The 72,089-nt window shown below is 37.7% G+C and overlaps 1 protein-coding gene across 1 annotated transcript; it reads right to left on the bottom strand.

Annotated features, from left to right (window-relative positions):
* Positions 1-15,150: 15,150 nt before the first annotated feature.
* On the bottom strand, positions 15,151-61,749 carry ENO1 (enolase 1). Its single transcript, XM_089446396.1, has 7 exons — positions 60,966-61,749; positions 30,046-30,353; positions 18,057-18,211; positions 16,453-16,770; positions 15,953-16,099; positions 15,746-15,796; positions 15,151-15,644 (listed from the first exon to the last, which is right to left on the bottom strand). The coding sequence occupies exons 1-7, from the start codon at positions 61,415-61,417 to the stop codon at positions 15,579-15,581; spliced, it is 1,497 nt and encodes a 498-aa protein (XP_089302522.1). The 5' UTR covers positions 61,418-61,749; the 3' UTR covers positions 15,151-15,578.
* Between the last annotated feature and the right edge of the window lie 10,340 nt (positions 61,750-72,089).

The following is a 72,089-nucleotide window of genomic DNA, read 5'->3' as shown; positions in this document are numbered from 1 at the left end:
TATAGGAAATTGGGGGCGAAGGCCATGAAGTCTTCACAAAAAACGCCTCAGGGGCGCAATGATGTCTAGACAAAGATGACTCAATAAACTAAAGGGTGATGATAGGAGAAAAAGAGCAACAAACAACAAGAAAACACCTAGTGCAATGGTGCTAAGTGTAAACTAATTGTATTAATATGTTACTCTAATTCAAGCAAAGACATCCTATTAAAGAAAATGACTTCTAGACTATAAGTTATCTAAATCCTCAAACCAATCATAGATCTATTGTTTTAGATGGCCTTCCAAAAGACTTCGTACTTGACGGAATATCATCCCCGCAAGTAGAGTTGTCCAGAGAAAGGTGGGGTAGAGAACCAACTTCTTCCCATAGCTAGTCCTATAGGGTGTTTTCTTATGATTGGTCACTACAATTACCTTCGTTCCATGGGGATGGTCGAATCCTGAGCTTCTTAGTGATCAACCACCACACAGGATTCCCTGCCATAGGTTGGGTAGCCCCAAGGAGAACCGCTCACACGATGACCTAACCTAACCCCCTCTGAATCGGGTTTCTGACATTCTCCATCTTTGGATTGTTGGATGGTGAAGGATTTTAAGATCCCTAATATGTCAAGTTCTATGTCTCAATGTAAGTGAGCGATGGGCTTTGTTGGAAGCCTATCCTACCGATCCTACACCTAAACTACACAAATTGTTTTGGCCCTGGTGCCCAAGTGGGCTTAATCTACGTGTGTTGAATTATTAAGGTGTAATGTTTCAATTCTTGCTTAGTAGTGTTAACCAAACTCATGTTTGCTTAGGGTGTGAGTGTGTGAAAATGATGTGTTAAGTGGATGAGTTAATTGAGCATGTTTTATGATGCCATGTGCTGCTGAAAATAAAGTGCTGAAAAAACTGTAAAATAATGTTGAAAATGGATAGTAAAATGAACAAAAAAATCAAGCACACAAAACCGCACCCAAGAAGGATATAAAGCAGCCAAGCAAGATATGGAAAACAAGCAACTCAAAGACACATGAATGGCCAAAGGATATAATGTTTAAGGGACTAAGATTTAAAGACACTAATATGTTGTAAATGGTGCAAACAAACAACAAAAATCAGAGGTGAAAAATGTTGCAAAGGATAGGCAAGAAGCTATAAAAACCTAGGACACTTAAGGGGATCCTAAGGGGGAAGGTTAACACTAAACTCTAAAGAGAGTAAAATGATGAAACAACCTATCCAAAAGAGTTGTATAACAGTGGACAAAACCCTAGAAATCAATGGCTGAAAATGTTGTACCCTAGACTCCTCAACTCAAAAAATATCTTCCTACAAGATGGAGGTGTAGTCTAAACCCTAGGGGGCTTTTTCCTTCTTCAATGAGAAATTACTAAGAGAATCCAGACCTAGGGGTGACTCGAGAGAGAATAGAAACCCTTCCTAGTACACACACAACACAGTCATAAATTCTAAAAAATTCAACAAAAAAAATCTAAAAAGGTGCAAAATGCAGTGTCTGACATGAAAAGAGCTTTGGAATGTTGAAAATTGGCGAAAAAGTGTGTTGCAAAATGCAGATATGTGGCCAAAAAGTGTATTTTTCTCATGAGACTCTCGATCAGCAGATCTCACCCAGATTGTGTCGTCTCTTGTTGGTTGGTACCTGTGACCTGTGGAAAAGATGCGGAACTCAAGAATTTTCCAAAAAACAAAGTAGATCTAAAAATAGAATTTGAGAGGCTAAAAATAGCTAGAAAAACACTGAAATTTTCTAAAACGACAGTCACCAAGGACCTGAATTACTACACCATTGGAGTCGCCATTTGTTAGTGTAAAGATTTCAGAAAGGTATACAAAAATGTTTCACTGAAGTCATTGGTGACAAGTGACCCTAACAACAAAATGTGGTCTCTTTTACACTTTAGATCTGCAATAAAACATGATAAAGGCTTGCAAGAAAATATATGATGCAAGCTTAAACCATATAGCAGCAAGAAATAACCAATGTAATAATCCAATAGAAAGCTTTGAATGAATAATTTTATTATTGAAACACATGGTGAAGGAGATCTACAAAATGAGTATGCAAATCCCCTTCCGTGGGATGGGTCCTTTGATGTCCTTGTGCTTCAACAATCTGTTTCTCTCTCTCAATATGTGGAAAACCCAAAACAAAATTGGAACTCAAATGGGAGCTCAAATGTCAGAAGACGATAGTGGTGACGATGATAGTGATCCCATAACAAAAGTGGAACTCAAATGGGAGCTCAAATGTGAGAAGACGATAGTGGTGACGATGATAGTGATCATGGTGAAGAATGAATGGAAAATCCTCTTATTTATAACAAAGTATTGTGTTAGATTTGATAATGGCAAATAATAGAATATTATTGACCAAATCAAGATCTAACTGTTAGGAATACTTTATTATATTTTTTGGAGAAGGAAAAAATATGCAAAATGACCAAATATCTTTATTTAGAAGTAATTAACAAATAAAATGATTTATTAATCACTTCATGAGGATTAAGAAATGCTGAATTTGAAATAATTATTAAATAGTGGTTTAACAAATATTCCAAAAATAAAATTAAGGAAAAATAAATAAATAATGATTTATTTAACTATTCCAAGGTGATTTAGTCAAATGTGACGAGTAATAATTATCAAATAATTATTCCTAGACAAAATTAAATAAATCATGATTTATTCAATTATTCTCATGGGGTTTTCTAATTTTAATCAGAAATAATTTAATTTAAATGGTTTACTAAATCATTTCCTATGGTGAAAGTGATTTTTACTATGGTAAAATTAATCTTACATGGTGTATTTTGATCCACCTAATTAGAAATGGCTAGGTGATCATTTTTTAGGTGATAACACTACCCTCAAAGAAAAATTATCAAGGATATAGTTGTGATAGAGATCCCTCCCTCATGGGGAATGCTCTTATCTAAGCAATTAGTAGAAGACCTAAAGATTACCGCAAACACATATAAATCTGGTATTAGCGTTCCTATGGGAGAAAATTCTTGTGCCATAATACCTAGACATGAATTCACTATGCCAATGATTATGTGCGCATGGGAGTCCGATGAAGAATTGAGGGAGGAAGATTACGAGTTCAGTGAATGGAGGTTATTTAAGAATGAGCCCACCATAACCCCAATGTCTCCTGGGATGTGGACTATGTATTTTGATGGAGCTTTTTCAAAGGCTGGTTTTGGGGTTGGTGTGGTCCTTAGTTCCCCATATGAAGACTATAAGTTATTTTCTCTGAGGCTTGAGTTCAAGTGCACTAACAATATAGCCGAATATGAGGCCCTCTTATTAGGACTTGATGTTGCTCAATCTAAACAAATTCAATGATTGATCATTATAGGTGATTCTGACCTGATTGTCTCTCAAGTGAAGGGGTCTTTCAACACCAAGCATGAAAAGTTGAAGCCATATAAGGAGAGGATTACTAATGTATTGAAGCACTTCCAAGAATTTTCCATCTAAGCCATCCCTAGGATTCATAATTCTATTACTTATGCCCTTACTGTGGCTGCGTCAAATTCCCAATACCTCGATGAGACTATTTATAAATTAGGGAGATGTGTGATGGATACCATATACCGACTATTCATACCTGATTATAATGAACATTGGCTTGTTTTTTAGAATGATGACAAAATAAATGATTTCCTTCAAAACCAAGATGAATCATATAGCCAGGAGGAAGATTTGGTTTATGAGTAGCACTTTGATAGAAATGATCACAGTGATACCAAGCCAAAAATCTATGACTCATCCGACACTATAGATCTCAATCTTGGAACTTCAACCTCCCCCCAAATACTCAAAATAGGAAAGGGGCTTTCCAAGCAAGAAAGGGATGAACTTGAACGATTCTTAATAGAAGAGGATTTAAGGATGTCTTTGCATGGTCTTATGATGACTTGAAAGCATATAGCCTCGAGATCATACAACATATTATACCTCTCTAGGAAGGGGTGAAACTTATTAGGTAGAAACTAAAAAGGATGAATCCTAAGCTCGCCCCCTTAGTCAAAGAAGAGCTTCAAAAGATGGTGGATGCAGGCATTATATCCCCTGTTCGTCACTCTTCATGGATCCCTAATCCTCTAATTACTCGAAAGAAGACTGGTAACATTAGGATGTGCATCAAATTTAGAGATCTTAACCAAGTGTGCTTGAAGGACAATTACCCATTACCCAACATGGAGAACTTATTGCAAAGAATAATTGGCTCCCAAATGATGTCATTTTCGGATGGTTTTTTTGGGTATAACCAAGGTGTGTTAAAGGAAGAAGAATGATTGAAAACTGCCTTCACCACTCCTTGGGGGACCTACATGTATCTTAGAATTCCCTTTGGTTTTCTAAACACGGGGTCCATTTTTCAAAGAGCCATGGATTTGTCCTTCAGAGACCTTATAGGGAAAATCATGGAGATATACCAAGATGACTTAATTTTGGCATCTAAGGAAAGGAAGGATCATTGCAAACATTTGAGGAAAGTGTTTGAGAAATGTAGGCAATATAACATATCTCTCAATCCTAAGAAATCAATTTTTGGGGTTGATCAAGGTAAGTTATTAGGCCATGTTGTATCCAAAGAGGGAATTAGCATCAACCCTAAAAGGATTGAAGTAATTAAGAAGATCCATGCCCCTACGGACAAGGGAACCTTGAGGTCATTTCTATGAAAGATTAGTTTCGTAAGAAGATTCATACCAAAATTTGCTAAAATTGTTAAACCCATGAATGATTTGCTAAATAAGGATGCTCCTTACATATGGATGGCACAAAAGAGAAATCTTTTGAGGAAATTAAAGAAAGAATTCATTTTGCCCCTGTCCTTACTAGTCCTAATTATACCAATAATTACATCATCTATTCTTTTGCCTCCAAGGATACAATTGTTGGTATACTCATGCAAAAGGATGATGAAGGAAATGATCGACCCATAGCCTTCATGAGCAAGCCATTGAGAGATGTTGAAACACAATATAATATCATTGAGAAGCAAGCTTATGCCCTTATCAAGTCACTTGAATACTTTAGATCATATGTGGGGTGTAACAAAATGTGTCTATGTCCCTAACCCTACTGTGAAAGATGTGTTATCATAAACTGATTGCCTTGGGTCAAGAGGAAAGTGGGTGGAAAAAATACAATAATATGATTTAGACATTTGCCCCAAGAATATCATCAAAGGGGAAGGTTTGGCTGAAATGTTGACTGAAAATAACAATGAGGCTATCCATGAAGGAGAGAATGAGCAAGTATGTGTCGCTGCCATTGAAATGGAAAATGATGAATGGTATTTTGATATCATTTACTACTTGCGAAAATTAATTGCCCCTCCTAGCTTGGTTGATCGCAAAAGAAGAGCGCTTAGATTAAAGGCTGCCAAGTATTGCTTGACCCAAGAGGGACTTGGTTGGATGAGCCCAAATGGAGTAATCCTCTAGCGTGTAAGTAAAGAGGAGGCCAAAACCTAGTAAAAGAATTTCATGCTGGAATTTGTGGAGGAGATTATGTTGTTAGGACTACTGCACACAAAATATTGAGGGCATGATATTATTAGCCATCTATCTTTGATGATACCTTAAACTTTGTCAAATGATTCTAACCATGACAATTATTTGTAGGAAAGCAACAACTTGTTTCCATGCCCTAAAGAATGTCATTGTAGATGCACCTTTTCAACAATGGGGCCCAGATTTCATCGGGGAATTTAAGGAAAATTCAAGTAATGGGCATAAATGGATCCTTATCGCCACTGATTACTTCACCAAATGGGTAGAATACATACCTACAAAGAAAGAATTTGACTAGGTGGTCATGGATTTCCTTGAAGAAAGAATTATTACTAGATTTGGTTGGTCCACCAAGATTGTAACTGATAATGCCAAAGCATTCGATTCTATGGATTTGACATCATTATGTAATAAATATGGAATAATCTTGTCACATTCATCTAACTATTACCCTCAAGGAAATAGCCAAGATGAATCAAGTAATAAGAACCTCATAAAGATCATCAAGCGAACGGTGGCTGAAAATAAACGAAATTGGTATAGCAAGATCAAGTATGCTTTAAGCCCTACAAGTTAGCTCAATTGGTCGAGTTCTCATTGCTAAGTACCTTGCCAATTGGGAGGTCACATGGTCAATTCTCCCCAATGTCATTCAGATTAGGACCAGATAGTTTGGCCGACGGGATTTGATTCCCTTCGGGGTTGATCTGCTTGGATTTTCCCATGGATGTAGTGGCCACTCAATGTCCGTGAATCACCATTTCTATTTAATAATAATAATAAAAGATCAAGCGGGCTGATCGCACCACTATAAAGGCCTCAACTGGATACAACCCATTTCAATAGGCTATGGAGCAGAAGCTAAATTACCAGTCCAACTCCAATTGCTTGTCCTTGAATGCTTGAAGGCTTTCCTTGATCAACAAGATGCCATACAAGCCTGAATTGACCAACTCATCGAGGGTGATGAAGTTAGAAGGAAATCCCTTGATCAACTTGGCCGAAGTCATGAAAAGATGAAAACCGCCTTTGATAAACATGTCAAGAATAAAGCCTTCGAGCCAATAAACCTAGTTCTCCTATGGGATAAAAGAAGAGAAAAACCTGGTATGCATAAGAAATTAGATAATCTATGGGTAGGTCCCTATAGGATATATGATATAGCTGGTATAAACTCCTATCATCTTGAAACTCTTAGTGGAGAGTCCATTCTCCTCCCTATGAATGGGAACTCCTTAAGGAGTACTTTCCCGAAGGCTCTTGACATTGTATATTATATGCATGTTAGAGTAGGGTGCATTGCATATTGATTTTTGCATAGCTAACATCATCATATCATGTTCTCATGCTAGGTTAGATGCATTCAAAATAGACTTGTATTTTAGAATAGACTTGATTTCCTGTAGGATTTTATTATTATCTTGTCGAAAACATGGGCAATCAAAATACGCCCAGGACAAATGCTTCCAATGTTTGTTTGTGATGTGCAAGATAACATGTTTGCGGTCCCAGAGGATTGTTGGTGTTCTCATGACCTCCCCATTCAAGTACATGGTTCGTGCACTCTACAAAGAGCTCATGTCCCAGTTAGAGCCAGATGTTACCGACCACTAGTGGGAGACCCCATAGGAGATTTTTTTCTCCTAGATTTGTCTTCAGCCGACAGCCAACGACCCCTAACTGCCACCAATGTAATCGATGTTGTGCTAGATGTCTCTGCTCCCTGAGCCAGTCATATGTCTCCTCGTCCATATGTCGAGATCGTATGTTTGAAGGTGGCCTATCCAATCCTAAAGTTTGAAATTTTCATTATGCAATTGGGTGCTTATGCATGATATTCTTGGGCATACTTGGGTATGGATTATTAGGTGACTTGGAAGGAGGAAGGGTTTTGACTATAGTCTTGTTCTGTTACCTTAACTGGGGGTTAATTCTCAACCCTAGTCTTGTGGGATCTTGTTGGCATTATGATGCATGTGTTGTACTTGATGACAACCCACTTGTAGCAGAACCACTCACTTGTATATGGTAACTAGATGAATCTACAGAAGAGATATCAGATGTGACAGAATGCATGGTAGTAGTATTTATAGATGTGATGAATTGCAGGTAGCTTCAAGGAATAAATTCAGAAGTAATGTACAATGGCACCTCACTAAGATGACAGTCCATAGTGCAGCAAGTTAACATTGCCATCAAGTCCAAAGGGGGAGATTGTTGGCATTATGATACAGGTGTTGTCCTTGATGGCAACTCACTTAGATGAAAGATCTAAGTATTGCAGGTTAACAGCAAAGAATTACAGTCCAGGCCACACAGAATGAAGAAAGAAAGGTATACGCAGGTTCACCTTGACCAAGCCGCGTATACATGCGGGTTCACTGTATAAAAGAAGCGTATACGTACACACACACTTTCACAGAAGGAAAAGCGCGTATATCTTGGGAAAACAAGTTTTTGGGTCCAAGGTATTTCTTTGGTCCAAGGTATTTGACCCAAGGTATTTGGTCCGTGGTATTGGTCCTAAGTGGTTTTGGTCCATGGTATTGAGAAAGGCCTAAAACTATATAAGGAGGAGAAGATCATTAGGCCAAGTCAAGCAAGTATTGAATATCTGATGAAGTATGAGATCAAGTATGCAGGTTATGGGTTTGTGATGCTTTGCTTGATCTGAACTAAGGATGCACCTATGTGGAAGATGATGGATGATGGATCGAGATCCTAAGGTTTGAAATGTATTATCATTATGTGGTTTGATCTTGAACATTCTAGATCTGAATACTGACACATGTTTTTATTATGTAAATGTGATGATCTGGGTATGAATGAAGTCTGAAATAGTTGTGATGCTTTAAGTTAGCATTTCTAGATCTGTACGCAGGTTGGCTTTGGTAAAACAACGTATACACGCTGATTCAACATACAGAAGTAGCGTATACATCACAGAATGGAATTTGCAGATCTGTACGCTGGTTTCCCTTGGTAAAAGAGCGTATACACGCTGGTTCGGCTTATGGATGTAGCGTATATCTTCTGAAGTATGATCTATAAGGGTTCTGTTTGATGTTGCAGTATTCAGGGTTCTGCATTATGTTCTGGTGACAGTATTCTACATATTCAGATTGGTTGATTGTGATTAGCTTTAGTGTTGATGGATGAAATCTAATGATGAATCAGGATCATAATGACTTATCATTATGAGATCTGATAATGAATGGACTAGATCTGATCACTAACACATGTTTTATCCTCTATGTGTGATTATGCCTGAAGTCTGGAAGTGCAGCAAAGTGTTTGCAAATATACACGTTGGTTTGCTTCAGGGAAGTTGCATATACATGTAGGTTGGCTTCTGCCAAATAGCGTATACAATCTGAAGCATGGTTTTAAGATGACAACTCAAATCTGTGTACTCGTTACAGTGATCTATCTGGTGCAGTTGATTGGTTAAAGTATGAATGTATGATTGATTAAGTTGTGTTAGAGGTTCAGAGGTTGTCAATGATTGATTGAGTTTGGTTGATTCAGATTGAGTTTCAGTAATTGGTTGATGTAGATATAGTTGATGGATATATTGCAGTAGTGATTGATTTTGAGCTTCAATGTTGTTGATGGGTCCAGTATGAAAATTGGATGAAACGTGGCCTTTAGATTATGATGTTGTGTTCTAGGAGTATCCAGTCTGAAAATTTATGAAACGCGGTCCCTGGAGGAAGAGAGAAGCCTTCTGTAGGCCGGCGCCTACGTACTGGTAAACATATTGGCCAATACAAAAGCCAGGGGGTTGTAGCTCCCTTCTAGTAGAAGCTGGAGAACGAGAGAAGGTTGTAGCCTTCTGCAGGTAGAAGCCTGCGTACTGGTATGAGTCTGTGCCAGTACAATGTTGTAAACAATTTTTCTTAATATTAAAAGAAGACAGAGACGACAGCAGCAGGTGGTTTTCACCCACATTGGGTTTCCACCTTAAATCATGGTGTTCATGTGTGTTTCTTATGTGTGATAATCTATTCTATTTTTATTGCACCTAGTTACTGTTTATATGGTTAATGAAGTTCTATTGCAATGATTAAAGATCAACATATTATGAATTAACTGAATCATAAGTTTGCTGGATACACTCTAGTTGCATTAAACATAGTTGCGTGTACACGCGAGTTCCCTTAACTGAAGTAGCATATATGAATCTGATTATGGAAATGAAAAAGTTATTTATTTGCTAATACTGATTCACCCCCCCTCTCATTATTATTTCCAACAGATCTCCCCTACTGGCTTACAACTTTAGGATGGGCAGTACTTAGGAAAACCTGATTTTAGTAGTGTGGTCATGTTTTCCCGTTCCACATTTTTCACTCCCCTCTGCACATTACATGCCTTATTTCATCATCTTCCCTCTCTGGGTCCACAAGGCTCTAGTACTCCCCCCCGCCTTGTCCAAATGTCTGGGTTGGGCCTGGAATGATGCCTCGAAGGTTGATGCAACTAAAAAAAAAGATAAAAGCATAATATGGCCACATACAAAAGGAAATGTACCACAAAATGTAAAAGATGGTTGGGGCAATAAAATTTAGCACATGGGAAAAATCCAAACATGAGCTCTACCCCTTATCATTATGGCCATCACCCTGGTTCTTAGGGCCCCTATGAGTGCTCCTTGTATCATTAAATAACCCATGTAAGTCCCTACCCCTAGAGGGTGAGCACTACCCCACCCTAAGGGGGTAATCACTGTTATATAATACACATCATGCTCTCATCCCCTGAAGCCCTGAGCAGTAAGATAAAAGAAAAATCAATAAAAGGCAAAAGGAAAATGAAGCAAGGTGGACAAACAAAGGTTGGGTAACTCATGTACCACGATTGCTCCTTCCTACATTCATACACCCAAATATGTGGACATCCCTCATCATTAGCACCCTTGAGCCCATGTCAATTGGCCTTGAGACCCTTGTGTCCCCATCCACCTCATCATTATCCACATGAGACCTACCACATGAAGGATGTACCTTGGACATGTCCTTCCCTTTAGGGGTTAGGAACACCTAATAGGATGGTTTATTAACTACTCCTACCAAGAGAGGTAACACCATTACATGCTCAAAGCTCCAAATCTGGAAGGGAAACCCACTATGAAGTGTCCATTTATTCCCTTAACTAACGAGCTTATTCACTCAATTGCACTAATTATTGTATCTGAAGATGAGGAGACACATTGGATCTCATACAGGACTGGCAGATGGTTTCACTTTGGGCTTGGCCTCCCTATACGGGATCTAAGCCCACCAGAGGATCATATTGAGAGTTGTAGGGGAAGCATTGAACGCTATGGGTTTCCATCATGTGACAGAGCATTACCTCATGCCATGGGAATCCTCATCACCTTCAGCGGTTGGTTCATTTCCCACATTATATGTGAGTGATGCACTTGGACCAGCAATGCCCCTAACCAACTTAACATCGTATACAGGGTGTGGCAGCTGATCTGAGGTCTAAAGGAGGTTTGTCTCATCCTTGAGACATGGGGGGGCAAGCACCATCTTCTATGCCCTAATTTGGAGTAGTATACAAACTTATTTTACACCAGGAGACCCATGAGACCACTACCTATTCCCCAGAGCCACTTTGGAGCACCACATGATGTTTTACTTAGAGATCATGGGACCACCCCCCTCGAACATCATTCATGGAGCCCTGTTCTTCATCATGGCACTTGAGAACTCGATTAGGCCTTCCAACAACCCTTCTACACTCTATCCTACACTTTATGAGCTATTTGGTGGGCTTGTCACCAAAGTGATGTCATTTTGCACATTAAAATATTTTTAGGCGCATCTTAGGTTACTTCAAACTCCTAGAGGCTCATATAAATAAAGTTAAGACTCATTTGTATTAAACATTATCTTCACACTTGTATATCTCTCTCTTGAGAAATTCACACTTTTTCTTGGATGTCCATTAGAGCTCTTTTGATGCATTTCGATACTTTTGGGAGCTGAAATCTTGTTCTTTCTTGGAGTCGCTATCTTGATCTTGGACTAGATATATCTCTTGCTATCTTGTAAGTGCTTTTGTGTTGAAATTTTTTCATGTAATAATGTTTAATGCGTGTAAATCTTGTAACTAGCTAGTTCTTCTTTTGCCCTAATTATTGAATATCATTAAAAAGATTGTTAGATTGCAAATTTGTGCATGTTACTCATTGAATGGAAAGTGGATGAATGTTCCTAGTGGATTAAAACTTGTTTTTCTTCCATAAAAGTCCATTGATCTTGGGTGGGTAAATGCTAAAGAGTGATTTCTATGGCATCACAATTTAGCCTCCTTGAAGACAAATTTTAGTTGGATTTCGAATCACATAGACTCCATAGCCCAAGGGTAAGGCACTAGTCCAAGTAAATTTGGTGATCACCCTCATCTCCCTTCTCTTTTTCTCCTTTTTCAAAATTTTGGTCCCTACCCTAGACGACTAGCTAGGGTTGCCTGCAAATTGCTTTTGAGAGGTGATCTTGCAAAACCGTATAGATAGGCTACTGCATTGGTGTTTCCTCAAGTGATCCTCCAAATTTGAGGCAATTCCCAAGGTCGATTTGTGAGAAAACTCAAGCCCTAGCTACATCTTTGGAAACCATCTAGAACGCCTAAGGTTGGTGGTCTCTTCGAGGGTCATTTGCACATAAAACTCAAAGGAAGTTAACATTTCTTGACCCTTTCTCTACCCTTGCTTGACCCAGTGATAATATTTGTGGGTCTTCCTCCCACGATTACTCAAAACCGTAGGTCTCACTTGGTCTTCTAGGTCTCTTTAGTGGAGCTAAAACTTTATTTGGAAAGAAATCATCTTACAAAGCCCCTAGAAAGATCTTGTCTTACCTTTGAAGTCTTGGTCCTAGGAATACTCATCATCTTGAATATCCCTAACCCTAGTTTTTGGTCTTCCTCATAGGTCTTTCTTGGATAGCCCTTGGCTTCTCTTGAAGCACTGAGCCCTAATTGAGCCTCTCATTTGCATGGGCCTTGGAAATCACTCAATATCTTATCATTGATCCCATCATTTTAGGTGATTTCCGTCATACCGAGACTACTCCCATCAGTGAAATTTCGTAGAGAGCAAGGGACACTAACTGAGGTGATAGTGGGTCTTTGTCCCATTGTTGTCAATTGGTCTAGTAGTTGTCCCTTAGGTATCCCTCCTAGGACCCCTGCTAGATTGTGTGGCAATAGTACCAATACAACAACTTAATTTGTGTTTATTGCCTAGAAGCGAAGACTTCTTGGGATTCGAGGGATGACCACATTAGGTTTAAACTTAGTAACATGTCAATTTAATAAAGAGACCAAATCAAAATTGGTATTTAAGGCATTATGGTTGTTTGTTGAGAAAGCACTTAAGGTGGGTGATGTCTAAGTAGGTAAGGGATTGACCAACATACTCGCTAACATGTCCATTTATGTCAAAATATATGGCCTTTAAAAGGCAAATGGTCGAACCTCTCCAATGCCATAGGCATAAAAACAAAAATTCAAGACAAAATGAAAGTTGATGAAGTCTTAAGACATCCACTAAGCCTTTCCATTTTGACATTGGTCTATGCCACCCAAATTGCATGTCAAAAAGGGATGAGCCCTTATGCAATCCTAGGCTAATTTAACTTAATAGATAGCCCTTAGACCTAGCACTCAAGTCAAAGTATTTGTATTATATAGCACAATCCCCAAACTTTGGGGCATGTTTATCAATGAAACTTCCCAAAAGAAATTATTACAAGAAAATGTATCATATATAGATAAAACCCATTATTAGTTTAAGTTTAATGGCATCTTATGAAGAATAGACATAATTACCACTACTAGACTCGAATCTTTTAGGTAGTACTTATAGTATCTTTCATCTTTTGCTTGTCACTTCTATCTTCCTGTGCCATTTACTCATTTTGTGAATCGTAAATGCATGGCTTGCCTGTACCAAATGGTAAAAACATAGATAAAACTTATATGGTTGAAATGTTGCATTTGCTTATCTCACAATTTTATTGCTAGTACATTATGAAAATGATCCAAGTGGTAGAAGCATGTATGCTAAGGACTTGCATTTGTATTTTCAGTTGGGTTGTGGTCAGTTCGTAAATCAACTGAACGTTCTTCACATATTTACCCAGGTTTGATCCTGTCAAGAACATTATGCTGTTCTCACATGGTTAATTATGTGCTACTTGTAAGATGCATTGTTAATACTTAAATACAGTCCTTGTATTTTTTGATGATTTGCATGATATCATCACATAATCATTTGGAATTTTTAATTCTTATCTTGATGTGACACATGTTACACAAACTGTAATAATTGAAACAATCAGAGTTCATAAATTTCAGATTCATGTTTGATGTTTAACATGGAAGAAAAATGCATATGTGAAAGCATTCACTGCTGTGTCTTACTTTCAGAACAAAGAAAAGCAGTATATCAAAGAGAAAAACTTCAAATAGTCCAATATCAGACAAAAGTATTAATGTCCAATTAATCGCTTCATTGCCCTTCAAATGCAGACATTTCCAAACATTCAATTAATTTTTATTTCCGTTTACATGCACCACATTCCATTAAATTTACATGGGCAATCCTATGCCAAGCTGTAGTTTCTTCTTCAGACTGGCTCGGTAATGATTTGTCAAGACAACTGCTACAAATCTTGGCATCAGGTTTGGGAATAACTCAGTCAATATCTTGCAAGGAAAAGAAACTTGGCATCGGACATGGGAATAACTTGGTCACTAGCTCGGAATAACTTGGCAAATAACTAGAACTAGCCCAGCCATATAAGTTGAATGGCTGATGAATGCCAATAGGCTTAGGACATCAATGCAAGAAAGAAAGACTGGCAACAGCGTTGGCAAGTATTCAAATCATAGGGTTGGAAGTCAGCTGTGTGATTAAAAAAACTTTTAATAATGCAAATGATCAGAAATCTGCATTTATAAAATGCAAGTACCTTAATAAATTTGATCATGACCTTTCATTAAACAGTGATGACGAATAATATTCTTTTTTATTAAATCTTGAACATACATGTAATATTTGTAATAAAAAACTCTAAAATCCAGCACCCTCTTTCCAATATAGACACATCTATCGATGTAATAACTCGAGCTATCTCATAATAACTGGAATAAGTCCACAGCAGACTTGGCATTCATCCAAGACACATTTAAATTAGGCACGTCATGAGTTTCAACCTCAGACTTGGCAGAACATCGAACATGTGAGACTCACATCTCATTCAGGCTGACTCAGAGAGTATGATAACCTTGTTTTCATCGTGCAAGCATCCATTAGAAATCACAGTTTAGATTCCCGTTCATGAGGTATCAGAATATGCAAGCTAAGAGTAGGTGTGAGTGGATGGGTAGGTGGCTGGATAGTGGTGGCATGGGTGGAGAGTAAATGTATCAGAATATGCAAGCTAAGAGTAGACGTGAGTGGGCGGGTAGGTGGCTGGATAGTGGTGGCATGGTGGAGAGTAAAGAGAAAGGTCGACAGGTGTATCCCATTGTTGTTGAGTTTTATTAAAATGTTTATGAGATGAAATAATCATATAGGATGGAACTTGGAAAAGTTACAACTCAGAGCAGGCAGTCTTTTATAACAATAAGGAACCAAAAAACAATAGTGCCTAAGTAAAGGAACTGAAAATAAATATGAAAGAGAGAGAGAGAGAGGGTACATCGGAAATACCAAGATAGAAGATACTTCCATCTATGTTAAGAACCTCCCTCTGCTCTGTTTGCAATTGATCTCAATATAACCTAAAAGGCATGGAAGCTCTACAGAAACCTTTTTCCACTGCATCATATGTCTCAAATTAACGTGGCTGTTCAGGTAGTTCGAAATAATGCATCTTTGCAATGGACTGGATATTTTGTAGAACAGCTATCTCCACTACTTAACCTCTTCAAAAATTTCAAGTGTCTTTACAATTCCAAATCCTTATTGCAGTCTATGATTGTCCTATCACCTACAAAATACTTGTTTTGTATAATCTACGGACGCCTAAAACTCTCTCCAGCATAACGCACACTGCCAAGCTCTTCTTCAATACGTAGGAGCTGCATGAATTTTAGGAGGAAATAAGTAGGATCTTTTTAACAACAGATATCGTATAAGGCACATTGTAAGCATCCCAAGATTATCATAATGAATATCTCACCTGATTATATTTGGCAAGTCGCTCACTACGACAAGGTGCTCCTGTTTTTATCTGTATGCACAAGATTCAGATATCAAAAACCTTATACCAATCATGCTCAATAGAAAAATAGTTGTATGTACTTTAAAAAATATAAAGCGACTGAAAATTAACTTTGATCAAACATCAAAATTCAATGGTCAACAGTATACAGTTCTGTCCTTATACCTGTCCACTAGCCAGACCAACAGCCAAATCTGCAATAAAATTGTCCTCGGTCTCTCCACTTCGATGGCTAACCATGACACCCCAGCCAGCAGCTTTAGAGTCAAGGGCCGCTTGGATGGATTCAGTCACAGTACCAATCTGATTCACCTGGAATAACATGCAGCAGAAATCACATAAGTCCAACTTTACCTTATCTAGACTGCAATATCATTTTCAAATAAAAAATGTTCTAGGGTTATAATATCTGCTTGCCCCCTGAAACAAGAGAACAGATTAGACGCCTCAGATCCAAGTATTTCTTTTAGACTAACTGAGTTTTTTGGCCTTATTTCAAGGAAATGGGAAAAAGACTCAAGGCATTGTGATTGCAAGAAGAATCTTCAAAATTCAAACTATTGTCATTAGACTGTCATGGGGATCTAGTGACCAGATAAATGATGAATATACTAACTGAAGCGTTAAGATTCACACTATATTATCCTGCCAATTAATTTATTTACCTTCAGCAGTAAAGCATTGCAAGCTTTCTTTTCAATTCCTTCGGCAATTCTCTTTGGGTTTGTCACAAGCAAATCATCCCCTACAAGCTGTATGTCAACTTTTGACTGAAGAGCTGCCCATGAGCTCCAGTCATCTTGATCAAAAGGATCTTCAATGGACACAATTGGGAAGTCTCTGACAAACTCCTTGTACAGTTCAGCAAGACTCGATCCAGTGTGCAAGTTGGTCCCACTGTTTGGTTGTTCTTTGAAATCTAAATCATATTTTCCATCTTTAGTCAGAAACTCTGAAGCTGCTACATCCATTCCAATTTTTACCTGTACACAGTGTAGTCAATAATGATTAAGTTGTCTGAATTATGCATCTCCAAGCCAGAAGATATTCACAGGCACTACAAAATAGTGATTGCAAGACATACGAATTATAAATGGTCCTTGACAGATTCTGCAATAAAACAAGACTGCAGGTAATAATAGTGGTAATATTCTGATGCAGGTAAAGAATCAAATAGACACATAAAATATGGTGGCAAAACTATTAACACTTTACTTTGCAGTCTCTGTTTGTGGTAGCTTAAAATTCCTGGTTCAATATTTGCTGACAGTCAATGTCAGAGGTCAGAATGGCATCTAAGCTTTATGAATCGCGGAAAAAGGATGCATGGAAGCAAGGATAGGAAAGTAGAAAATTTAAAAATTTCAAGTGGGTTAGGGACAAATCAGGGCCAAAAATAAATTTACAAACAACTATTACCATTAGCATGGAAAACATGGAAATTTGCAACTATGAGACAACAAGGACTTGCAAAGCATCATTGAAGAAAATAAAAATAAAAATCATATATTATAAATGTCCCCAATTCAGAAAAATCAGGATGCAGCAGGAAAACATCTGAGGGTGGTAAATGAAAACCAGCCAACTTTTCAATGCAGCCTGCAACAAAGAAAAGAGAAAGCACATCAACTTCTCTGTGACGTACCTTGCAGTAGTCAGGGGATGCCATAGGCATTCATGAGAAAGGGGACAAGCCCATATTGTGCAGAGAACAGAAATAAATTATAATAATTGACTGTGAAGATATAATGAATGATTCATAGGCAGTGAAGAAAATGACATATAATACCTAACAGACATAACTATGCTGAAGGACACAATCCTACAATAATAATTATTAATATTATACCAGTGATTTAGGTATATTACGTTCTCCCAAGCTTAGACAGCAAATCACAGGAGAAAACACAGTTGCTTCAATAGCACTGTAAATAATAATTGGCATAGACAGTTGCATGAAATGTTTAGAATGGATTCATTTGTTTACTTTCTAGGCGAATTGGCTTTCAAGTTCAGCTAAATCACTGGGCCGCCTTTTAAAAAAGTATAACTTTGCTATTGAATTGGAGCCCTGAGAAACAGATCTTGCAACAAACACACGTTCAGCTATAGTTTCTTCATAAATGAATAATTCTAATTAACAATGTAGATCATCACAGATTACGATGGCTGATATCAACATATGATCGCGGAGAAATAAAGAATGAAAGAAAATATAATATAATATATACTAATACCACAATAAAGAAAGCCTCTTTTAATTTTGTACCTTGCCAGTATAGCCAGCCTTCTCGATAGCATCAAGAAGTAAAACCAATCCTTCTCTGTTATCTTGGATGTTCGGAGCAAATCCTCCTTCATCTCCTACATTGCATGCATCTTGCCCATATTTTGCCTTTATGATGCCCTTCAAGACATGGTATACTGTGCATAGAAAATTGAACATTGAAAAAATATTCAAGGAGAAATCTTCAAAATTAGTCATTTGTAACTCAAGCATTTAATACACACAAAATGTATACTGATAATGTTTAATAATATAATTAGTAGCAATATTTTCCGGAAGAGGGAAGTGCTTTGGACCTGTCATACAAAGTAGGCAAAATAGAACATATCAATAATAACCTAATATATACACAGATAGCATCTTTTGACAAATAATAACAGTAAATGGCACATAGGACATCCAGCCTGTTACAGCCCATATTGTATAAGATTTCACATTGTGATTTTCAATCACATTGATGGAGTTTGCTGATGGTGTCTTGGAGCTTTGATGGACTTGGGGGGAGATACACTTTCATAGAGCCTCTTCCTTTCTTGGCATTTGATAAATAGATGGGGTTACTTCCTCGGAGGGATTAGAGGCCACACTATCCACTTGATATGGTTTACAAGATCTAACTACTCTACTCGTTTATTATTTCTTTGACTTGTAATGGAGCTATAGTTGGAGATTTATTATATTGTATTGTAAGAGGGATTGAGCTACCTCTATATAAAGAGGAGATTTTCTTCATTTCATTGTATTTGGAGATTGGCAAATTATGGGAAGATTGAAAAGAGATCGATGGTTGGAACTTGGAAATGATTGATGTGTTTTTCTGTATGTCAAACCCTTGAAGACTTCATGAAGAAATAGAGTATTGCATCGAATTCTTTGTGAGGTATATTTTTATTGCTCTTCATGCATTGTAAATTCATTGTTGAAACCTCTTGTAATCATGCTAATATAAAGGCCTCTTCATTTAGAAGTAAATATGAGGAACTTTTTCCCTTTTGACTTGTTTTATTTCTGCATTGTTGTCTTTCATCTAACCAATTAGTTGTTGATTTGATTAACAATTCAGCTTAATTAAACAGCACCTCTATTTTAACATTGATGCGCGGCACCTCTAGCCCTCCAAGATAGGTTTCCATAATAATTTCCAGCAAGCACTCTAAGGTTACATGTGTCACATTAGTGATCCAGATTTCAACAGGAACACAACAAATTATAGAGATAACCATAAATACAAAGATGCAGCAGTAATAATACTTCATTCCATTAATATCAAATACTAAAATATGCTTACAAACAAAAATGGAAATAAACTAGCTAGGGCGATGGTAGCTTATCTCTGAGAAGAGATGTGGCAGCTACATGCCTCTGAAATGTGTTACAATGAGGCTCAAAGGCCTATTTATTATTGAGAAACAATGGAAAACCCTAAACATCCAAAAACCTAACCCTAGGAGATGAAGCGCCAAAACTGTGGGCCCCGTTTGGGTAAATTGGTACATCAACTTCCCGGGGTTGTAACTTTAGCATACGATCTCCGTTTGGCTATCATAATACCTCGTTTGGAAGATCTCGAAGAGGAGGCTGAAAACAAACTGGTAGGCTAGTTTAGGACGTTTTTGGTCTCTCCATTTTCCCTAAAAACGTTGTTTAGGGCCTCAAAACGGCTCCGGAAGTTCAGGACCCGAAAAACTGCCAAAAATAGTAAACTGTGCTACAATTAAGGAAACCGAAAAACTGAAAGAGACAGTGTCGGGGGTCCAAGTGGAATGGCCAGGTGGCCACCAATATCCACCTAGATCATTCCTCCACCCTTAGGAAGCAATGGTCCCCATTGCGTTGAGTGCCTCCATGAGATAGGGAAACTTCTGCTGAACTTGGTCCCTGGTGAATGAGTTGGCCTGCTTTGACAACTCGATATAGTTGGATCCTTTGCTGTTGGGTGTTCTTGATCTGCATGTCCATGATCCGATCAGTTGTGGCTTGATCCATGCAATCTGGATTTAACTCTGTAGGTGTGAGTTGTTATGCAATGTCTGATTTGTCTAGAAATGGTGGGAAGTATGGTCGAAGGCGGCCCACATTGAACACTGGGTGCAAGCCAAGGAATGGGGGAATGCTGAGCTCAAATGCATTGTTTCCCATAGCCTTGGTAATGGTGTAAGGACCACATCGGAGTGGTATGAGTTTCTGATAGGCTTCGGTAAGGCGTTCCTTTTGCAAATGCAACCAGACTTTGTCGCCCACCTGAAACTTGAGTGGCACCCGATGCTGATCATGTCGCTGCTTGTACTTGGCATTTGATTTCTCCAGAATGTCATGGACCTGCTGGCGGATATGTTGGATGTGCTCAATGAAGTCGTTTTCCTTATCAGTTTCGGACTAGACATGAGCCGAATCTACCTGAGTAGCTACAAATGGCATGGCCACATCAATGGGACATAGTGGTTGGAATCCCAAGCCCACCTGAAAAGCGTTGTGGCCAGTCGAGTTGTGGAGAGCCCAGTTATAGCTATGCTGGACATAGGGGAGGCTCTCATCCCATGTGCATGGATGCTTTGAGTTGTACATGCACATAATGTGTACAATCATCCCGTTGATGACCTTTGTCTGACCATCGGTTTGGGGATGGAAAATTGTGGACTTAGTGAGCTTGGTGTCCAGCATCGACTAGAGATTGGACCAAAATGTACTGAGGAACCTGTTGTCCTGATCTGAGATGATAGACTGTGGAATCCCAAAGTGCACCCACACTCGTTCAAAGAAGAGTTTAGCAGTGGCTTCCGCTGTGATATTCTTGTTGCAGGCCACCATAATGGCCATCTTTGAGAATTTGTCGATGACCACAAAAACAAAGTTGTTTCCATGCTTAGTAGAAGGAAGGCCCGACATGCCATGGAGATGGATTCCCAAGATCGACTAGGGGTAGGCAGCGAAGTATATAGGCCTTGCTTCTTGATGGTTGGTTTGGCAATAGCGCAGGCAGTGTAGGATTTGATGTACTTCATGACATCTTATCGAAGATTCGGCCAATAGAAATACTTTTGCGGTACTGCCGCCGTTTTCTCGACCCCGAAATGCCCATCTGCCCAACTATAGTGTGCTTCCCAAATCACCTTGGCACGCTCGCTTGAAGGAACACAAAGGTGTTCCAGGTGGCATAATAGGGCATCTTGGAGGTGAAAATCTGGAACTTGCTGACCCTCCAAGAGCGTCTAGTATGTGTGGCTGAATTCTGGGTTGCTTTTGTAGAGAAGTGGCCAATTAGAAGTCTCGTGCCCACAAGAGTTGAGCACGGTGGTTAACGCCATGATCGGTGGGTGGCTGAGGCAATCTGCAACATTATTGGTGCTGCCCTTCTTATACTTTATATTCAAATGGAATTGTTGCAGGTGTGTGGACCACTTCTGATGGCGATCATTCTACAACTTCCTTGCGTTTGTATGAACTGCAGGGGTCGGTGGTCTGTGTGGATTACTGTTTCCTTCCCCAAAATGTAATGTTTCCATTGTCGACAGGCCTGCACAATGGAATACATCTCTTTGTCATAAGTGGGATACTTTCAGACTGTGTCTAAAAGTGTCTTATTGTGATATGCCACTGGATGCCCCTGTTGAGTAAGGACTGCCCCAATAGCATAGTAAGAGGCATCTGTCTCAATCTCAAATGGTTGTTGCAAGTTTGGTAATGTGAACATTGGTGCAGAGCAGAGGCAATGTTTCAACTCTGTGAATGCCTTCTGTTGAGATTCAGACCAAAAGAACTTTGCTTTCGCTCCTCCCTTGGTGACTTGACTCAAGGGCCAAGTGATATGAGAGAATCCCAACATGAACCTGCGATAGAAATTGGCAAGACCCAAAAAGCTACAGAGCTCTATTAGAGTGGTTGGAGCTGGCCAATCCTGAATGACTTGGATCTTCGTTGGATCCACAGGCACCCCCCGTTCATCAATAGTGCATCCTAGATACTGAACCTAGGTCATGCCAAAAATGCATTTCTCCAAATTGGCACATAGCTTGTGTTGCTGTAGTGTTTGGAGAACCTATCGGATGTGGTGGAGGTGCTCTTCCTAACTCTGGCTGAAGATCAGGATGTCATCCAAGTATACCACTACAAATGAGTTGGTGAATGGCCGCAAGATGTCATCCATCAGCCTCATGAAGGTTGCAGGAGCATTCATCAACCCGAAAGGCATAACCAACCATTCAAAAAGGCCCTCCTTCGCTTTGAAGGCAGTCTTCCACACATTGGAGGGTTCGATTGGTACCTGGTGATATCCTAATTTCAAGTCGATCTTGCTGAAATATTTTGCCCCCTTCAGTTGGTCCAAAAGGTCATCAATCTGTGGGATCGGGTACCTATTCCGGATAGTGATCTTGTTCAGCACCCGATAGTCAATACAGAGTCTCCAAGTCCCATCCTTCTTTTGTACCAACACGATCGGGCTCCCATAGGGCAATGAACTCGGTCGGATTTGACCTTTTTGCAATAGCTCCTGAATCAACCTCTTGATTTCGTCATTCTCCAGAACAGAGCACTGATAGATTGGTCCATTGGGTAGCGGCGCACCTGGGGTCAGATCGATGGAGTGCTTGACCTGATAGTGCAGAGGCACCCCTGCGGGGGAGGTGAAGATGTCCTCGTACTCCTCCACGACCTTGTCCATCTGTTGTTGCCGTGTGGAGGGGCCCTGTCTGGAGGTCGTGGCCACCGTCTTCTTCTTTCCCTGAGGGCGTATCATTAGGAAAACAAATTTCTTGGTTTTGGAAATGAGCTTACTGCATTGTTTTGCAGTAACCAAAGAGATGGCGGTAGGCGGTGCTACCTCCGGTATCCTGTACAACTTATTTCCCAAAGTAACAATAACAACACGAGGCCTTGACTCATACATAGCATGTCGCTTCCATAAGTATGGTTGGCCTAATAATACATCACAAACATCAAGGGGAGCAACGTCACATAATACCTCATCTGTGAAGGGCTTGATGTTGTATGGAAGGCGGCACTGTTGGCTCACGCAAAGATCTCGTCCTTGGTGAAGCCACCCGATGGTGTACAGTTGTGGATGTGTTGTGGTTGGTAAGCCCAGCCGCTTCATGACCTTTGCCGAAATGAGGTTCTTTTGGCTCCCGCTGTCGACAATGAACTGTAGCGGGGAACCCTTTACCCACATCTGGGAGTGGAAGAGGCGCTCCTCCTCCTTTGGATCTTTAGGTTCCTCCTTCTGGATCTTCGTGGTGGCAATGGTGGCGTTGGGCTCCGCATCGATAATCTGTTTCCCTTTGTCATTCCCCTTTTCGGGTTCTGACTCAGAGTCGGAACATGCATCTGATTCCGAAGCCTTTAGCTCGGCCACCAATGACTGCTTGGCCCGACACTCACTTGTGTTGTGAGTGGAGCTCTTATGGAACTCACACCACTTTCCCGTGTCCTTCTTCGGCTTCGTGGTGTTGTTCTTTGCTTGCGGCTTTGGCGGGTTGTCCTGGGCCGCCCTGCCTTGGCTTTGTCCTTTGTTCTGCGGTTTGGGGGCACCTTTCCCTTGCTTCGGATTCACAGATCCAAAGTCTCGCTTCTTCTGTTTAAACTTTTGCTCAATCTTGACGGCATATCGGTATGTCGTGCCGAGCGAGGAGATGTCCAGGAACTCCATCTCATCTTGGATGTACTTGTGTAGGCAGCCACGGTACTTGAGAACCAAATGCTTCTCTGAATCCTTGATACCCAACTTCGTGCGAAGGGTATGAAAAACATTGGTAAACTCCAGCACATCTTGGTCCCTTCCTTGTCGCAGTGTTGTCCACTTTATGTATTTATCCTCATAGCTCCCGACAAGGTAGTACTGCTCCTTAATGGCATCTCGAAACAAGTTCCAAGTGGGTGCGGCTGAAAACAGTGAGTTCGTACTTTCATCCTTCTGCTCACAGTAGGTTTCCCACTAGTCCTTGACGTGGGGGGCTACTTTGAGAAGTGCAAAAGTGATCTTTTCCCGGCTGGAAAAATCATGAACAGAAAAATATCCTTCTAGCAGATTTAACCATTTATCTACAACGTCTGCATCTATCTGACCCTCAAATATGGGAATGTCAAAGTTAACTTGTACCTTAAAGGGTGTGGCGCTTCCAGAGTAGCTGCCGGAAGTCTATACGTCGCTCCTGGGTAGCCGCTGAAGGATCTGGGCAAAGTTGTCCATCATCGCGTTCCTTTATCGATCGAGTGCTTCTTCGAGCAAGATTTTGATAGGATCTCTTGCCCTCTCATCTTTCTTTTCATCCGCCATGGGAGGCCGTTGGGATTTGCGAGGCTGGTCTTGCAAAGGTTCAACCAGTTCAAGCCCTAACCCCTTATATCCCGACCTCATTCGGGACATGCAAAGAAAAACAGAGAAAGAGCAGACTGCTCTGATACCACTAATCCAGATTTAAACAGGAACGCAACAAATTACAGAGATAACCATAAATACAAAGATGCAACAGAAATAATACTTCATTCCATTAATATCAAATACTGAAATATGCTTACAAACAGAAATGGAAATAAACTAGCTAGGGCGATGGTAGCTTATCTCTGAGAAGAGATGTGGCAGCTACATGCCTCTGAACTGTGTTACAATGAGGCTCAAAGGCCTATTTATTATTGAGAAACAATGGAAAACCCTAAACATCCAAAAACCTAACCCTAGGAGATGAAGCGCCAAAACTGTGGGCCCCGTTTGGGTAAATTGGTACATCAACTTCCCGGGGTCGTAACTTTGGCATACGATCTCTGTTTGGCTATCATAATACCTTGTTTCGAAGATCTTGAAGAGAAGGCTGAAAACAAGTGGACAAACTAGTTTGGGACGTTTTCGGTCTCTCCGTTTTCCCTAAAAACGTCGTTTAGGGCCTCAAAACGGCTTCAAAAGTTCAAGACCTGAAAAACTACCAAAAATAGTAAATTGTGCTACAATTAAGGAAACCGAAAAACTGAAAGAGACAGTGTTGGGGGTCCAAGTGGAATAGGTAGGTGGCCACCAATATCCACCTGGATCAATTAGTCCATTTTTAAATATCAGATTGAATGATGAATGTAACAAACTGGCTCTTTCATCCATACAATTGAATATGGTAAACTAGACTTTTCCTCCCAATTAATGCCTTTTAATGAAGTAGTTGTGAATGTGTCAACTAGGCCTTTCCATTATGCAATATTCTCAAGACTCCATTAGTCCAACAGATTGATAGGTACTAGTCTCACATCATCCCATTTCCTCATTCCCCTCATCTCCCTTTCCTTTTTTCTCCATAACCTATTTCTCATTTCCATTTTCACTTTCACACTATACTGTAACCATTGTTTTACCAAGGCTCTCTTCATTTTCATCTTGAACCCCCACTCCATAGCCTTGATATACCTATCCTTAGGGAAGTCCCCAAACCAAAAGAAAGATGAAGAGCTACTAAGGTGACAATGGGTAGCCTTCCTACATTGCACAAAACTAACACCTTGATGATTGGGTGTTACAATTTGCGGGTACTAGATTTTGTTGTAACATGGCCAGCTATTCTTGTATCCCAACTAGCAACATTGGATTGAAACTGTAGTTAAAACCAAGTAAAACTTTTATTATTCTCTCTCTTTAAGTAAGGTGTTAGAAATTTAAGAAGAAACTCATAAGAAAGGACTCAACATTTCTTATTATTATTCTAGCTTTTTCAATTGAAAGCAATAAGCTATGTTTGAAATCTTATCCACATCAACCATCTTACTCCTCATATTGTATGAGGCCTTACACACGATTTTCATCGCACATGTCAGAGTCTTATGGTATGATACTAATGGGACCTTCTATGGACATAGGGCAATGTTATGGGTGCATACACTTTCCTCGACACTGCCCTTGTGACATTGTCATAGCCCCCATCGGTGGGAGTTGAGGTATCTTGAGGAGAGTTCTTCCTATGCACACTTGCCTATTGTTGTTGCCCCCTAGAGCACATCATCATGATGGGATTTATTTTTATGGTTTATTATTGGTATGTCATGGTTAGATGATGTGCATTGTCTTCTTGGTTGGCATCGCCATCTTTTGTTGAAGGTTTGCCTCTAGTATATGTGGTGTTTGATGGTTCTACATAGCATTGCTCACACATTTGATTGACCCTTAGCACATTTATGGAGAGGGAAACCTATCAACTAAGGGTTTCCCTAAGAATTATTGGTTAATTATTGCTCCTTGATGTAGTGGATTTGTTGCTCGGCATGTTTTTCATTGTTTCCTAAGGTTTCACTTGGATTATTGATTCATTATTTTGATTGGTGGACCTTGAGCTCATTTTGCCTTTTGGTGTGAACACCCATCAAGATATTGGCAGTTTGGCATTGATGTGGCATCATTTGAGTGGTTGATTACTTGGTGGAGTAGAGTGCTCACCTTATTTGGCAACTTTTCACACATTTGGAGGCATGTGGTTCTTCTTTGCATATTCTTCGAGGTTGCTCTACTTGTAGAGGTGAGTATACAATTATTTGCACATCTTTCTATGGATTCCTCTTGAGGGCGAGTTGTTTATCCTTGGAGAATGGACCCTAACCAATTTCTTCTATTTTGGGCATGCATTTGGCATCTCTAGGTGATATAATCCCTTAGTTTGAGGAGTGCCTTGCCTAGTGGATCTATTATTAGCATGGGGTTCAATTCTAAAGGTGGTTTGCTTAATTATCTTGTAGAGCACCCCCCTAATTCACAGTATCTTGGCACATTTATTTATGAAGGCATAACTACTTGACACATTTCTCTAGGGGTGCATCTTTCATTGCTTATTTTATATCATTTAAGCTTGGTCAATGTGGTCCCATAGCAACTACCTTGCACATCTCTCTAGGGTACACCTCTTATGGACTTGGTTTGGCAAATCTATTGAGGATGTCAAACTACTATTAGGATAGTCTTCAAGGGCACACCACTTATGTCAAATTGGTTGGTGCACTAGAGAGATATACCTACCCACTGACCTTGCTATTTTTGGCATGAGTTAGGTACACATTGATGAGGAGGCATAACCACTTTACACATATTCCTAAGGGCACACATCCCTCAAGGACTATATGATATTATGTTGCTTGGTCAATGTGGTATATTGCACACTTCTAAATCGTACACCTCTCATGGACTATTTTATATTGTTTTGGAATGGTCAAAGTGATCCCATAACCATTGTTTGCACACATCTCAAGGGTGTGCATCTTCTATGGGGGATTTTATATTATTTGGTTGATCCAGGGCCTTCTTGGAGAGCACCCTAGTAGTTATTGAAGGTTATCTCAAAGGATGCACTCTTGGAGGATGATCCATATGTCATTATGGAAAGGTTTTACTTGTCAAACAAGCTCATCCTAGGAGGTCATTTTGCACTAGAGGACATGCAGCACGGTCCCCCACTATATAGTCCATTTCACTTGGTTATTTTATTGTTGGGATTTTTGACTTGTCATTTATTAATTGGAGGATACTATTTGTTTACTCCTCCCTAGGATAGATCTAGGTTCTTGCTTTGGATATTATTATTTTATAGGAGGTTTTGAGCTCTACATCTATATAAGATGAGCTTCTCCTATTGTAATGGTTGTTGAAAGTTCAGAGAAAGACTAGTTACTATTGCTAAGCGTTTATGGAGCTTGAAGTACATGCTTGGAACCTAATTGCCGAAGACTAATGTTCAGGTTTCTTGCATCAAACTTGTTTATGAAGGGCTGTAGACCTGGTAATTCTGTTCCTAGTAGAAGAACTTTATTTGTGGTTAATTCCCCTCTTAAATGTTTATGTCTATTGATGGAAAACGTCATTGCATGTCTTCTTTCTTAATTTAGACTAGCTGTAATCTGCATTATCTGGTAGTGGACATACCCTCTACACATGTTTAGAGGTTTTTCTTTATCCAGATTCCTCTACAGAAAATTCTGTTTTTAGTGGCCAGCATGATATGTTTGCTGTAGTCAAGCTATACGCTTTCAAATCATTAGTATTCGTTGCTTTATAGACTCCATATGCCCATAGTGTTTTAGGCACTAATATTGCTCTCAACCAAGCCCAAAACTTTAATAAATTAACTTTCCTTTTTGCTGTCCACAAATCTGGAGATCATAGCCACGACAATCAAAATTCAGACTTGTCATTCTAAGTCCTCTCTTTTTTTACTTGTGTTTACCATATCGTTGGCTTAGTGTTGCTTAGGGATCCCCCCCTGTGCTGGAGGAGGGCCAGCCAAAAGCGTGTGAAAGAGCTACTGTGGTGACAATGGGTAGTCCTTCTTTAGTACCCCTAAGATCTTGTTTGAGTTATAAGACTTTTATCTCCAGAAGGTTTTGTGTGGTAACACACCACATTCTATGTGGTCAAAACACGTATACTGTGTCTATAAATTAAGAAAAGAAGTGTCGTGTAGATAATCCTAAAGGTTGTCAATTTGGTTTATCTCAGATGGTTGGGAGGAATGATTGTTATCCTCCTCATTCTTCCCCACCCAGGTTTGATTCTCGTGAGTGACATGTTGAGCTCATATCTAGTATATTGGCTTCAAACATTATTGTTGAACGGCCTTCAGCCCTGAAGAATATCTTACCCTTGCCTACAGGCTGGAGGGTGGGGGGTTTGGATACATGGGGAAAAAAGAAAAATCCTAAAGGCTGTAGTCAAAATTCCTGAGATAAATTATTACAGGTGACAACCTACGTAATTGATAATAAAGCAAAGAAGATTATGCTAAACAAAACATTGATAAATCAAGTGATTAATAGAACCATAAGCATCAAACTCAAAGTTACATTTTGACCTGGGAATATTTTTTATACCCTAAAAACACCAGATTTATTGGCAACATGCAATTGCGAAAAGCACAAAGGATTGTAACATCTGAATCTACAGCAAATCTCAGAAAAAGAAAATTAGCAATCTTGGCAGATTGTCTGCGAGGGTTGAATGATTTGTCAAGACATGTGCTGGCTGATAGCTGGATACAATTTCAGAGTACACATATTAAACAGAGTTTGCTATGGGCTGTGGCTAATGCTAATGTAGATATCAGCAACTTGCAAATATAAAATCCAGAACAAACTTGGCAGCTTATTTGGCTAAAGCTTCTCAAAACCAACATCTCTAATAATGGCAGCATAAATTTACTCGACATTTTTGTAAAGAAGGGACCAAACTAAACAAACTACTTATCAAGTTGTTTGATATCTCAACTAATAGACAAAGGCACTGCCAAACACTTCTGTGTGTACATCTAAAGACGTGTACTTATCTCTTGCAATACAGAAGTAGATGACTAGTATTGAGATGCACATAAGAAAACAACCAGAATTTCAGAAAGCTGCGGAGCTAAGTCCATACCAGAGGAAATAAATAGTAGGTTTCACTTTTACTATCTCACAATTATCCAGCATTCAGAAACCAGATCAAGAAATCAACAATGATATTCTGAATAGAAGTGATAATGTTTTGAATCATCCATTCAATGGCTATATAAGATAAAATGCATTGGAATATTTAAACAAGTTAACTGTAAAAAGATTGTTGAACAAATGTGCAAGCTCATAGGAGGCACTTTAACTCCAGGCTTGAAATACTGTGATAACTACAAAGGAAGAATGCAGCCATGTCCATCTCCACTCATATCCATCAACATATACTGCTAGGGTTTCATAGCGTATAACTCACACAATTAAACCTAAGCCCTTCAGAAATCATCGTCAGATTCCAGAATGTTGAAAAAAAAGTTTGAACGTAAAAAATGTCAGCCAAGTTTTCCCTTGGATTTCATTTTGCAGAAAACAGCTATGGTTCTCTGGCTAGCATCAGGATTGGATAAAAATACTAGCACTATCTTATGTTATAAAGTGCAAATGTGAAAAGCAAGATAAAGAGACCAGAAAGTAGTATTGCAGACTTTTCTCCATTGTTGTCTATTCCATTTGTCAATATAGGTTGCAGAGAACTCACCCTCACTGCCCATGCGCATAGCTTCTGTAAAAGAATCAGCTCCTACAGGCAAGATCATGAACTCCTGCATTGCGAGCTTGTTGCCAGCATGACTACCTCCATTTATTACATTAAAAGCTGGAACTGGCATGACAAGCTCCTTTGTTCCAGCAATTCCCTGAATATGCTTATACAGAGGTATGCCTTCTGCTCCTGCACCGGCTCTGCATATACTCAGAGATACTCCAAGTATGGCATTGGCCCCTAATTTGGATTTGTTGGTTGTTCCATCCAATTCCAACATTATTGCATCCACTTCTTTTTGATTCCTGTGACAATAAGAGTTGGTAAGAGATGAGTCAATAATAAGAAGCATTCACCCCTGTCAATGTTCCAACAAGTTCATTAAATCTGGTATTTAAATTACAAATTCAAACAAGAAAGGTGTTCATGCCCATGAGTGACAAAGCTGGTGTCATACGATAATCTATTCTGAACTGAGGCAAGAGCAGACAGCTTATGATATTCATACACTACAAGCCAGTGCAAACCTAATATATCTAATGCTTCAAATCGAAGGGGAATAACAGTGGTGCCATCAAAATAGACGAAGGAAAAAAAGGGTTGAAGCAGAATGAAAATAGCAAAATAGGAATCGGTAAAGTAACCCACATTGAAAGGCAGGATTTGGTCCAAATGTTTACTAGTTACCAAAAAGTTTTACCTAGTATTAACAGCCATAGGAGGAGTTTGAAATAAGTTGGCTTTAGTCTGCTATGAGTGCCACTTGGTGTTTGTCTAGTTGAGCTACCCTCTTCTTTCTCATTTGGGTGCACGTACAATGTTGTGCAAATGATCTAGAAGCTTGTTCAAAATTTCCTTTAATTTGCAAAATTGCAAAGGATTCATGACTTGCAATGTTGTGTTCTTGAATGCATTTATGCAGCTTCCATTGGAAATCTTGTCCTAATCTTTTTTCCAAAATTGTCATTTGATTTCTCCCATGCATGGAACTTGAAATTGCAAGTGAAGCTTCCCCGATGGGCTTGTTGTTCAATGTCAATGGTGGTGTGGGGGACTGTGCCCGCCACCCAATAGAAAGGACACAGAGTAATGAAGGGGTGGTGTGGCCACCCCATCCATGCTTGAGCATGCAAGCTTTTATTTCCTTGTCATGGCATTTGGCATCGGAAGCGGGAAAGAATTGCACAAAGCTTGGGAGAGGTGAAGTTCTGGGTGGAAACAGCCAGTTGCCCTCAGTGTGGAGGCTCTGCCTGGTTTGAAGGTAACCTTAGAAGATGTCGGCAACCGATGGATGCACTGTGTTGGGATTTCAATTGGTGGCTCGGTCTGGAAGTGTTGGAAGTTTTGCTCATTATCAATTAGAAGCAAATTTCAATGTGGCCATTCTATAGGTGGCAGTGTTTTCGCCGTGGGTCGGGGGGTAGTGACACTAGTGGTAGGGAGAAAAGCCAGGGACTGAAGGTTCGTCGCAGTGTTGGTCTTGAGAAATCGGGAGGCTTACGATTTAGATTAGATTTCTCTTTCTTTGATAATTGCTTGTGAAGTTTGTTAACCTTTTATTAATCTTTATTATCTTCTTTCATCAAAGAATTACCAAAAATGTAAACATGAAGATCACAAGAAAACAATGAACAACATATATAGCCTCCAAGCCAGGGCAAAACCCCTATAAGGGAAAACCCATAAGAATTATCTTTTTATAGAATTAGATCAATCATCAAAGTGAGATGTCCAAGACCCATGACCATAGAGAAATTCCAACCTTCTAGATGTCAAGTCAAATGCTCTTTCTACACAGCGAATTCATCAATAGCAAGAGACCAATGACATATCTTCAACAATAGATGTGATGAGGCAGAACTTCCACAAACCCTTCTTCAATTTCAGACTTCCGCCCTCCTCCTTCTGTGAAATTTCAGAACTAATCAAGTGAATTGTGAGTATACAAATGAGCTCAACTCACCCTCTATTTATACTGTCCAGAAGGGTTCAAATAGTCATGACCTTTGGGGCAAGGCTGATTTGGCATCTAGAGGGGTTTTTGCCCCAAATTACATATTTAAATTTTAAATTTTTTTCCTTTTTCTTTACAATAGGTCCAAATAGTACTTTGACTCCTTGACTCATCAAATCCTAGAAGCATGAAGAACATGCTTAACTAATGAAATAATAATTTCTTGAGCATGAAACTCATGCCTGAAAAATAATTTTTTCTTTTTCTTCATTTTGTTTTTTACATAAAATATAAAATGACATAAGTATAAAGATAATTATGAAGACCGAACCTAGTAAGATTTTCTAACACTCCTCTTAACTAGGGAGGTATTCATAATTCCACAACCTATACAAGAATACTTCTCAAATTGAAATGTTCTCATAAGAAGAGTCGGATTGATAAGCCATCTTTAAGCATCAACATCATAACCAACATTGTCAAATAGCTACATAGCAAGGCCCTCACTTGACAAGCTCTAACTCTCCACATGATTAGAGCACAATGTTGGGAGGCATACATATGGACACCACCATAGCCTCTCAAGGCACATACCCCATTCAGATGCTCACAAGGTATGTCCTTCTGGGACTATTCTTATCTTGGATTCCCAATCCTTGAAGAATATTGGTCTTCTTTGACCACTCTTATTTGGATACCCTCTCAAATCCTCAAAGAGTGTCGATCCAAGGGACTATTTCCTATCTTGGAATCTTAATCCTCAAGGAGTACCCATCCTAGATGCTTATCCAATCCTCCATTCTCCCTCCCAGCATGATACACTAGACCTACGACAATTAGTCTTGGCCTAGTGCATGACACATATGGAGAATATGGTATCCACCATGACTCCATCTCATCCAGGGAGGAGGTCCTTACTCCTTCTCAAATATGAAGGAGATTTCTTGCTCCCTCTCAATCAGGGAGACATCATCACAATCCTTAGTTGGTCTCATACTTCATTAATGCATCAACTACTTGTTCTTCCGTGGAGATCTTAGTGGTCGCTGCAAGGGCTCCTATTTCCCAATATATCATATATGTGCTTCGACCCTCTTTCACATTTCATCTTCATGACATGGTTTCTCGACTCCTAATAGCATCACATCATATCAAATTTCGAGCTTCTTGGATCTTGTCAATCATCAAACAACATTGTCATCAAATGGTTCATTTGTCATCTTCAAGGAGTTGAGCTTCCTCATAGTTGCTAGCACATGTCTTCTTCCTTCATAACAAAGTTTTGCCTCATATTCGTCAAAGAGTCATATCAGCTTTCAATATCAATTCTACTTTAAGCTTTTCCAAGTCATCAAAAGTGTTCACTCAATCCATGTGTTTTCATATCAAATCAAGCAGTTGTTGGTACAACATCATTTAGCAAGCTCTTCTTCCAGCCTCTTCACATGTTTTTGCAATATGTCCTACCAGGGAGCCAAGTCATATCCAAGCAAATCATCAATATCAAAGTTGTCAAATTATAATATCCTCTTAGAGTGTCATGTCAAATTATGCTACTTGCTCCTTCTGAAGTCAACATTCCTTTGCATGTTCTATCTTCATATTGCAACAAGGTTATGTTTCATCTTTCAATCATCAAAGTGTTCCTAGAATGAACTCATCAGTTGGAAGCTTCAATATCATCAAGGTCCCTACAAATCCTTCTTTCCATCATGCTCATCATTATCAAGGAGTCATCATCAAGCATGAGTCTTGTTTTATTTTGTTCTTCCATCCTTCTCATCTTGCTTCCACAATTTTGACAACCTTCATTATGTGCCTGCAATTTTCACCAACAAGTACAACCAAGCAAAATATACAAAGACAAGAGCATGATGTCAATCCTGTCAATCTAGGGTTTCCATGATTTCTCAAAAGTGTACTTCTAGGGTTCTAGTTACAAACCTTATATATTCCTTTACCTAACCCTTATTAGGGTTTTTACTTTCAACAGAAACACCAAGTCCTAGGGTTTTGACTTCAAGCCCTAGGTTTTATCTTAATCCAACTTTTGCTAGGGTTTAATACATACCCTAGAGTCTTTCTCTCAAAACTCTTTTATGCTAGGGTTTCGAGATATTTTTAATATCAAAGAACACTTAGCCTGCAAACCCTAGATACCATTTCCCAAGAGCTAGGGATTCCTTAGAGGGAACAATTAGGGTTAGGGTTTTCTAGTTTAAACATTTGCTCCTAGGGTTAATTCAATCTAAGCTAGGGTTTAGAAACAAGAGTCTTTAAGACTTCACAGATTTGCAAGACCTACAAACCCTAGATTCTCAAGATTTTTGAAAGAGCATAAGATCATTTGTAAGTGAGTTCATCAAGACAATAGTTTGCAAGACAAGAACTATACATACCTCTTTTGTCCTTACCTTATCCCTTCTAGCAAAGGTTTGGTCTCCAGTTGACAAGTATTAACTTCAAAAGACTGCTTCCCAAAGATGTGCTTCACAAATTCTTGATTTCACAATCCAAAATATTGTAGTTGTATTTCTATATTACTGTTACTTCCAATGAAACTCCTTGTATAATTATAAATTCGCACCGACCTGAGTTTCGATCATACCACAATCAAAAGAAACTGGATCGTTTGTCAATCTCGTTACAAATGAAATATATTTATATATCCAACCTCCAAAACTCCATGTTAAAATTGGATCATAGACTTTCAACACTGCCAAATTTGATCCAGAACAAACCTTTGCTCATTATGTATAAAATGAAACCAAGTTTTATGGCATACATACTGAACCGACCATAATCTTCTCTATTGTGCAAAAACCAATATCTCTTTGTATGTCATATTAATTGTAGAGCTTGCATCGTATTGTTCACCATTTTTGTTCCTTAGTCATTACATCGTGACTCCTTCAACGAACAACGAAAATTAGATCTTAGAGTAATTGAATCATCCATGAGAAATCTCAATTGATCGAACAGATCTAATCAAACTTAAGCCAACGATTATTATATTTCTTGTGTCGTCTGAATATTCACCATAGAGTCAATGCCACTATAGATTTGATGATGCTCCTGTAGAACGATGCCACTGTATGAACTTCTGAACCATATAGAGATGTGATGCAATCCACGGAATATAGTGTGAACCATGAATAGATCAAGCAAGCCACACAGAGAGTAATACATAATATACAGAGATTAGTATGCTTAATTATTGTGAGCCAGAGTATATAAGCCATAGGTGCAGGTGCGAGCCATAATGCAGATTCGAGCCATGAACCAAAACAACGTTATATGCAAGATATTGTGTAAATTCGATCTATTGAGGTTGAGTTATAAAGATGATCCACTATGTGAACGAACCAATGCGACGCTACAAGTGAGCCTTATGCAATCCTTGGATGCCACAGAGTGCAGTGATACATAGTATTTTGGATTAATTTCCTCAAAAATTTGACTTTGACTTAACCACCAAGGTCCAAGGGCTCAAATTTTCTTAAAATATCCATTTTTCCTTTGGTGGAGGACCTCCAAAAATTGACTTCCTTTTGACCGACGAATTTTTTATTATTTTCGACTTGGAAAGGAGTCTTGGTGTACTTTCCCATAATACCTATTACCCTGCTATCACTGCTTGGGAAAGGAGTCTTGGTGTACTTTCCCAAGGCACACCCCCTACACACATCATGACGCTCAATACTAAACTCTGGTAACCCAGTAACCATCTCTCTTAGCATCATGAATGCTCCATGGTGCAAGTGGGCCATCCTCCTGTGCCATAACTCGCACAAGTCACTGCTGCTAGTCATATCCAATAAAACTCCGATAGGCTGAAACATGAACCTGTAAAGTCTCCCACTATTGACTCCAATCACTCTAGCAGAAGTGATACTATATCCATTGAGATATATAAGCACCTATCCATCTTGGAACACCACAACATATCCCCTGTCCTCAATACCGGAAACTGAAATCAAGTTCTTCTTCACCCCTGGAACATATAGGACATCAATCACTTTCAAAGGAGGTAATGACTCCCTTTGAAAGGATACAGTCCCCACACCTATTGCTCTGACCTTGGAGTTATCTCCAGGTCTATATCATGCTTTGTAAGACTTGTAAAGTGCTCTCTAACTCCGGTCATATGGTAGGAAGCTCCATTGTCAACAAACCAAACACTAGAAGATGTAACACTAGTGGCAAGACTCACCACTAAAGCAAACTTTGTGTTAAACTTGGTGGAAAACTCATCCACCTCGACTGAAGTTGCAACACCCTTCTTCTTTCCCTTCTTGTTGGGGCATTGAAAGGCACAGTGACCGATCTTCTGACAAGCAAAGCATCTCACTTTGCTCATGTCCTTCTCCTTATATTTTCCCTTCTGCTTGGCGCCACTAGAAAACCCCTTCTTGGCCACCTTCTTGCCCTTAGTTGTGAGGGCAACATTCTCCTCCTCATCAGCCCCACCATGCTGGCTACCACTCTTGGCATTCCTCTTGGTCTCCTCTTGGATGAAATCATCCCACATCCTCCTCCAATCTGGAAGATGATCTCTAACAACAATGCCATCAATGAATCCATCCCACTTCTTGGGAAAGCCACTCGATGTCGTCCTCAACAACTAGTCATGAGGGATAGTCTCTCCCACTACAGCCAACTCATTTCCCACTTGTGTGATCTTTGGTAAGGTATGAGTTCACTATGTCAGGCTTGGTCATCTTGGTGTTTCTTAGTTTCTCACACAACACCATCTTCTTGTTTGTTAATTTTAGGTATGTTCTATGCTGATAGCAAATTTACTTCAATTTTCCATATTAGCTCAATATCAATTCGAGATTAGCAATCACATTTAGCATGATAGTAAAATGCAGATAGAACATAAGCATAAATCGTAGAAAACAAGCCAAGACAAGAGGACACAAGATGTGGTGCCAGCTAGGGACAAACCCCAATGTGGGGAAACCCTTGATCAATTCTTCTTATATGTTCTTCAATAGTTCAGCAAAGAGAGAGATAGTACATATACATCAGAAGTCAACCTTTTGACTTATCTAAATATGAACAGAGATCTTCTCTAGGAAGATGGCATATGAGAAAGCTAAGCTGAGCAAACTACTTCCACCAATCCAAGGTGACTCCATCACCATGCTTCACTTCACTGTGTTGCACCTTACTGTGTTGCACCCAATCTTCATTGTTGTACCTTATCTTCTTGCTGCACCTACTTGTGTTGCATCATGTTGTACCTCACTGTGCCCATCATGCTGCATCTCATTGTAGCATTTATTATCACTGTGCTGCACTTTGTTACCAAGTGCTGCACACAACATGCTACACTACACTTCATCATGATGCCCATCATTATGCAGCAGCATTCAACATCATGTTGCACCTTATAGCAACATTGTCACATCTTATCATGTTTTGCATTAGTTCACTGTTTAGGGGATTCTCTATTTGTTGCAGCAGATTGGGCAGCCTTCATCATGGACTGGTTAGGCCATCAAGACAGTCCTACCAACCCTCACACATAGGCAGCAACATATCAAATACATACCTGGAACTTGTGCATACTGTTATAGCATTAGATCACGGGTTAGGGCATCCAAACAGTCCTGTTCAGCCCTTCTTCCAGCTACAATAGTCCTCTTAAATCTGCAGCTCATCAACCAGAGAGAATACCCATCATTCCATGCACAAGTTGCTCCACAAACCACCTAGGTTTGTCCTTCTTCAATGTGGTTGCCTACTACACTTGCTTGGCCCTGTCTAGGGCATCATGCTACCTACAAAAACACTTCGGAAACCCTCAACAAGGCTCCCTTTCCTTCGCTGCTACTATAGGAATATGCAGCCTTGTTTTGGAGGGCCTAATACATCTCAGCCTCCAAAACAAGCCTCCCTTCCTACCTGTAATTACCCAAGGAAACTTGACCTGTTCACTTGTGAGGTTTCTTTTATTTCTACCCAGAATTTCCCATCATGAGCTCAGCCTCCTGCCTGTAGTAACTCGGCTTCCAAACAGTCTAGAAGGAGGCATAAACTATGCCTTCCTTCACCTTCGCTGGGCTTCTCTCTTATGTGGCCAAAACAAAGCTCTTTATGCACCATAGATCTTGTCATAAGTTTGTTGCTAGGGCACATTGTGACAGCTGATTTAGGGCCTCATAGATAAGCATTGTAGGTCTCTTCTAGACCTGCGTTTAGGGCATCTTCATGACTACATTTTAGGGCATCATCTCCATGACTGCATTTTAGGGCATCATCTCCATGACTGCGTTTTAGGGCATCATCTCCATTAGGGCAGCATTGTCTTCTTAGGATCTCTCCTCCTACCAAAACCTAAGACAAGTGGAGAGGAACAGATCACAAGAAGTGTGTGTGAAAATGATCTACAAGGCACCTCTATTTATACTAAAACGTTGAGCACAAGTGGGGGCAATTTGGTTGTTGGCCGACCCTGACGAATTGTCCCATAACACAAATAAATTCATATCTCCATGAATACTTGTCGGAATCGGATGATATTTAGATCAATCCTACACCTCTCAACGAGAGGAATCCAAGAAAAATATCAGCTACCATAAATAAGATGACCCACAGGGAGTTTGGCCCTAGTTGCCAATTTTAACACTGTTCTTATTGGTGCTTTGGTAAAGTGTAATCTACTAATCAGGGACTCCCACATCTCATAGGCAAACTTCTTCCCTGACATATGAGGTATAAGGTGGTCTTTTATTGCATCTAGAAGGATCCTCTTAGCCTTTACATTCCACTTGTTGAATTTTGATGACTGAATAAGATCAGTAGGTGGTTGTATTGTTGTTTCAACAATATCCCACAACTCAAACTCCTCAAGCAACAAAACTATCCTCTCCTTTCAGGGACCAAAATTTTCATCCCCGCTCAACCTATCCTCCACCCTCAAACCAGTAGCCATTTGACCCTCTCAACCAACATAACTTTTGAACATTGGAGATGAATAAACAACTTCCCTCTCAACTCCAAATCTCTGGTATATAGTCTGTTTTTATGCTTGTTGGTTTCTTTATTTATCAGCTGAGGTTCACAAGTGTTCTGATACCATGAAAATTCTTTGTTTCTTGTAGCCCCACCCGATTTCAGTTTGTTTCACTCATCAAGTTTAATGCCCAACCCCATGGTTCATTTGCACATTAAAACATGAATATAAAATTACAACTAAAACACTGCTAGGCTACCACTACTCTAGAAAATCGAGCCACAGTCTGAAAACTCATGCCACTTCAGCAATCTTTGCCCCTCGAACTACGTGTCACTGCACAGAATTTCCTCCTCAAAATTCGGGCCATAGAACTACAATTAATGTCCTTGATTTTGGTGCTTGTCGTCTACAATCTCTACCTTGAATTGTGTGCCTAGCATACTACCTACTCAGCCTTGATTTTTGCGTTGTAGCAGCCTTAAAATTCATGCCTCAAACCCAACTTTTTCTCCATGAAAATTAGGCCTCTCAGTCCAACAAACCCTCACTGAAACTTATGCCTCAAGCCGATCAACTCTGCCCTCAAAATCTGTGTTGAAACTCCTCAATTTCAACACTGGAACCTCTGCCCTTTTCCTTGGAATGTGTGTCTATAGATGTTGCTGTAACTCAATTTCTCCTTCAGCAAATAATAGCTATCACAACCTCTCCTTGTTCTCTTCCTCTCCTCTCTTCTCCAACTTTGCACTTGAAGAATGAATGAGCTCACTTGCATTTTTCCTCCTTTTTAGTCTCATTAGGGGTGAGAGGCCCTATCCCAAAGATCAATGGCTGAGATTAGATCTCAAATCTACTTGATCAAGGGTGGAGATCTAATCTCCCATTGACCGCCTTTTTATGTCTCCCCGTTCATTAATGACCCCTCTAGTTACTTTAATAACTTTTTGTACCATGTCCTTTTTCTCATAAAGTGAATTTAAAAACATAAAGTAACTTTAATATTATAAAGTACTATGTACTTTTCGTACCTCATGAAGTGTAAGAACTGAGAATAATTTAAATTACTATTCCCTGAATAACTATTTCCTGTGAACAGAATATAAAATCTAAGAACTGTAAATAATTTAAATAACTATTCCCTGTGAACAGAATATGAAATCTTCATGAACATACATTAAAATTGAATTGATTTAATGAGAAGTAGTTACCTAGTCTGTTGCAGATGAAGATGCTTCAAAACTTCTCTAGTTTGCTCCCGTTACCAAAAGACCAAAACCACCCAGCCAAACTGAGTACAACCTAGATACTCAGTCTAGTATGCTTCTCAGTTGATGCAAATTGTTCCCCCGTGACCAGAAACTTCATAACAAGCAAGGTTCAATTTTTCCTGATGATAAACTCTGTGTACAAATTTTGCTCCTGTTTCTCCCCCCTTTTCCTCCAACCGTCCCTTCCTTTTTATAAGTCTCCATTCACTAACTTCCTCCATCTCCGTGTCCAAATTATGATACGTGTTGATTTTTATAAACAAAATCTGATTTTATTTTATTTGAATATCTTAATCTGAAATAAAGTTTATTTATTTATTTTAATGATTTAATTTTAATTTATTTAATTTATAATTTATAATTTTATTTAATTTATAATTTATAATTTTATTTAATTTCATAAATTTTAATTTACTATAAGTGGGTCATTACATATATCCCTCCTTCCAAAAACTTCGTCACAAAGTTAGGGTTTTTATCGTATATTAATACTTATAATAGTGATCAGTACATTTTTGTTCGGATTGTGTATCGAGGTTAAATTCTTACTTAATGTGAGGGCACTATAAAATTGGTGTTTTGAATACTTTTAGGTTTATAACTTTAATGATCATGTTTTACTTCATCAAGTTCCCTAGCTATTACAAAATCATCCTATCCTTCCTAATCTATTCCACCCCCATCCTATCCGTCTTCTACTAGAGTATGCCATGGCGTTAGTTATACTGATCTAACCATTCATAAACTCTAAGGATGACAACATCGGCTATATCGACCTAATTCCCAGTAGGCATCCAACAGTCATCATCACACGTCTAGGGGAGCGTGATTCGCATAGTCCTCCCATGACTCCAGGTTTGGGAGGATAAATGGTGGGCAACACCTCCACCCCTCCCAGTAGAATCAGGGTTAATACCCTATCATGAAATTTTCTTTGAGCCTTAATTGTTATGAAGTTTTTGTCATCACGTGGTCATTTTGGTAACGGATATTATCTGCAATCATAAACACTTGTCCATGCATTTATAAAATTGCATTAATATATTGAAAAACAAATAGCTTATGTATAATTCATACATGTCAACATACTTTGCCATATTCTATTCATGTCATTAGCTTTCATATTAAAATGTAATCATTCTTTGATTTCTATCTCATCAATCATATTGATATGCATAAATGAAACAAAATTATAATATCTTAATTCCCATCAAAAGCAAAATTACTCAAATATTTAAACTTTACTTTGATAACTATAATTTAATAAGATCAATAACATATTTTGTCTTGGTATCCATGTACTAGTGGAATTAAACAGATATTATGTCATAAAGTTCATGTTTATATATGGTCATTCAAAAATGGTTCTGAGTCTCTGATTTACAGTAAAGTAAATATATACAAAACATAGTTTAAAGTTCTTCAAAATTGACACAGGTTGGAGTATTTTTGACATATGTTCTCCGTATCTTCCCAAGTCGCTGATCTAGGACTATACTTGTCCCACTGGACCCTAACTTGGTCTATCAGACGATTCCTAAGCTGTTGAACCCTACGTTCCAGTATACGTAATGGTTCGACCGATATGGTTCCTTCCATTGAAGGTTATGAGATCAGTGAGCTATGTAATGCCTTAATACAGATACATGAAATACATTATGAACTTTATGCAAGTGAGGTGGCAGTGCAAGATGATAGGCGACAGGTCCAACTCTTTCCATGACTTTAAATGGTCCAATAAATCGGGGTGATAACTTTGTCCCTTTTCCGAATCGAATAGTACTTTTATTCAGTTTGATGTGGATGAAAACCTGATCCCCTACCTCATACTTCCTATCAGTTCTGTAAGCATCAGCATAACTCTTTTGTCTATCCTGTGCTTCCTTTAACCGCTGTCTAATTTGTTTTACCTGCTCCTCCATTTCTTGTATTAATTTTGGCCCTACTAACACTCGATCTTCTAACTTGTCCCAACTTAACAGTGTTCTGCAAGGTCTGTCATATAATGCTTCAAATGGAGGCATTCCGATTGAACTGTGATAACTGTTATTGTATGCAAATTCGACTAAGGATAAGTACTTTTCCCAGTGTGATTGCTGATCCATAACATACATCCTCAACATATCTTCTAGTACTTGATTTACCCTTTCTGTTTGCCCATTAGTTTCAGGATGATAAGTTGTGCTTAAATTTAATTGAGTTCCTAAGGCTGACTGCATGCAAGTCTAGAATCCTGAAGTGAATCGTGAATCTCTATCTGATATAATCTTTTTAGGTACTCCATGAAATCTAATAATTTCATTTATGAATACTTGAGCTACATCAACAACTTCATAAGTATCTCTTACGGGAATGAAATGGGCGTTTTTCGTTAATTTATCCACTACTACTAGAATGGCATTGTGTCTTTGAAAAGTAAGAGGTAGCCCAGTGATAAAATCCATAGAAATAATCTCCCATTTGGTCATAAGAATGTCGTGTGGTTGTAAAAGACTCGCTGGATGACAATGATCTGCTTTCACTTGTTGACATTCCAAACATCTTGCAACGAATTGAATGATATCACGTTTCATGCCCGACCATAAGAAGAGTTTCTTGGTATCCACATACATTTTTCTTTACTCCAGGATGTGCACAATACGCTGCTCTGTGGGCTTCCTTAAGGATAGTGTCTCGAAGATCCCTACTATCAGGAATATACATCCTTCCATGGAATCGTAAGATTCCATCATCTTTTAGTTCATATCCTTCAAACTTAGATTCTTTTGGCTTTTTACTTTCAAGACTAGGTCTCACCTTTAAATACCAGCTATTTTTTATGAGATATTCTAGTACTCGTTGCCTTGAGTCTACTTTAATAGGTATGAGAGAAAATATCCGAGGTCTTCTGCTTAAAGCATCTGCCACTACATTTTCCTTTCCTTTAATATATGATATTCCAAAGTCATATTCACTTAAGAATTGACTCCATCGTCTTTGTCTAGCATTCAAGTCTCTTTGGGTGAACAAATATTGTAGACTTTGATACTCGCTTTTAAGTGTAAAACTTTGCCCCACTAGATAGTGTCTCCAAATCTTTAAAGCTAGTACTATAGTAGCTAACTCTAAATCGTGAGTAGCGTAGAGTTCTTCATGAGGCTTTAACTTTCTTGAGACATATGCTATTACTCCTCTATCCTGCATTAATACTGCACCTAACCCATGTTTGGATGCATCAGTACATACCGTAAAATTTTTGTCCATATTAGGGACTCTTAAGATTGGTGTACTGGTCAGTAGTCTTTTGAGTTCAGAGAATGCTTTATTACATTCCTCAGTCCATTCATATTTAACACCTTTACGTTGAAGAGTTGTAATCGGCTTTGCAATTTTGGAGAACCCTTCCACAAATCTTCAGTAGTAACCAGCTAAACCCATAAAGCTTCGTACTTCATGTGCGTTTTTCGATATTGGCCATTCCATGATTGCTTTTACCTTTTTAGAGTCTACTGAGATCCCTTCACCTGATATGATATGACCTAAGTAATGAATCTTTTTTTGAAAGAACAAACACTTGGATAACTTTCCATACAACTGGTGTTTTCTGAGGCAAGATAACACTATCCGTAAATGGTCTTCATGCTCTTTCTCATTCTTGGAATAGATGAGTATATCATCTAAAAAGAGTTGTACAAATTGATCAAGATATTTGCGGAAAACACTGTTCATAAGATTCATGAATACTGCTGGTGCATTAGTTAATCCAAATGGTACCACAGCAAATTCATAATGTCCAAAGTGTGTCCAGAATGCAGTCTTAGAAATATCGCTTTCAGAAATCCTTAGTTGATGATAGCCTGATCGAAGATCAATTTTTTGAAAAGACAGTAGCTCCTTTCATTTGATCGAAGAGATTATCAATTCGAGGCATAGGATATCGATTCTTTACTGTAGCTCGATTCAAGTCTCAATAGTCTATGCATAATCTTAAGGATCCATATTTCTTCTTGACAAAAATTACAGGAGCACCCCAAGGTGATATACTGGGTCGAATATGTCTTATATCCAATAGTTCCTTCAATTGAATTTGTAATTCTTGAAGCTCTGGAGTTGTCATTCTATAAGGTGTTTTAGAGATTGGTTGAGTACCAGGTTTCAATTCTATTGTGAGATCTAGCTCTCTTTTAGGGGGTAATCCTGGTAGTTCCTTTGGAAATACATCCGGAAATTCGGCTAACATCGGATATTGTTCTAAGGATGGTCCTTTTTCTTTACTTCTTGAATTACATATGCCTGACAACCTTTTCTTAAGCAACGCTTCATTTTCATTGCTGATATGTAGCGTAAAGATACTTTTCTCTTGATTCCTTGAATTTGGATCACTTCTCCTTCATCATTTATACCTAGAATTCTTTTCCCATAACAGTCTACCCAAGCTTGATGAGCTTCTAGCCAATCCATACCTATGACAAGATCATAAGTCCCTAAGGTTGTGACATAAACTTTCAATTTAGTCGAACAGACCCCTAGGTCAATTTTGCATTGATCCACACTTAAGTCTACGGATTGGAGTTCTCTTGAGGCCATTTCTACCTGTCTGAAATCATTTTATGTTTTGCATATTTCTGTGGTGTGGTTTTTGAGGTTCAGTATTCGGATATTCCACAGTTTTCATTTTTGCATTGTCTACGTTTCGAGTCTAGAACAAGACTCATCCTCTTGAAATCATTTTGTTTGCGAGCTGCCAACCAACATTTGTTTAATGCATATGACGAAATGAAACTATCTATGGCACCAGTATCAAATAAGATTTTGAATTATATACCATTAATAATACCTGAAGATTCCACTACAGTGGATTGATGTGGTGCTTGATCGTTGTTGACTAATGCATGAATTATATGATTGCCTTGGTTATTTGATATTGGTTCCTTTTCGGTCCTATGCAATATACTTGATGAAGCTTCTGGACAATCACGTTGAAAATGCGGTCCTCCACATCCCCAACAATTAATCTGTGTTGGTCCTCTTGAATCAGGACGTGAATTTCTAGATAAAGAGCTTCGTCCTCTCATGTTGCTTCCTCTCGACTTTCTTCCTCTATTAGTAGTTCCATGAGATTTCCATGGACTGGTGTTTGATGATTCAGCAGCTATAGTATTAACTGCCATGGGAGCTCTTGTTCCTACATTTCTTGGGATAAATCTATTACCATAAGGTGGTCTTGAGCTACCTCCCCTGAAGAAATTTCGGGGAGTCTTTCCTGAAAACCCTAATTGTAAAGGTTTTGCTGGCCCTACATCCTTTTGATTCCTAGATGTTCTTCTGCATAACGGCCACATTCTACCGCCTCAGCTACTGATGATGGTTTCCACATGCTCACCAAGGCCCTGATGCGAGGATTTAACCCAAATATGAAGCGTTCAGCCTGACATTCATCAGAATCTAAGTAGTGAATGTATTTCACAAGCTCCATAAACCTTATCTCGTATTCTTCCACTGTTTTATTACCTTGAACTAATGTATGAAAGGCTCCGGGTTGTTGTTGTTGAAAATATGGAGGTAAATACTTTGTGCGGAATCTTTCCTCGAACAATTCCCAAGGGACATTATCCGTTGTGAGGTGTAGTTGTTTTTCCAGATTTCCCCACCAAATCAAGGCACTTTCCTTTAATTGAAATACAACAATTTTTGTTTTTGCAGAAGAAGAGTATTCTCTTAATTTAAAACATCTGTTCGTTCCTTCTAACCATGCCTCAGCACGTTCTCCAGCTCGTCCTCCTGAAAATTCTGGGAGTTTAATTTTCTAAAGCTCCCTAGAAATATCTTCCTTTGATCTTTTATACTCAAAATTCTTTGGTTCTGCTGAATTGGTTGCTAAGGGTTGAGGTTCTTCTTTGGTTTTAGCCATTGTTGACCCTTTTAATGTTTCCAATAAGGCTTCTAATGAATGCATTATCACAGTCAACTCTGGTGCTGGAGCGATTGGTGTTGATGCTGGTAATGAGGGAGATGATGATGATGGTGGCGATGGAGATGGTGATGACGACGGTGGTGGTATTATTGACGGTGATGCTTCCCGATCACGTTGTCGTCGCTCATATGTCCTTACCATTGTAATGCTTCCTGTATACATAATAAAATTTTGTAAGAAAATTTGAGGTATACATTCGGATTTATCATATAGCTTTTTTTTGCAATTTCATATTTATAAACGGGTATAGTTTTTTTGCTATTTTTATCTGCTAGGCAGATCTTACTGGTACCGAGGTCAAGGAGGGTGGTCTCGCGACCTCCTTGTCCTAATGCAGGGAATCCTACCCTAATGCGTAATAATACTATTCTAATGCATGAGTCTTTAAATTAGATTATTATCATAATCATTGTAACATAACATAAATAATAGCCTAAAATATTTATGCCTAACTATATATAAAATAAAAACGTAATATAATCTAATATATATTACTCACTTTTTTTTTATTATCTTAAAATAATTATATATCATTTAAAAACATTAAATTTAATTTGTTTAATCATGGAAGCAATGTCTGCAAATATATATATAAATCCAATCGTCTTCTATATATAGTTTTACACGACTGGTCATAAGTCCTCACCGAGTGTATAAATACGAGCATCACATATAAAGTTAAATATAATTTAATATAAAATTTGTACTTATGACGCATACGTTTTTTTTTTTTTTGAAACGGATATGGTTAATATCTATGTTGCACGGGTTCCCGAACCCGGGGGTGGGGTTCTCGAACCCGTCCCTAAGTACCAGATTCGGGTACGGGTTCTTCTCAGAAGAACCCATAAGAACCGGGTTCTTCTATGAAGAACTGGGTTCTCCAAAAAAAAAAAGGGTTCTTTTCCTTTAACGGGTTCTTTGGGTTCTTGGGTTCTTCAGTTTGGGTTCTTCGATTTGGGTTCTTTCGGTTCTTCAGTTTGGGTTCTTCAGAAAAAATTATATTAAAAATTTAATTTCAAGTAAACTTTTTTTATTGAAATTTAAAAAATAAAATTTAAAAATTAATAATATGATATTTATTATTAACAAATGTCAAAAACTTAAAAGTTAAAACCTAAACTTTTTACTAACCCACAGCCATCGAATTTCATTTTTGTTTTTGGTTGAGCTGTTTCGATTTACCCATTTCATGTGGCCGAGGTGTCTTTGGTTCACATGCATCTTTGGCAGATAGACGCAAGAAGGATCCAATTGATTGGTGGTGGCTTCATGGTGTTGATGCTCCTGAGTTGCAGCAATTTGCCATATGGTTACTTGAATAGGTAGCTAGTTTAAAGTTCCTCATCTTATTCAAAATTTGAAAAATTCTCAATTAAATATAGGAAATTAATTTTAATTTTTAAATTTTAAATTTTAAATTTTCATTTTAGTTTTAGTTTCTATTTCTAAATTTTTAATTAATTTAATGGGCTTCCCCTAAAATTTCAAGTAGCTAGTTCTTTATCTTGTGAGAGGAATTGGAGTACTTATGCTTTTATTCATTCAGTAAAGAGAAATAGGTTGGGCTCAAAGAAGGCATGGAACTTAGTGTACATTCATAGCACACTTCGTCTCATATCTTGAAAAGACTCGGGGTACAAGGAGGGTCCTTTCAAGAGATGGGACCAACACATAGATGATGCTATGTGTGTGGAAGAGGAGATACAACCAGATGGCCTTATTGAGCTACCTCCAATTACTATGGATGAGCAAGAGCCTCAAGATGAGAGTGATTCCTACCTGGAGAGCATGCTAGTTGAAGATCTAAGTGATGTTGGTGACATGGATGTTGATGACATGGGTTGAAGAAGCCATTGTTCATTAGGCTTGAGCTATTTTTATTTTAGTATTTTAAAATTTCCTAGTTCATGCAACCTCAAGATGAGAGTGATTCCTACCTAGAGAGCATGCTAGGTGAAGATCTAAGTGATGTTGTTGACATGGATGTTGATGACATGGGTTGAGGAAGCCATTGTTCATTAGGCTTTAGCTATTTTTATTTTAGTATTTTAAAATTTCCTAGTTCATGTTTGGAGATGCCTCAAGGCAAATTTTGAATGTAGTATGACAATGGACGATTCATGATTCTTATTAATATGTAAACACTGAACAGTTTTTTGGTCATAAATTTTGAAATTTCAATGTGAATGTTCAATGTTCAATGAAGTGCATGTTTAAATGATTAAAGTTTTTTTGTTTAAAGTTGAAAAATATACAAATTCAAATTTCATATATATTATTAATTATAATTTATAAATTTATAATTTATAAAATTTAATTATTAAAATTTAATATTATTATATTACCCGACAAACCCACTCACCCTGTTTCAAAAAATGCCGACCCCGTCCCCGTCCCCGTCCCCGTCCCCGAACCCATGTTTCCTGGCAACATAGGTTAATATATATTTGTATAAGTTAGATATTTGTTATCGACCAAAGTTGAACTTGCCCTTCGTATTTATTAATAACGAAATTTTCTCTACAATAAAAAACATCAAAGAGCTTCGATATAAGTATTGATTAAAAGCATTGAAGCCATTACCAAAGATTAATAGTGGGAATCTATGAGTTCTTCATTTTTTATTTTAAAGGGTAATTCATGATAAGCGTGGTCAAACCTTAATACGAGTCATATATATGATATATATGCACAGCGTTACAAAATTCAAGAGCGTTGATGAGGCATGTAGATGTCATTACGGTATTAGTTATTTTTATATTTTGTTAAATTTACCGCACTTGGACTGCTAGACAATATACTTACTGTTTAGATTCTGAAATTTGGGTATATCTTTGGTGTGAAGTCGTTTATATGGAGGGAGGTTAGCGTGTCGAAACCCCACCTGACCCATCCGTCGTTTTTCAATGGATAACATATGATACATGTGATCGCATATTCGATATAGTTTAATATTTGGATATGGTTTGCTATATTATATGATATAGTTACGATATTATATATATCATGTATGGTTTGAAACTTTAATTCATCGCTTGACACCTAAAGAATAAAATTATTTCCTTGGCGCGTCTTCACAATAACACGCCTGCATACTTCGCGAAGGTGATTGGCGTGTGGACAGCTATTGACGTCTGGTCCTGAAGAGACTAGCGGATTTATGTGAATGCATTGTTATATAAGAATTTCTGTTTTTTTTTTTGTTAGCACTGTCGTTCATCCCTTCTATTTCCAGAACACCAAAACCTAAGGATGCTGCCTTCCGAAGCACTTCAACTGGAAAAATATTCCCGCTTATCCCATTCAGATGCAAATGGCACAAATTCACGCTTGGAAAAATCAGATGCTAGAGTTCAAAAATTGAGTTGATCAGGGGTGAGTCTATGTCTGTCCCATTCAAGAAGTTTTCCCTTGGGACATTCCTGCGACTGCGATAATGGAGTTAATTCCTCCGCAGACGATGAAAGGAAACCCAAAGACTGCAGCAATGCAAATTGACAATATTCCGAGGATGATGGTCAAGGGTCTGTACTTGGCATCCCAAATGCTAGAAGGTTAATTCCCTTCCTTAAAGGCTGACTCGGCTGAATTTTAATCGGAAAACAACAGCATTCGTGTGTTCTTTCCGCTGATGCTGAGATAAGCCATCGACGAGCGCATGAAGAAAACATTTTGCCGATCAAAGGGCCGAAAGCATTGGAATGGGTAATAGTTAGAACTGGTATTAAGCCCTCAAGTTCTTTTAGAGCTCCTTGGGCACAACTTTCGGAGGTCTGTCTCGTATGGAAAAACGACAATACGGTGACAAGGAATCGAATGAAAACGAAGATGTCGTTAGAAGCAAGATCTTCGTAAAGTTGAAGTCTCTGTGCATTAGATTATCCCTTTTGCGTGAGCCGAGCCACAGTAGGCCTCAGCTGCTGTGTTCGTTGACTGCATAAGTTCGAGAGGCTCCACCTCTCGGTTTACAAGCATGTCTTGAATTATGGCAGAATACACATGGACTTGCCTACTTTTAGGTAGGTAGATTGTTTTTTTTTTCCTCCAAGGTTAGCTCTAGAAATATGTAGTGTTCATCATTTAGGTTGCAATATATGTCATTCGTTCAGCTTGACAACAGCTCTAAATAAAAATTTATAATGTATATAAACATGTCTATATTTTTGTTTTTGATGCGAACAGGCTTTCCTCTCAAGATTTTTAAAGCTTCTGAACAAGATTTGAAACCTTTGTTTGCAGATCAATCAAGGACATGGATAGTATAAATAACTCAAGCTACTGCGGCGATGCACATCAACAGCAATAGATCAGATGTCAATGATAATAAGGAAATTAACCTCTGGGGCTTTGCTGTCACCTTGAGGCTTCTGAAGAATTTCGTCATGGGGTAGTCAAGTGTTTAAGGAAAGTACTGCTTGGCCTAAAGCCATGCTTGGGTAAAGCATGCACATGTAAACTAATCACCTTTCTTCTTTTTCGGATACAGAGTTACCTTTCCAGGATAAGGGCTCTTTTCTAAGTCATCTGAAAACAGAAGTATTTTAGTAATGGAGCGGGTTTTAGTTGCATTTCTTCAGTCAGAAGATGCATCTGCAACAGTGAAGCACTTGCTATCATTACTTCTTTAGACAGAGTTATTTAGACAGAGTTCATTATATTTGTAATGGAAGGTTTTCTATAATATTTATTATACTCTTTGTTCTTTGTTTTAGATCAGGCAACATTATCTTAATAGACTTATCTTAACAGACTTATCTTAGCAGACTTAACTTAACAGATCCGAGAGTTTAAACCTGCTCTGATACCAAATGTAAGAACTGAGAATAATTTAAATTACTATTCCCTGTGAACAGAATATGAAATCTAAGAACTATAAATAATTTAAATAACTATTCCCTGTGAACAGAATATGAAATCTTCATGAACCTACATTAAAATTGAATTGATTTAATGAGAAGTACTTACCTAGTCTGCTGCGGATGAAGATGCTTCAAAACTTCTCTAGTTCGCTCCCATTACTAAAAGACTGAAACCACCCAGCCAAACCGAGTACAACCTAGATACTCAGTCTAGTATGCTTCTCAATTGATGCAAACTGTTCCCCCGTGCCCAGAAACTTCATAACAAGCAAGGCTCAATTGTTCTTGATGATAAACTCTGTGTACAAATTTTGCTTCTGTTTCTCCCCCCTTTCCTCCAACCATCCCTTCCTTCTTATAAGTCTCCATTTACCGACCTCCTCCATCTCCGTGTCCAAATTATGGTACGTGTTGATTTTTATAAACAAAATCTGATTTTATTTTATTTGAATATCTTAATTTTAAATAAATTTTATTTATTCATTTAAATGATTAATTTTAATTTTTTTAATTTTATTAATTTTATTTAATTTCATAAATTTTAATTTACTATAAGTGGGTCATTACATAAAGTGACAAAAGTCACATGACTTTAATAACTCATAAAGTCGCACTAAAAAGTGGTCTCACGTGTTTTCCTAGGCCAAGGAAAAAAGCACTAGGAAACACCTCCTTGGTACCCTTTTTCTCAAAAGGGTGGTGCTAGGGCAAGTTGAAGATTACAAGGTGTTGGAGCATCCTTTTAGTTGGAGCTAATAAAACTAGGGCATTGGAAGATTACAAGGTGTTGGAGCATCCTTTCAGTTGGAGCTAATAAAACTAGGGCATTGGAGTGTCCTTCTAGTTGGAGTTGATAAAAACATGATGTTGAAACATCCTTTCAGGAGTTGGAGCTTCCTAATAAATTGAATGTTTTTCTAATAGAGTACTAGGAAGTTGAAGCTTCCCTTCAGTTGGAGCTGATAAATATTGTACGCATAAATCATATTAGAAAGTGTTTGGTGGTTTTTCTCCCGGAAGGGTTTCCACCAAAAAATTTCTTGTGTATTGTTCTTGTGATGTGATGTTGATTTATGCTCTAATGTTTAATGCTCTAAAAGATTAAGGAATTAACTAATTGAAGGGAAATACTAATTCACTCCCCTCTCAGTATTTCCAATATATGACTCAGCCCAAGAGTGACAACACTTATCTAGAAGACAATGATGACCACCAAGGTGAAACAAGGCAAAAGGCACAAATTTAGAGCATCATGATCTATTATTCGACTCAACAAACGGTCACTACTTCATGTCAAATACATAACCCATTAACACTTAATATGAAACAATACACATATGTACCTCAAGTATGTCAAGTACTTGGGCGTAATGTGGGAAGCATCACCAGTCAACTGCCTATGGAGAACCATGGATGTGAACTGCGAAACTGTTTTTTGTGATCAGGGTCATAGGAGAAAAGTCTCCTCAAGTTACCCCTAGATGTCAAGGGGTGACACTACACATATGTGTGGAAAACATATAAGGAATGTCCTCATCTCTTACCTCTCCGAAGATGAAATCTCTTGGATCTCCATAAAACCAAATGAAAAACATAAGCAGCAAAAGGTAAAACACATTTGACCACAAATACATTGATATGGGGAGAGTAACCAACCATAATATTATTAACAACGCAGCTAATTCTCCATGCAATTACAAAAAATAAATTTATTATTTGTCCATGAGAGGCATCCCACCTCACTCAATCTCCTTAAACATTATCAATGTGTAAGGTTAATAAAGTGGATTATGTTGGTGAAGTCACATGTCATGTTTCTAGCTTAGCTTAAGCATTCAATTAATTTCCAATTATGGGAATACAAACATTCACTTAGTGAATGTACCCACATAAAGATATGTTTTGGAATATAATATTATTGATTCATTACCTTCCTTTTATAAACTTTATGTGACTCTTTTAGTTACAATAGAAGAAAATTTCCAACTTCCCTATTGGAAACTTTCTTTGTTACTATCATTACATGTAGCTATTTGTTTCAAACATTCCTAAAAACATAATTGCATTATATAAAACATTGGATTTAAGTATATTATTATTTTTAACAACAATGACCAACATATAAAACACAATCCTAGCCAAAGGCCAAAGAAAAAATGTCTTCGACTAAGTTGATCCTACTAAGCCAGGAAAATATGCTTGTACAATGCATGTGTACCTTGCACCTGAGCCCTGCAAATATTGCATGTGCTCTACAATTGTCCTTAGTATTCTGAACTTCTATCCATGTAACTGTATTTTTATTAATGCCTCTGCTTTGCATGATACATGGTATCTTGCACACTTGTCCATGTACCATGCACTAACAATGCCTTGTGCTAGCAATTGTAACATTGTTAATATTCCATTAAATCTAGCATCAATAAATTGTTAACCTAACAGAAGCAAGATCTACTGAATAACTTACACAGCTAGGTTCTTAACTCAATTAGTTGAAGAATAAATAACCTATCTCATAAAACGACACACAAATTATGCCCAACAAAGTTTTTCATTAATAATCCAAACTTACATGGGCTCTCGTCTTAGGATAGTGGCCCAACTGAGAAAAATACAAAATACAAATAAAACTGGATCGATACAGCAAATTTTCCCTAAATCAGTGCTCGATCTTCTCTGCAGATCTAGATCTCCAGCCTCTCTACACTCCCTTGAACCCAACACACTTGCTCACTAAGATGCCTCTCTCAATCTTGTGTTGTTATTGTGTGTCGTTCTCGTCTCCTTAGCCTTGCTTTTATAACTTTACATTGAGCTAAATCCCTAACACTAACACTAATCTCAAAGTCATTAACAGCCAAGATTAGATCTTGCCTCACTTGAGATGAACGACTAAGATTAAAACATAATCACTAAAGTAAATTATTTAATTTTCCTAAGTTTGTTTTAGCTCAATAAGCCAACATAATAATATGTATTTTTTCCCAAGTTAGACTTAGGCTAAGTTACATTAGCAATCTTGCTCGCACTAGAGCAAGTAACTAAGAAGACTATGGGTAACTTTTGAATGCCTAAACACAAGGCCTGCGCATAAGTATTTGCCCGAGCTAAAATCATCAACATTCCCTCTTAGCGAGGGAGGTACTTCTACCACCTGGAACTAGTTCTGATCCCGGACCTACATTAGCTGCTATGGTTGCTCCCTCTAAACTAGAAGACTTCCCTGCCATTATCCTCGAAGACCCACTCCTTGGGAACTTGTTCCTAGAAGCCTCCTACTCTTGAACATCCTGTAAGGTCAATGGGTCATCTTGTACCAAGAGACCTTTTTGACAGAATGGGAGGAATATGTCGACCACTCCTCCCTTTCTGAACTTGAACATTGACTCCCTCTAAGCTGCTCAACCTTTGGAGCTACTTGCTCCCTGTTCTCTGTGACGACTCTGATTCTTGCCATTGCTTGAATATGCTAGCCCTTTAGCCTATATAAGTTGCTCTCTCTAAATCCAGTGAGGTGGCAACCGTCTGAGCTAGATTCCATGGGTCTAATCAGTGATTGTCCATCCTGGAATGCCACACCAAAGCCCTTCTTCTCAATCATCAAGACCGAGAGCAAACTCACTTGAGTTTTGACACCCATTTGAGTTTTGACACCCATGCACGTCCTTCACTTCCATCCCGCCATCTAATTCAAGTTGGAATAGCATTGTTCAAACCCCTCTCACTACATGCTTCATATCAATGCCTAACTTCACTCCAATTCTGAGTCCCACTTGGTTCGGGTGGTGAACTAATTTTATGCTCCTATCATGACTTATGGCTCCACTATCTAGCATCCATGCATTCACTAGTATTGTGCTTGAGGTAAGGTAGGAAACAAGTTCAAATTCTATCTCGAACATCCTGGCAAACTCTTCCTTAGCTTTTGTTGACGCAACTACAACTGCCTGTGTGCTCTTTCCCCCTTTCTTCCTCTGTAGACACTATAAAGCATAGTGTCTTGTCTTATGACAAGAGAAACACTTGACCTTAGTCAAGTCCTTCTTCTTCTTTGACTATGAGGTTAAATCCTGACTCTTGCTCGAGCTCTTTCCTTTGCCTTTTGCAATCAGAGCCACGTACTCATCATCTACCTACTCGTTGATCTTTCCCCTTCGTTGTAACCTAATTTACGCTTTTATGTAGTCATCCATGGGCCTATCAAATGTGGGTAGTTTATCTCTAGCACAAACTCCTATGATGAACGGATCCCATGCCTCTGAGAACCTGTTCAATGCCACATTTACTAGTTCTGAGTCTTCTACCTTTTCTCAGACTGCCACAAGTTGATCACAAATCTGCATGATCTTCATCAGATAACTTAACATTGACTTAGGTCTAATCAGCCTGGAGCATATCTTTCAATATCATCTTCTTGTTTATTGTCTTACTCTGGTATAACCCTACCAGTGCTTTGAACATCTCCTTGGTTGTCTTCTTCTTAGTTAAGTGAGGGATCAAATGATCCCTTACGACATCCACAAGTATCCTCTACACCTTTATCTCCTTTGTTGCTAGAAGGGCCTTCTCTTGAGGATCTAAGAACTCTAGGATCTCAATCTCAACAATCTCCTAGAGATCGTTTTCCTTGAGTACCAAGATGACCGTAGTCTTCCAAGGTAGGAAGTTTGACTCTGTCTAATTTGTCTTCATATCAAAGATGCATTGCGACCATTTTTAACCAAATCTTGCCAAAGAATTTTTGAAGAATATTCTACCTAGTCCTTTAGGCACCCAAAGCTAAAATTAATCTCATCAATCTGCCCTGCCATGTATGACCCTGTGAAACCACAACTCTGGTTGTACGGGTTTGACTTTGCGCCCAACTTTGTTATCCTTATCTGTCTACTACTCGACACTCAACCCTAACGGCCACGCTTGCCTTTCGCGACCTACATAGCTCTGTGGCAAGTCTACTAGTCTTGACCTCGCTCATGCTCAGCCTTGCCACCAAGACCTAGCTATCCATGTTCGTGTTGTCGCCTCTACGTTGCTAATCGACCTATCGCTATCCTCCTGACAGCACTTCCACCGACCGTAGCAGCCACGTCCTGATCTATCTAATATGCACCCATTCTTATGTGGCTTGATCCAGTGGCCTATTGCGGCAACACTCAACCCACACCCCTTTTCTTTCTTGTTAGCCCCGCTAACCCAACGCCATTGTCTCTTGGTGTTTTCAGTCGATTCGCCCAGCTACATCACTCCCCTAAGCCGTCATCGTCTATCAATGTTTCAGTGGTTGATTCCCCCATGACCGCTGCTTTGTAGCTCTACATTGTGTTTGTTGACGGCTATGCCAGCCACTTTTCTTCGCAGCCTACCTTGCGGTCAATTCCTTCCGCACAGCAGCCCTCGCAACTCTGCACCTTGACTTCCTATCACTGGTTCATTCGACTCATGACTGTTGCAGCCTTTCTATTCCTTGGCCCACGATCTCCATTGGCCCTGCGGCTTATCTTCTTACATGTTGATGACAAGACAAATTCGATCGGGCTTAACTGTTGGTCTCCTTTATGGGCTACCGAATGTTGTGGCAACTGAGTGGGTCGTCAAGCCTGTGGGCCACCTTGCTCCCCACATTCCTTCCTTTTTTTTTCTTTTAACTCACGGCCCCTTCCCCTTTTTCTTTAAATTCCCTTGTTGAGTCGTACGGCAAATGCCTTCAACCACTTAAAAAAATTTCTCACCTTCATATGATCCTGGCTAGACCTAGCCCTTAATGATCCAAACAAACTCGGCACCTGTGATTCTGAGATCAATTCAGAGTTTACGCTCTAATATTATGTTAATTTTCCGTTAAAGCTAGCACCGTTAAATTATTAACTTAGCAAAAGTGAGATCTATTGAATAACTTACACAACTAGGTTCTTAACTCAGTTAGCAAAAGCAAAAATAAATAAACGATCTCATAAAACGACACACAGATTCTGCCCAACAAAGTTTTTCATTAATAATCCGTCTTGGGATAATGACCCAACTAAGAAATATATAGAATACAAATAAGCCTAGATCTGATCCAACAAATCTGCCCTAGATTAATGCTCAATCTTCTCTACAAATCTAGATCTCTAGCCTCTTTGCACTCCCTCGAACCCAGCACACTTGCTCACTGAGATGCCTCTCTCAATCTTTGGATATTGTTGTGTGTCTTTCTCCTCTCCTTAGCCTTGCTTTTATAACTTAACATTGAGCTAAATCCCTAACCCTAACCCTAATCTCAAAGTGATTAACGACTGAGATTATATCTCCGCTTCATTTGAGATCAATAGTTAAGTTCAAAACATAATCACTAAAGTTTCTTTTAGCTCAATAAATCAACATAATCATATGTGCATTTTCCTAAGTTAGACTTAGGCTAAGTTACAATAGCAATCTTGCTCACACTAGAGCAAGTACCTAAGAAGACTATGGGCGACTTCTGCACGCCCAGACACAAGGCCTGTGCAGAAGTACCTGCCTGAGTTACAATCATCAACAAACCTTTCCTTATCCTAGTCCACTTGCTACTGATCCAACCAGAACTCAAACACACCCTCTAGTGATCCTTCAGTGATCTATGTTCATTGTTCACATACCTGTTCCATCCTAACCTAAGACCTCTTCATTCTTCCTTATTATTCTCATGGGCAACACAAAACACAACTTCCAGTGTCCTCATCTCCATCATTATCTCTTATGCGCTCAGACTCTGCAAATGTTTCCATGATTGCTGCTCATCTTTGATCAAATTTCCCTAGATCTTTTCCTGATATGCTCTCCAACCTAGCCTTTTTTACCAATGTCCACATTCCTATGCACAGTGCAGGTTCTTCTTAACACCACTTTCCAACCAAGCTACCTGTGTCTAGGTTCCTCTACATGATGGAAGAGAGTGCTTCCAAATATTATTTAAACTGTTCATGTAACGTATATGAAGCAGTAAATTACCCTACCACCATCTTTTCAGCAAAAAATAGGTCAATAGATCCCTGTCTATAGTCCTCCCTGAAAAGTACAAAGGATCCAAATTCCTTACAAGATGAGCCATCACACTCCCACTAACTCAGCTAACCATATTTGCTTATAAACTCCCTCGTATACTGCATAACAATTACTTCAACAGACTTTATTAGTAGATTTTTCTCTCTAATATGCGAGAAAATAAAAAAACAGGGCTAAAAAATACAATGTTTAGCTCTTAAGTTATCAATGAACCCCCTTAAAAGACACCATATGGCTCATATGCTGGCCTACTGAAGAGAGATAGCCCTTTGACACACCATGTGGCCGTGTGTTGCCAGTGAAATGAGGCAGACTTGAGAATAAACGGCAATAAGCTCGCTTAAAAGACTGTTAATTCCTTTAAAGATGCATTGAACACCATTAGAAAAGTAGTACCTAATGTCCAAGTGCCAAATACAATAGAAGAGATTTAAAAACAGTTTGCAAATAATTTTATTCAAGTACCTTTGGGGCATAAAACCAAAATACTTCAGGGTTTTAATATCAGTATAACGCTCCCTCAATGGCACTTCCACAACACAGAACTGCAGCCTCAAACGGCTCGATCTTACAGCTAGTATCCACTGCAAATGAATTGGAAGAGTGCTGCTAGAATGAATCGAAGATGACTCCAAACAGCCTGTTTCAATAGTGTTATACAGGACATCTCAAGAAACCACTGTATAAAATGTCAGTACTTTTTGGTTGAATATCCATGAGAAATTTTTGAGCCAACATTTCAAATAAGCAAAACAGAGAGATAGCAGTATTTTTGTTTGTCTTTCTGTTTTGCTCTCTGAGGATGGGTTATGTGTTACTGTTCACCTAAAACTCGGCCCGAAAATTTTCCAACATAGAATCAACCAAAAAACATTGAAATAAAGTCCAAACAGTCAACTACAGAAGCCTACATGCTAGGAACCGCTGTATAAACTAATCTCAGGCCACTAAAATAACATATGCAGGCTGCCCCAAGATTTGTATTTCTGACATGGAGGTGAAGGAAAACGTGGAAGGTTGAGTCCCGGACACAGGGAATGCTCATATCAAGCAAACCAGATATTTCCAGACCAAACATTTGTATTGGCAGATCAAGACAATTATGGGCAAGGTGTTAGTTGAAAGATCTGAAGCCCAACAAGAAATTCTTCACAATGCTGATGAATAGCAACTCCAATTGAAAAGATTGGACATTAAAGTTTCTCTTATGTCAAAGAAACTTGTTAATCTGGATTTCTCTAATTCTGAGGAGACGACTGGTCCTGATCCCATACAGGTGGATTCCCCCACAATTTAAATGTTTAGAATAGTAGGACTCCCCCGACAACTTAAATGTTTAGAATGCAAATTACTGTTTCTTTTTTGAGTAGTAATACTGCCACCCAGGATAGATATAGATCTAAATTTCACAGTCAAACTCCTGATTTTAGCAGACAGTTTAGAATGCTAGGACTCCCCCACAACTTAAATGTTTAGAATGCAAATTACTGTTTCTTTTTTGAGTAGTAATACTGCCACCCAGGATAGATATAGATCAAATTTCACAGTTAAATCGTACAACTGTGTTATTAATTTTGGACAGGTCATCTGGCCTAAGGCAATACCTGTGCTACTGGTCTGGTTTGCCAGTGGCAGGCTAGTAGCGACGGGTTAGATGTTCTATATTTTTTGATAAAGTAATACAAATCTCTGCCTAGCTTATTATATGCAGGTTGCCAACTTGCCCCAAATCCATCTCATAAACAGTGAACCAACGACCAGTTTTCCCATCTAAATACATGGCTAATGCAACTGAAAAAGTTTCATGCATGGACTCACTCAAAGCCTTCCAGAATATATTATTTCAATCTAATGTGGCAGCTGTGGAGAATATTACAGAAAACACTCAAATTCTTTAAGAAAAACAAGAGGTCACCACTGAACGGTATCCTTCCAAAGTATATAATTGTTGTTTTAATACCACCAGGAATAGAAGCATGCGAGCACAGAAAGAATAAGGCAAAACAAAGAATAAGGCAAAACAAAATCATACTTGCATTAATAGAAATTCAAGTAAATTCCTCCTTAACATTACATCCATATTCCCTCATATAAAGGCTTACTAACACAGATCACGGGTGGCTTGCTGAGTTGGTGAAAGAGGGATTTTCTCATTGCCCCGTGAGGAGTCTAATCTTCCAAAAAGTGGCATGTTCACCTTTTTGAGCCGGGCAGCTATGTAGGGAGGTGTTGAATAGCCAAATATAAATAGCTCTTACTTTTTCATTATGTCAGGCATTTTTATTTCATTTTGGAATAGGGATTTTAGAATTTTTATTTTATAAAAAACAAAAATTTTATGGATGTGTGAAAATATGTTCGTCTTATATACAATTTAATAAATAAAATTAAAATTTCTAAATAATCTATTTTGTTTTGGAAAAATATTCTTCGTCCTATATACAATTTAACAAATAAAATTAAAATTTCGAAATAGTTCTTCTAACTTTACAAATTTTTAGCTTTGCAAATGACACATAAGAGTGAAGCATTTGCAAAACTCTCGTACAAGCAAAAAAAAAAAAAAAAAAAAAACAGAACAGTATTTGCATTTGCATTTACGACAATTCAATTATATAATCCATATATACGGGATGACTTTTGCCCTTTCTTATTCTTAGCGCGTTACATTCACTGAAGTGACACTGCATTCACACCCCTAAATTATAATCTAAATGATCACTCTCATCTTCCAACATCTCACATTCCAACAACAGTGCCCTGCTTTTTACACAACCCAAATATGGATTACAGATTATTTACATCCCAGAAAAAAACATTGCAAGTAGACAATTATAAATGTATTTACAAAGGCTTTGAAAGCAAACAAGGATGAATAGCTTTAGCATACCTGACATCGAGGCCAGTCAAGTGAGGAGCCAGAATCTCATTGACATTCTTCACAGCATTGAGAACACCCTTCCCTCCATACACAGATTTATCTCCGTCTCTCATCTCTAGGGCCTCATAAATCCCAGTAGATGCCCCACTAGGCACTGCAGATCTGTAGAGTTGATCATCAGTCTGCAGATCCACTTCAATTGTGGGATTCCCCCTGCTGTCTATAATCTGTCTGGCCTTAACAGACTTTACCTTGCAGCTCTTGCGGGCTTCGATCCTCGGAGACAATGGTGCCGTTGTGGCAGCAGAAGCTCTTATGCAATAATGGCGTTCATGTTTCATGGGTACTGATGGTTTCGATGAAAAGGTCGCTGACTCGCCCCATAGAGTTGAGTTTTTCGAATTTGGGGACTTGGAGACCACTGTCGAAGACATACAGAGTCTCAATGCAGAGGACGCCATGATCAAAATTAGATCGAAGTGTCACCCAAATAAGGAAATGGATCGCAGATTGTAAAGCAATGAATCCCTGAATAGGCAGTGAGTGCAGTGGAAAAATAGGGGGCGACAGAACCAAGAGCATATGCCTGTTACTGTATGTTATTGTGAAGAGGAGAGACAGTTTGGTGGAGATTCGAAATGTGTTTTGTTTGTAACTCTGCTTGAAATGTCGCGTGTTTGGTATTGTTTTTAAAATGGAATATGCCTCTTTTGTTGCATTTGAGTTTCAGAAGCGAAGGATCGTCATGTGTTCCAGTCAAATGGTCACCTACCACCTCAATTTTCTCCCCAAGTTGAGAGAGGTTAGGTCCAAGAGGTTGTTGAATTGTGTTCTTTTGGTTTATGGCTGTTTGGTTAGCATGTAGTTTGGTGGTGGTTTTCTTTAATTATCTTATAAATTTGAAAAATGTAATTTTTTAAGCAATAATATTTTTTATTTTAATTAAGTGAAAAAATTACTAAAAATAAATGTCTTTGAAACAAAAGTTTAAAGTAGGTGAACATTTATACATGCTCTATAAATATTAAGAACATTTATATGTGTGTATAGTTTGAGTGGCTTTAATGGTTAAGAATTTGTGTTTTTTCTCAAGAGATTGTTTCTTTAAATTTAAAGAGGGATAGAATATGTATACTTTTGTAAATTTTAGTAGTCTAAACACAATTGCCTTAACATTGTTTTATTTTGTTGAATTGAGGCTTCTATGATCCATATTATTTATAAGTAGAACTTCGGCATAAATCACATAAGGAGAGACATTTGTCGACGCGTTTCGAACCAACCAGTGTGGCTCATCCTCAGGACAAGTTGAAGAAACAAATCCAGCTATGCATGCTAAATAGTCTGAGCAGAGCCTCCAACGGCTATCTTAACCAACGACTAATTTTGACTTAGGGACAGCAGTCAAAAAGTCAAAATGATAATTAAGGGGAGTTATTTAGATTAAATAAAAGAAATAATTATATATATTGATTCTGTTATTAGTTTAATAAGAATAGTGACTTATATGGGAATTAGTTAGAATTAAGGACCTGACTTTTATATATATAAATATATGGTAGTTAGTTATAATAACTATATATAAATATATATATAAATAAAAATAATAAAAGTTAGTTGAGAAATAAAATTAAGGGGGAAAGGTCAAAATATAAATATATATAAGGTAGGCTAGTTAGTTAAAATAACTAGAAACTTTTAAAAAAAAATAATTTTATATGGTGATAACTTATTGGTTGCTTAAAATTTTATATAAAATTAATGGAAATTAGTTAGATGAAGGACCTTACTTTCATAAATATATTTATAAGGTAATTTAAGGTGATAGATGGTTATAGTAATTATATAGTCCTAATCTGCTAAAATAAGATGGATAGCTAACTAAAAATAAAACTGACTAAAACTAATTAAGAACGTGAAAAAAATAATAATAATAAATATAATAATAATAATAATAATAATAATAATAATAAAATTAAATTAATTAATTAATAATAATAATATATAATAGTTACGATCATATTTATATAATAGTTATGATCAAATTAATATCTATCAAGAAGAAGTAAAAAGCAAGAGCGCCTAACATAAAAAAGAAGGAGAAGGACCGGAAAAGGCCTAAAACAATAAGGACAAACCCTAACAAAAGCAAAGAACATGAAAAAGGAGGGAGGAAGAGAAAGACTAGGAAGAAAGGGCGGGGATCGAACATCTACTGATCTTCCAGCCGTCATCTCTATTGAGATTGATTGGTCTTCTTTCAATCTCAATAGCTTCCCTGAATTTACAATGATGGAACTGAGCAACTTTGGCAACAACCTTGGCCTCCTCTATACACACCTGATGCTTGGTCTTCTCAACATGCTCTGCAAATGATGAAGAATTGGATCTCCCATGTCTTAGGTCGGCTGCATGTTCATTGATCCTCTGATGGATGGAGCGCCCTATTTCCCCAATATAGGGGGTCCCACAAGAACAAGGGATCAAGTAGACACCCTTCATGTCCTTAGGGTTAATGGGATCTTTCACCGATCGGAGGGAATTGCGGATGGTGCTGAGGGGCCTAAAGGTTGAGGGAATCTCATACCTCTTAAGGATCCGAGCAATCTTGTCCGTGGTTCCTTGGACATAGGGAAGATGTACACCTAGACGGCGCTCTTTAGGCTCTTTCTTAATTAACGCATTTTCAGAGGCTTTACGGAAAGCCTTCTGACCTAGGTGCCTACTATATCCATTTTCCACAAAGACATCAAGGAGATGGGATCTCTCCTTATCAAAGCTCTCACTATCAGAAATCCTAAGGGCACGAGTAGCGAGGGTGTTAAGAACACCCATCTTCTGAGCAGGGAAATGATGGGAATTTGCATGAAGATACTGCTCAGTATGCGTTTTCTTTTGGAACACAGAGTGGGAGAGATAGCCATCCTTATTCTTGGATATAAGAATATCCAGGAAAGGGAGGCAACCATTGACCTCTTTTTCCATGGTGAACTTAATGGCATAGGACTGGTTGTTGAGGTGATTAGCCGTTAGTTAAGATAGCCGTTGGAGGCTCTACTTAGACTATTTAGCATGTATAGCTGGATCTGTTTCTTCAACTTGTCCTGACGATGAGCCACACTGGTTGGTTCGAAACGCGTCGACAAATGTCTCTCCTTATGTGATTTACGCCAAAGTTCTACTTATAAATAATATGGATCACAGAAGCCTCAATTCAACAATTGTTTTATTTTTCTAAATAATGCCAAGGGTTTTTTTTAAATAATCATTAAATCAAGGGTGAGGACATTGGTAAGAATATAAGGTTTTGAGTATGAGATTGAAAGTTTAAACAAAAATAAATAATTCTTTGGTGATCATATTTTTTAGCTTAATTAAATTAAATTTATCCCATTGGTTATCATAGTTACATAGACATGATTATCTTCATGCGTTGAAAGATGGTTTGGTCTCATGATGAAGTTGGTAAGAATGGGTATGTTTGTTTGAAAAATGAGTTTTAAATCCTAGGTAAGATGGGCATATGTTTGTGTTGTTTGCAAAATAAATTATGAACTTAAAATGTTGAGATTTAGAGCTTAATTTTGAATCTTAGGTAGGATGAGAGTGTGTTTTTATTTATTTGGAGAATAAATATTGAATTTAAGATGGTGAGTTTTAGAGCTTAATTAATAACTTAACATTTAGTTAGGTGTTTATATTCTATTAGGTCTTCATGGTGAGAGAGATTGATCCAATCGTAGATATGTGTCTAGTATCTAGCCTTGTGCATGTTAAAAAGTGTCCATTTTCAATATCAATGTCCTTCAACCATGCCAACCTATAGGCACCAACATTGAGGTGTGCAATGCTTATCACGAGGTCTAAGGGGCAATGCCCCTAACGATTTCCCATCATTGCTAATAAGTGGTGTCAAAGGATAGCACCCCAATACCTCAACAACATTTGGCATAGAAAATACTAGGTGTGCCAAGTTCCAACCTATGTATGTCCATTTCAATAGTTTAGCTAGATATATCCACCATTAGCATCATACACACACCCACCTTTGGAGAATGTGTGTGCACACCTCAATAATTTGCATGCACACTCGAAATATATGCTCACCAGAAATGTCAATCATTATGAGGACCATTGTAGAAACCTAACCAATTCTATGCCTAAATACATGTGCATCAACAATGAGATATGATGTGCCAAGAGATGAGAAATCATCCATAGTTATGGAAAAAGTGCTTCCAATAATTGAATGTTGATCTTGTAAGTGATATGTGTTCTTATGTATGGTATATATGATACAATAAATAGCGATTAAAAAAAATAATAAAAAAAATAAAAATAAAAATAAATAAATAAATAAATAATAAATAAATAAATAAAAATAATAAATAAATAAAAATAAATTTAAATTTAAATTCTCACACACACCTAAAGCATTATATAGGATATTTACATAGTGATATTAACACTATTTTGTTTAAAATTTCTTTGTGTGCATTTTATTTATTTATTAGCTTCAATCTTATTTATGCTTTTACACTCCCAACTTAATATATCTAATTTTTTAAATTGTTAGATGATATGCATCATATGATTGGATTAAAAGTTGAATTTGTTTGAATAAAAATGTTTGGGATTTGACTAAGCTTAAAGAAATGGATTCTATTTCAACCCTTAACACAACTAGGCCCCATGGATAATGGAGAAATAGATCATTAATCCAAAACTTAATGTTGATATTACCACCATAAAGGTCCATCTAAAGGAAATATATGAGCCTCACGAAAGAATTCCTTCCACTCATAAATGTGGATGAAAGGGACACCCTTGCATTTCATTCTCGATAGCATCAAACAAAAGAATCACATCTTAGTCAAGGTTGATAATAAGATGAAACTACCAACAACATTACATCCCCATCCATATGTCAATGGTTTGTTGAGCCAAGAGTAAGACACCGATGTTTGTTAACAATGTTTACTACAATATGTCAAGCCCTTCAAAGATGAGCTACCACGGTTGTTGCTATGCTTGAAGTTTGTGATGTTCTTTTAGGGAAACCATATACGTGGAAGCATCATATAGTTTATATAATACTAGAGTTAGCTTCAACTATCACAATTTCATTGATCACTAATATGTAATGCAACAAAATAATATATCAAACTAGGTGATTTTCCATCTCTACAATCCATTCCCAAGGAGCAAGAAAATCACAGTTATCATTAAGTCCATTGAAAGGGATCCATCTATGCAACGAAAAATAAAGAGATCAATTCATGGAAGATGTAGAGACATCTTCTATAATATTATAGTTTTGACCCCTTGAATGTATTTGATCAGTTAATGTATAAATTGTAAAGATGTGGTTATAATGATAGAAGTCAAGCAACATGAACTTAAATAAATGACCCCCCTTGATTGTATTGGATCAATTTATGTATAAATTGTAAATGTGTGGTTATAATTAAGGGAGTCAAGCCTCGTGAACTTAAATAAATGTCCCTATTTGTAAATGTTATAAATTTGCTAGTATGATTTCTACTGTGGAGCTCAAGGCTAAGGTCTGACTAGTAAATTGTTATGCATCTAGATGATGTAAATATACTTCTATGGACCATGTGGTAGATTTGCCACAATAAAAGCTATGCAAATATTAATGCAAAAATATAATATATAATGGCCTAAGATGGTTATAAAGAGCATTAGAGGGGTTATGATTCCACTCAAGGGGAAGATGAAAGGGTACCTATGGGAAAGTAAATATTTTATTGTCAAGTCTTATCTTGTGGACTAATCTCTTTTCGACCATGTGCCTTAAATGAAGCCATCCACCTTTATTGACTTAGAAATACAATCATTGAATACATGTAGAGGTTGGTGGGGAAAACTTCTAAAAATAGTTATTGAGTGTGGGAAGAGTAAAATCATTCTAGTTAAGTGTAAAAGTACTTCATTCTCATGTCATGAAAATTTACATTCATCATTTCCCTCATCTCTCTCATTATTATTCATTCATATTACCATTCATGCTTTAGACTTCATGTTGTGTTCTCCCTTGTCAACAATTAACCGGTTTAGAAATGGACCAAAAATTAGCATTGTGAAAGAGGCAACATAGAGCTTGGATGAATGTTAGATGCTTGTAGGTGGGCATAGAGGGTGGATAGTTTTGAAATCATCCACCCATTGTGTATTTACGACTCATTAGAAGCTTGATAGTCAAGCATTATTTTGTAGGTGATTCCTCAAAGGCATTTAGAGGATTAGATTCTTTTTTCCTATGCTAAAGAGCACTAGAAAGGTAGAATGTCCCCAAGTGACTACTAAGTAGAGAAAGAGAATATATGTCTTGTGTTATATAGGGTAGTGGAAGAGAGTGTTGTATTTGTTTAATGGTTGCATAAGATCCTTGGGGTGCTCTATAATAAGCACATTTGCTAAGAACATAAGTAATTGGAATGGGTTGAATGAGCTAGAATCTCATAGCTTATTTTATTTGCCCTAATAACCTCATAGCTTGGCTCAAGGGTAGTATCTACATTAGATGCCTACTCTTGGATGGAAAATTTATCATGTGTAATTGGTTTCATGGACTATCTCTTGTTGAAAGATAAATTTTGATGTTGCTTATGATAAAAAAAAATTAATGTTATTTCATATTGTGGAAATATATGAATTATATATTGTATGTGCATTCGTGATGAACGCTAAGGATGGGCACTTCTTTGACATGAAATGCCTTATTTCATGTTTGTTTTTTACAATGTTGTACTTTAATTATTGCATGTATGTTTGCATTTTATTTAATTCAAGCCTCTATGGCATACTATCTATGTGGAATTAGGATGAATGGATCTCTATGGGCTAGAATTTTTTATGCCTTATTTCATGGCTACCACGTGGGAAACTAGGAGTGGTGTGTTGGGACACCATAGTGTGGCATTAAAGCTCAACTTCAATGTTGTGCCAATTTGGGCATTAACATGATGCATTAGTGTGTGTAGTCAATGACAACATCTAGGCATTTGGAAGGCCAGAAAAAAAGATTTGGGTGAATTTGGGCATGCTCAGTTTCAAACATAGGTGCATGAATCCACATAGAGCTCTTTTATTTTATGGTTTTTGTTTTAATGAGAGAGAGAGAGAGAGAAAAATGGCAGACTCTTATTTAGCCTAAAAAGAAAGCAACAAATGTGCTTAATGGAGGTCAAGGGAGAAGAAGGATGTGCCATAACTAGCAATGACCTACAATAACAAGAAGGTACTTTGCCATGAACAATTGAGATTGCATCCATTAATATATATAAATAATCCATAAGGATTCATTCATGTTGGAAGAGCCTTGGGGGAAGAGTAACCTATTTATCGTGAATGATTGAGTTTGGATCTACCTATATGGATTGATGGTCCACTTTCATTCACACATGTTGGAAAAGTCTTAGGAGGAGCACAGGAGGAGAGACACATATTTGTTGTAAACAATTGAGATCTTATTTATAGATCCAGATCAACAACCTATAGTTGCTTGCACATTTTGAAGTGCCTTGAGAGGAGAGAATCTATCAAGCGATGAATAGCTAGGATTGCACTTATGAATTTGCATTGATGGTCCATATCACATTAGAGGAGGTTTCTATCTATAGTATAAAATAAAGCAGTTTTTGATGCTAATGAAGAAGTGTCTTGTCATACCATCACCTAATAAAAGGTTATCATGTGGAGGGCCCCATAGGTAGAATAAGGTATTATTCCCACACAAAGGTAGCTAGAAGATTATGTCAAGGTCATTATGTTTGACATGACCAACAAATGGGGAAGGATTACCCATGTAATAAGAGTTGGACCAAGAATAGAAGAATTGATGGATTGGGTAGTTGCAATGGGTTTATTTTCCCCTTGACCCCTATAGAAACCCCTTGTGAATCCTCCCCCCCCCCCTCCCCCTCAAGCTAACATTAGAAAATGGAAAAGGAAACTATGTAGTATTTCATTTGTTTATTAGAAGTAGGCTCAAAAAGACATATTATAATTAATATGTTGATAATTGTTGTTGTTGTATAGTAAAATTCTTGTTGTGCACAATTCTCGTGGTTCAATTTGAGTGTTAATAATTACAATAAAATTGTAGAAGTCATAACAAATAATGAACTTTAAAATCCTATGACTCGTAGATTTAAATTAGAATTAAGTAAAATTATAGTCATTGGAAAACTCTTTCAGAGGGAAAGTGAGTTGAGTATTCAAATCTTAAAAAGGCCCTTTTGGTTTATCAAAATAATTAAAAATCCAAAGAAAAACTCTTGAATGGACCAATAAATTTTCATAGTGGAGGATGCATAGAACCCTTGTGATTTCCAAGTAAATGCCATGGGTAAAAATATGTAGGCTAGAAATGTACAAACAAATTCTAATGAGCACAAAAATCAAGAGACTCCTTGAGATATTGTAGGAAACTACGAGGAGTTTGAGGGTAGAGCTTCAAAGTTGCAATGTAGACAATGAAAAATAAATCAAAACTTGGGAAAAGTGTCAAGATATATAGACACTCGAGTGTTATTTAAGCTTAACTTGTATGATTTGACTTTAGTCAATAACTATTTAATTTGATGGTCATGATTATGTTCAAGGCATAAAATGATCCAACATTTTATCTATTCCTCGAATATTGATAACATTTCGTACATAGTCTAACACTTTATTGGTCCATGATATCTACTTAAAGAACATGGAGGGTCATTTGTTGATGATCAATTTTGAAAGATGTTCATGTCATCAATTTTCTTTTTGCATTAATGTATTGCATCAAGTGGTTGTGTTAGTTAGGGTTGTAAACATTTTCCCTCTTGGGGGGTTTTAATCACATAAACACTAGTGTGCATGTATTTGATTTTTGTGTGAGAGTGTTTGTCTTGTTGTGTTTTTCCTATGTGAGTGTACCCTATTTTTTCAAACATGGTATCATAGCTCCTATAAAGATCCACTTTTGTTGTTGATTGCGATCGTGAACTTATACCATTGCATGCAACAAAGTACTTCTAGATTTTATTGTTTTTTAGCATTTTAATCCAAGTGAATGTGTCTGATATGCTCAGAGCATTGTTTCAAGTTGAAAACCCTTTTTCTCTCATCCAAAAGTATCTAAGTTTATCCAAAATATAATCAATTATCTCAAACTTCAACATATATAATTATATTTTAATTTATTTTTAAACCCTCTTTTATGTTAATCTATTTTATTGTTTCATTTTTTCTATTTATATTACGAAGTTCCTTCATTTCCAATTGACATGCACTCTTTGCCTTGTGTGATTTTGATAAATCATAAACAATAAAAAAAATGTTTTTTTCATTTTTCTTTTTTAGGTATACACTTTACCTTGTGCTTTGTGTGAACTTGAAAACAATTCACGAATATGGAAAAAAATGCATCTTCCAAATAAATTAGCTAAAATCTAACTCAAGCATATAAGCTTCTAAAATTATTATTCTTATTTTATTAATTTTACTTTTTACTTTTATATTTTAGGGGAGTTGTTTTTAGTGTGACTTTTTGGACTTTCTGGTGCCGGAATCCGACGGAAAAATTTGAGGTGAAATCTTGATTTGTGTTATTTAAACTGGGTTTTTTACTATATATATGGATTCAACGCACTGAAAAACTCCTAGGGCACTTTGATTGTGCAAGGGTTACCCATCAAGCTTGTGATTTCAATAAATTCCTACAGGATTTTAGAGAATTAGACTGGAAAAACCCACCGGAAAAACTTCCAAAAATTCTCACTAAAAACAACTCGTATTTTAAGTAGGATGATATATAAAATTGTTTGCAAATAAAAGCCTAATTTTTCATGATAAGTGCAGATTTCAAAAAGGCCAAGTCTTAGAAAACGAATCAAACAACCAAGATAACCTTGTTGCTTTCTAGAATTTGGTGTATGTTTGTTATACTTTATTTGGTAAGTTTATAAAAATAAATCCCTTGAGTATAGGTTTTTTAATTTTTAATTTCACAACAAAATATTCTTCTCCTCCATTTTCTCCAAGTAAGTGCATGCACTTCAATAATAAATTGATTTAATTATAAATGTGGTTCTATTACTCCTTAATGTGCCATTTAACTTCATTTAATTCTGCCTTTGTACGACAGAAATCCACTAATAAGATTCTCAAGACTACAACGAATCCTTGAAGTATAATGAATGGAAGAAGAAACTAAAGCTCCATTGCCTCTGGTGGATTTAGATACTAATATTAGATAGAATGGGAATTTTAATATATCGGGAGAAACTAGTAAATTGTCATCATGGAGGATGTACAAAACTTTTATGATTTCCCAAAAAATGCCATGTGTGAAAATATGTAGACTAGAAATGTGCAAATTGAGGCTAATGAGCACAAAAATCAAGAGACTCCTTGAGATATTGTAAGAAATTATGAGGAGTTCAAGGATAGAGCTTTAAAGTTGCAAAGTAGATAATGAAAAACTAATCAAAGCGTAGGAAAAGTGTCAAGATATTTAGACACTTAGGAGTCAGTTAAGCTTAACTTGGTATGATTTGTTTTTAGGTGATAGCCTTTTAATTTGATGGTCGTGGTTTTGTTCAAGACATATAGTCCAACATTTCACATTTTCCTTGATATTCACAACAATTGATACATGGTTTAACACATGATTGGTCCATGATATCTACTTAAAGAGCATGGAGGGTAGTTTGTTGATAATCAATTTTAAAAGATGTTCATTTAATCAATTTACCTTTTGCATTAATATATTGCATCGAATGTTTGTGTTGGTTAGGGTCATAGAAAATTTCCCTTTTGGGGGATTTTAATCTCATAAATACTAGCGTACGTGTCTCTGATTTGTGTATGAGAGTGGTTGTCTTAATGTATTTGACTTATGTGAATATACTCTATTTTTTCAAACATGGCATCATAACTCTTAAAAAGATCCATTCATGTTCTCAATTGAGATCTTGAACTTGTGCCATTACATGCAACAAATGAATTTCTAGATTTTATTGTTTTTCATAATTTTAGGCTGAGTGAATGCCTTTGATATGTTTGAAGCATTGTTGCCCTTTGCAAAGACTTTTCATTTTAACCAAAAATACTTATGTTTGCATAAGA

The sequence above is a fragment of the Pinus tabuliformis genome, chromosome X (assembly GCF_031772625.1).
Source record: "Pinus tabuliformis cultivar Carrire ecotype Pingquan chromosome X, CPIR1, whole genome shotgun sequence".
NCBI lineage: Eukaryota > Viridiplantae > Streptophyta > Pinopsida > Pinales > Pinaceae > Pinus > Pinus tabuliformis.
The sequence above is the reverse complement of the archived record's forward strand: the minus strand, read 5'-3'. Positions and strand labels throughout refer to the sequence as shown.

Excerpts from the sequence above, each read along its gene's own strand:
- ENO1 (XM_089446396.1), bottom strand. The coding sequence starts at position 61,417 with ATGGCGTCCTCTGCATTGAGACTCTGTATGTCTTCGACAGTGGTCTCC. Across the intron at positions 30,354-60,965 it reads TTGACTGGCCTCGATGTCAG|GAATCAAAAAGAAGTGGATG; the intron begins GTATGCTAAAGC and ends TTATTGTCACAG. Across the intron at positions 16,100-16,452 it reads GCAATGCTTTACTGCTGAAG|GTGAATCAGATTGGTACTGT; the intron begins GTAAATAAATTA and ends ATGTTATTCCAG.